Source organism: Leucoraja erinacea, chromosome 35, assembly GCF_028641065.1.
Source record: "Leucoraja erinacea ecotype New England chromosome 35, Leri_hhj_1, whole genome shotgun sequence".
In the NCBI taxonomy this organism is placed as follows: Eukaryota; Metazoa; Chordata; class Chondrichthyes; order Rajiformes; family Rajidae; genus Leucoraja; species Leucoraja erinaceus.
The window spans coordinates 1,285,213-1,347,935 of record NC_073411.1 but is presented as its reverse complement, the minus strand read 5'-3'; the positions used below and the strand labels follow the sequence as shown (position 1 = coordinate 1,347,935).

The 62,723-nt window shown below is 46.0% G+C and overlaps 3 protein-coding genes across 5 annotated transcripts in view; 2 read left to right on the top strand and 1 right to left on the bottom strand.

The window, feature by feature from the left end:
- Nucleotides 1–3,552: 3,552 nt before the first annotated feature.
- On the top strand, nucleotides 3,553–20,139 carry LOC129713170 (transmembrane emp24 domain-containing protein 4). 2 transcript variants are annotated; one of them, XM_055662010.1, is made up of 5 exons: nucleotides 3,553–3,756; nucleotides 8,509–8,609; nucleotides 10,854–10,979; nucleotides 12,734–12,880; nucleotides 14,264–14,779. In XM_055662010.1, the coding sequence occupies exons 1-5, from the start codon at nucleotides 3,624–3,626 to the stop codon at nucleotides 14,375–14,377; spliced, it is 621 nt and encodes a 206-aa protein (XP_055517985.1). In that variant the 5' UTR covers nucleotides 3,553–3,623; the 3' UTR covers nucleotides 14,378–14,779. The 2 variants fall into 2 exon arrangements, with proteins under 2 accessions (XP_055517985.1, XP_055517984.1); XM_055662009.1 differs by lacking the exon at nucleotides 14,264–14,779 and adding an exon at nucleotides 17,122–20,139 and having other exon boundaries at nucleotides 3,558–3,756.
- Nucleotides 20,140–35,581: 15,442 nt separating this feature from the next.
- LOC129713165 (RILP-like protein 1) lies at nucleotides 35,582–46,297 on the bottom strand. Of its 2 annotated transcripts, none has more exons than XM_055662002.1 (9): nucleotides 45,803–46,297; nucleotides 45,219–45,297; nucleotides 44,501–44,610; nucleotides 43,844–43,922; nucleotides 43,094–43,203; nucleotides 42,435–42,513; nucleotides 39,428–39,539; nucleotides 37,784–37,906; nucleotides 35,582–36,599 (listed from the first exon to the last, which is right to left on the bottom strand). In XM_055662002.1, exons 1-8 carry the CDS (start codon nucleotides 46,163–46,165, stop codon nucleotides 37,792–37,794), a joined length of 1,047 nt encoding a protein of 348 aa, XP_055517977.1. In that variant the 5' UTR covers nucleotides 46,166–46,297; the 3' UTR covers nucleotides 35,582–36,599; nucleotides 37,784–37,791. The 2 variants fall into 2 exon arrangements, with proteins under 2 accessions (XP_055517977.1, XP_055517978.1); XM_055662003.1 differs by having other exon boundaries at nucleotides 45,992–46,294.
- A 16,146-nt stretch (nucleotides 46,298–62,443) lies between these two features.
- LOC129713167 (hatching enzyme 1.2-like) overlaps nucleotides 62,444–62,723 on the top strand; it is a 15,385-nt gene continuing 15,105 nt past the window's right edge. Inside the window, exon 1 of the mRNA XM_055662006.1 lies at nucleotides 62,444–62,723. This exon is cut by the window's right edge and continues 5,036 nt beyond it. The gene's annotated coding sequence lies outside the window, so the exon portion shown is untranslated.

The following is a 62,723-nucleotide window of genomic DNA, read 5'->3' as shown; positions in this document are numbered from 1 at the left end:
TCCTTACTCCAGCATTTTGTATCTATCTTCGGTTTAAACCAGCATCTGCAGTTTCTTCCTACACATCTGTTCTTATGAACTTGGATTACAACTGGGACAACCAAAAGACCGTGCAGCCACCCTATTTGATAACCAGGAACTTGCCACTCACTGTGTAGAAAACATGCCACCTCGATCTTTGAATTTTACCCCTCTGACCTTAAAGTGATAACCTCTAGTCTTTACATTTCCACCCCGCTCTACTGTCCACTGTGCCTCTCATCATTTTATATACTTCTATAACGTTTCTCCTTAACCTTCAATACTCCAGAGAAAATAATCAAAGTTTGTCCAATTTCCACTCTGACATTAACTGTATACTTTCCCCTTACATTTGACCTCTCAAAGTGAACATCTCGCACTGGCTCAAATTAAATACAATCTGCAATTTCTTCACCTGTAACTATATCCCGCTGTAGCCTTTGACAGCTTTCTTCACTGTCAGTATATCCACCAATTTTTGTGTTGTTTGAAAACCTACAAACCAACTCATCTACATTTTCTCTACGTCATTGATATATCACAAGTAGCAGAGGTCCCAACACAGATCCCTGTGGGCCTCCACTGGCCACAGACCTCCAGCCAGAATAACACACTTCCACAGATTGGCCAGTTCCTAATTCACCAAATTGCAGTGGATCCCATTCATCTTATTCTTCTGGATCAGCTTATCTTTAAGGCCTTTGCTAAAATCCATGTGGACAACATTGACCACCCTACAAGTATCAATCACCTCTGTCACATCCTCAAAAACCTCAAATTGTTCATGTCATGCCCCGACTCATTACAGCTCTGCTGAGTATCTCTAATTATCCCGTTCTCTTCCAAATGTGAGTAAATGCATCGTCAAGAGTCAAGAATGTTTTATTGTCATATGTCCCAGATAGAACAATGACATTCTTACTTGCAGCAGCACAACAGAATATGTAAACATAGTGCACTGGAAACAATATAATAAATGAGAAACAAAAAGTTCAGTGTGTGTATATACACACTCGCGCAAACAAACAGTAATAGTGCATTAATAACAATAATAGTTATGTAATTCAGAGCATATTGAGGTTGTAGTGTTTAATGGCCTAATGGCTGTAGGGAAGTAGCTATTCCTGAACCTGGACTTTACAGGTTCCTGTACCTTCTTCCCGATGGCAGGGGTAAAATGAGTGTGAGGCCAGGATGGTGTGAGTCCTGTGGCCAGGGTGGTGTGAGTCCTGTGGCCAGGGTGGTTAGGGCTGACAAACACTCTGCGCTAGCTTCCTATCAGTCACGTGAGGCTCACTTTTTGGGTTATCCCCATTACCCCTGTACACAAAGGTACTAGGATAACGCAGTCAATTGGGATTAGCGTAGGTGAGCAAAATGATCAGCACCTGGTGGACTGAAGGACCTGTTTCTATCCTGTACAACGCTGCAACTCTATACTTAGGTCCCATGCTACTCTTTTTTATAGAGCGCTAAGGAGTTATGGCTTGTCCTGCGAGTGAATAAATTTCATTTCACACTTGTCTAATTTTTGTTTGTGAATGTTTCCTTTTTTTTTTTTTTTTTTAATTTTATTTTTATTAGAAGTACGGTAAATTACAATACTACACAACACATATATCTTAATACATTTTTTGTACCGCTTCATTTTTTTTTTGAGCTTTAAGAAAAAGATAGAAGTAAAGAAAGTAAAGAAAGTGCGCAAAAGTCGTGAAGTGCAAGAGTGTTGGGAAAAGAAAGCCCCTTAGAAAAGAAGTTAGAGAAGGAAGTAAAGTGAGAAAGTAGACCCTAGAAAAGAAAGAAAAAGAAAATAGGAACAATCGCTCTATTATAACATTAAACTCCGCAGAAAGGGGACTACCAACCAAGTCTGTTTTTGTTGTTTTACCTCCCGTTACCAGGTCCTGATAGCATTTATTTATTTATTTATTTATTAAAATTACTATTGCACCTCATACTTGTAATAGGTCCAGAAACATAGACCACGTCTTTTGGAATTGGTCTGCTTTACCTGCTAAGAGGAATCTCATCTCTTCCAGATGTAATGTTTCAAACATATTTGATATCCACATTTTTATTGTTGGTGTGGGCGCATTTTTCCAGAATTTAAGTATAAGGACCTGTTTCTATGCTGTACAACGCTGCAACTCTCTACTTAGGTCCCATGCTACTCTTTTTTATAGAGAGCGAAGGAGTTATGGCTTGTCCTGCGAGTGAATACATTTCATTTCATACTTGTCTAATTTTTGTTTGTGAATGTTTCCTTTCTGCAAAATGCCACTGCACTTCCTACGTTACTCAGGAATTACTTGATTAACTTAAAATTTGCCTTAGTGTGTCATGAATGATGTGTCATAGGCACCATGAAACAACCTCCCTTCTTTTCATTAGTCCTGTGGGGACTGGAGAAAAGCAAAGTTTGTTCCTCTGTTTGAGAGATAACAAGGGTCTCGACCCGAAACGTTACCTACTTCCTTCGCTCCATAGATGCTGCCTCACCCGCTTAGTTTCTCCAGCATTTTTGTCTACCTCCTAAATTAAAGGCCCAAGTGCTTTACATAAGTGGCAGGGAAATTATTGGAGAATATTCCAGGGATATGATCTACTTGCATCTGGAAAAGCAGATTTATTGGGGACAGTCAGCGTGCCTTTGTGTGGGGGGAGGTCACGGGTTTTTAGAGGAGGTGATGAAGATGATAGGGGTGGGTAGTGGATGCAGGGGGTTTTATGTACATGGACATTAGTAAAGCTCTTGACTCGATCCCTCATGGTAGGCTGACCCAGAAGATTAAGACACGTGTGACACAAGGAGACTTGGTAGATTAGATTCAAAATTGGCATGGTGGAAGGGTATTGTTCTGGGTGACGGTCTGCATTATATTAAAATGATTTGGATGACAATGTTGGAGGGCTGATTAGGACGTTTGCAGACGACACAAAGATTGCCGAGTTGGGGCTAGGAAGGTTTTGTTTTATCTTAACATTAGGATTTTTATATATTTATTGAACTTCAATTTTTTTGTTAAATGATGTTATCTATTGAGTTCTGTATTTACATATGTGTTGCGTTGTCAGCCATGTCATGTCAGCCATGATCATATCGAATGGCGGTGCAGTCTCGAAGGGCCGAATGGCCTACTCCTGCACCTATTTTCTATGTTTCTATGTTGCTGGCATTGTTCATTGTTCATTGTTCAGTTGCGGTTCATTGGCAATCAAACATTATTGACTCTTGTATGGGTAGGAACCAAAGATTAGGAACTGATGATGCTGGTTTAGACCGCAGATAGACACAAAGTGCTGGAGTAACAGTGGGACAGGGAGCGTCTCTGGAGAGAAGGGATTGGTGACGTTTCGATCTCGAACTCTTGACTCTTGAGTTGGCAAAGCAAGAGCCAAGGTCACCCAGAGCGCATGCGCGTGGTAGCCGTGGCAGCAAGGGGGTGGGATGACGTGGGCGCAGGGGCGTCCCCGTGTGGTCTTCGCGCATGCCCAGTGCGGACCCCGTGTGGTCGGCGCGCAGGCGCAGTGGCGTCCCCGGTGACGTAGGCGGGCCGGCGCCGGGGTGACGCTGCTGTCGCCGGGTCCGGGACGGGGATGGGATGAGGATGAGGATGGGGCCGGCGCTGCTCCTGCTCCTACAGCTCGGCCTGGCGCACGCCATCTACTTCCACATCGGCGAGACCGAGAGGAGGTGTTTCATCGAGGAGATCCCCGACGAGACGATGGTGATCGGTGAGCCCGGCCACCCGCCCGCGGACGTCACCGGGAAGCACGCGCACGCGCACCTGCCCCATGCCCCCCCCACTGAGCCCCCACCCCCCCCCCCCCCCCCCCCCCCCCCGCTTCCCCCACCCCCCCCCCCCCAGTGACCGCTTCCCACCCCCTCCCCCCCCCCCCCCCCTCCCCCCCTCCCCACTGACCGCTTCCTCACCCCCACCCCCCACTGCCAGCCAGCGCTCAGTCACTGTCAGTGCCTTGTGCCCCCATGACTGGCCGCTATTGTACACCTCTATCTGCCCCCTCACTGGTCCTGTCTGCTGCTCTATGCCCCATCTGTGGGCTCCCAGGGGCCACTTTGCCCTTTCTCCCATTCACTACCTGCTGCGGTACATCATGTCACACTCTGCTACCAGCTGTCTTGACTGTGGGCCTCTGTGCGCGGAATGGCTACCGTTGTAGACTTTCTGTCCTCGCTGTTGTCTCTGCCCTGTGCTCTCTAATGGCTGTTCAGATCCTTACCCTGTAGTCCCGGAGCCCACTTGAATGACATGATCATCCCAGGTGTTGTTCTGTATGGCAGTACTTTGTGACTGAGGGGCAATGTTGGGCATCTTGTCCCTGCTATCTGGCGCAGGTTTTTATTGCTTTTACTGAGCGCCTCTAGTTATTTTTGCACTATGCTGGCGTTGGGCTTCATGCTCCCATTTATCTCATTGCACCTTGTACAGGTTGGCACTGTACGCCACTGGCAAGCGTGGTTCCAACTGTTCAGCATTGCACCCTTGATTTAATTGCTCTCTGCCATGCTGTCAGCTGCCACTGGCAATGGGAATCCTGGTTAACATTGCCACTTCTGGCTAGTCTGGTGAAGCACTAGCCAAGCTAAGAATGGCTGGCATATAGTGGAAGTGCCCTAAATCAATTGATGCCAGCTAAGTATCTCCACAACTGCCCAGCGGGTTAATGTTTCGGAGAATTATTTAATATCTTGTAATGCAGGGACAGGAGGAACTCGTCTCGTCACACAGCATGCTCTGACCTTAATGAAGATCTTGTTAAATTTATAATCCCGCTCCATATGCCCAAAATCTTCATTTATTAAATCATTAATTTGTCATATTTAAAATTAATCAAGCAATTTCTGTCTGTGGGAGGGAGTTCCAAACTTCCAATATTAGCAATATTCTTAAATTAGCTTTGTTCTAATTTTTGGATTAGAATCAAAAATATTCTGCATCAACGCAAACCTATTTCTCTCCCTTCCCCTTTCAGCATTTCAAAGAAAGTGTTCTTTGTGACTCCAGGCCTATCTACATCTCTATGTCACATGACATATTCCAGTTCAATAGCTGTCCTTTCACATCTTCCCTTCCCACATCCAGAGACTGAAATGGTCGTTCCAGATAAGGCCTTTTGCACTTCCGCTAATCGATTGCAGTGTATTAGGTCTTCACGGTGTGGCCTGCTTTACATTGGAGGAGTGACCAAACACAAATTGGTTGATCACTTATGTAGGAAAGAACTGCAGATGCTGGTTTAAACCAAAAATAGACACAAAGAGCTGAAGTGACAGGAGTCTCGAGAGATGCTGTCTAAGCCGCTGAGTAACTCCAGCTTTTTGTGTCTATCCTGGGTGATCACAGTGGAGCTGTGTCGGCAGGGTGGCACAGATTGCTGCTGCTTCACTATCACATACCTGTTCTGACATCTGTCAGTGGCCTCCTGCAGTGTTACTACAGAACTAATGCAAACTCTGGAAACAATACATTGCTTTGTATCTGGGCACATTGCAGCTTGCAGGACGCAATATTGAATCCCCCGCTCAAAAGGAGGGAAGCAGCTGGAGGGACTCAGCAGGTTAGGCAGCCTCTGTGGAGGGAAATGGATGGTCGCTGTTTCACGTCAAGATCCTTAAACTAGACTCTCTTGTGCTACCCTTAAATTATTTTTCTTTAGACAACTTGTTCTTGCTCTCTGAATGTTTCAGAATTGGCCATATGTGCTGTCTGCTTGTTCCCTTTTGTTTATTTATTTCTTTAATTTGTTTAGTTTGGCCAACTTGCCGTGTACCAAAAGTCCGGACTGATCGACACGATATGGACAGTACAACAGAGGCAACACATTGATTGTTGCTCCTAAACACTGGGGGGAATTCACAGAGGCCAGTTAACCTACAAACCTGCACGTCTTTGGAAAGTGGCAGGAAACCAGAGCACCTGCAGATCACAGGGAAAATATGCAAATTCCACACAGACAGTATCCAAGATCAGGATCGAACCCGGGTCCTTGTTGCTGTGAGGCAGCAGCTCTACCCGCTGCATTACTGTGCCGCCCTGAATAACACCTGATGGATGACAGGAAGAGGGTTTTAATAATAATCTACTATAGATTATAGACAGTCCCACTCACTCTCTAGCGTGTGCTCATGTACACTCTCGCACTCTCCCCCATCTTTTCCCCAATACACATTTTCAAGTTGTGACCCAGAAGCTGTGATATGTTTGAGCATCATGAGGGGAGTGTTGTGCTTGCCGGCTTAGTGCATCCAGGCAGTGGAAACTACAGGTGTCTAGTTAGAAGAGTTCTTTACCACAATCCCAGTTTGTTTGAAGTGTAATTATTGTTGTAATACAGGAGAACTGCCAGACAATTGTCTGAACAGTGTGCTCCCCAAAACCGAAATGACATGCAGAGTGTTTAATATGTCAATCATACTGACAACATTAGCAAGGAAATCCTTCCTTGCAGCAGCAGAACAGGCTTGTATACTCCATACAAATAAATAACATCATAAACAACATTTCAATAAATTAATCATCACAATAGTAATGCAAAAGAATATCAAATGTCCTGAGTGCAAACAAAGGCAGTCCATAGAAGTTCATAGCTGAGATTAGTGTTGTGCAGTGTTCAAGAGCCTGATGGTTGTTGGCAATAAGCTGTTCTTGAAACTGGACGTCATGGCTTCCAGACTCCTGCACCTTTTACCCGATGATAGGGATGAGATGGGAGTGTAGTCAGGGTGACGCGGGCCACTGGCATGCTGCTGCAAGTAAGGCTTGAGAATCGTGGCCTGGTGATTGTTGTACTATTGTACCTAACATCAGCCTTGACTTTGTGCTCATGTCTCTGAAGTGGATCGTGACACCACTCTATGGGAAATGTTTGGGGAAGTATCTAATCTACAGTAGCACAGCAGGAAGAGCTACTACCTCACAGTGCCAAAGACCTGGGTTCATTCCTGACTTTAGGTTCTGTCTGTATGAAGTTTGCACGTTCTCCCGGGTTTCATCCAAGTGCTCCGGTTTCCTCCCACATCCCAAAGATGTGTAGGTCTGTAGGTTAATTGACCCTCTGTAAGTTGTCCCCTAGTGTGCAGGGGGTGGATGAGAAAATGGGATAACATGGGACAGGTGATTGCTGGTCTGTGTGGATTTGGGCCGAAGGGCCTGTTTCCATGCTATATCTCAGTTTGACAGGGTAGCATTCAGCATGTTCTCCACATCAGCAGTTTACTGATGCCGCGGGCTAGTTGAGTGCTGACGAGTGACATCCTATTTGCATTGTTGCTCAGCATGAATCATCCTGTGGTGAGTGAGTGCTTCTGCAGGTGGGGCAACAATGAACACTTGCAGTGGCGCATCTCACATCACAGCCCCTTGAGCTCATTAGGTGGGACTCATGTGTTCAGCTCTGAGTGATACACCACGGAGAGAGGACCCTCGGCCCACTGAGTTCACACCAACAATCAACTACCTTTTCTCACACTAATCATTGCCTTAACACATGTTATTGTCCCCACGTTGAAACATTAACTCTTCACCCGCCCCAAGCTTCAAACTGGATCATATACCTACGTTTGGAATAATGTACAGCGGGCCATCTACTCTCCAACCTGTATGTCTTAGGGATGTCTGCTAAAACGGCTCAAGCCAAAGGAAAGCCACGTGGTCATGGAGAACATGCAAACTCCACTTGGACAGAACCAGCAGACCTGGGTCACTGGAGCCACAAGGAAGCAGTTCTATTCCCCGCATCACTGTGCTGCCAACATTGGGCCTTTTTCTTTTACTAGTCCCAAGCAGGCAGTGAAAGTAAATTGTGAGCTAGATTATAATTGTAAAACTCAGTAATAAAATTGTTTCTGTGCTATATCACTAAATTAAACTCAGCGGTTCAGGCAGCATCTGTGGAGGTAATAAATGGGCTTCAGACTCTATGGATAGGAACCAATCTGATGAAGTGTCCGAAAAAAAACAAAAAAGGGAAAGCTGCTGCCTCACTGCGCCAGTGACCCTGGTTTGATCCTGACTTTGGGTGCTGTCTATGTGGAGTTTGCATGTTCTCCCTGTGACCGTGTAGGTTTCTTCCAAGTGCTCCAGTTCCCTCCCACATCACAAAGATGTCGAGTTTGTCGATTAATTGGCTTCTGTAGATTGCCCCCTGTATGTAGGGAGTGGATGAGAAGTGGGATAATGTCAAACTAGTGTGAACGGGTAATAGATGGTCAGCATGGATTTTGTGGGCCGAAGGGCTTGCTTCCCTGCTGTATCTCTAAACTAAATTAGATGTTCTAGAGAAACCATTTCCCCAAATTGTTGACACACTCACAAACATGTAAGTAGCAGCTGTAGAACAAGTGCCTCTTGCTGATAGTTGAAATAGGCTGATGTATAGCAGCACGGGGCTTGAGCTGACCAACCTGTTCTATGCCGTCCATTTTGAGTCATTCAAACGAGTTCCTTTTTGCAATGTTTAATCCAGGTAACTACCGGACTCAACTCTGGGATAAGCAGATGGAAACCTTCCTGCCGTCGACTCCAGGACTGGGAATGCACGTTGAAGTGCGGGATCCTGATACGAAGGTACATGGTGGTGTGTGTGGCTGAGGTTGGAACTCTGCAACTAACCTTATCAGAGCACTACTGTTTGTGATGTACACAACTAAAATATATTTGGACAGGTTCACAAATAGGAAAGGTTTGGAGGGATACGAGCCAAATGCTGGTAGATGGGACTAGCGTAGATGGGGCATCATGTTGGCATGGGCAAGTTGGGCTGAAGGGATTGTTTCCATGCTGCAAGACTCTATGGCTCTAGAACTTTGTTCAGAAGTTGTACAGTGTTTATCTGGGCTATTGTACAGTCACTGCTGACAGGAACAGGCCCTTTGGCCCATCGAGTCCACACTGGCCATCGAGCACCAGTCTTACCGAATCCATTTTATTCCCCATGCATTCCGATCAATTCCTCTCAGATGTGCCTACCAGCCCACACATGTGGGGCATGAAGAGAAAAGACCACCTGGGGGAAACCCACCCGATCACAGGGTGAATGTGCAGACTCCACACAGACAGCACCCAAGGTCAGGATGGAACCCAGGTGTGAGGCAGCAGCTCCACTAACTGTGATGCCCCATATGACGACAGATGGCGCAATGGGCTAAGTGTTCGGCTGGCAACCGGAAGGTAGCCGGTTCGAATCCCGCTTGGAGTGCATACTGTCGTTGTGTCCTTGGGCAAGACACTTCACCCACCTCTGCCTGCATGTGAATGTGTGTGAGTGACTGGTGGTGGTCGGAGGGGCCGTAGGCGCAGATTAGCAGCCACGCTTCCGTCAGTCTGCCCCAGGGCAGCTGTGGCTACAGAAGTAGCTCACCACCACCGAGTGTGACTGAGGAGTGAATGAATAATGCGATGTAAAGCGCCTTGAGTATTAGAAAGGCACTATATAAATCCCATCCATTATTATTATTATATGTGGCCAGATATTTCCCAGGATGTAAATATCAAAGGCTAGAGACCACGGCTTGAAGGTGAGAGGGCAAAGTTTAAAGGAAATGTGCAGAGCAGGTTTTTATTTTTTACACAGAGCGTGGTGCTTAGACTCGCTGCCAGGGGTGCTGGTAGAGGCAAATACGATAGTGGCGTCTAAGAGGCTGATAGATATGCAGGTAATGGAGGGATAGGGATTATATACACGCAGATAAGAGATGGCATCATGTTTGGCACAGGCATTGTGGGCTGAAGGGCCTGTTCCTGTGCTATACTGTTCTATGCTAGAAACGGGATCCCTCGTTGAACATTGGTGCCAAGGCAGCATCTGGGCATTTACAGGCTGCAGAATCTACTACGTTCCCTTATAGGATCACTGGTCCTTGTGGTGAGACATTGATCTCCAGTTCAATGAGGGCTGTAACTCAGCCTTTAGCAGAATCTGACAGCTGCCTCAGCCAAATACGTTGCAAGCGGTCCACAACATCCACTACTGTACAACGGGTCAGAGTTTAGGCCCGCCCGGCTCTGCAGAGTATGAGAAGTTTCAGGTTTTATGCTGAAGAATGGGGAATGGAAAATTGGGAATGACGTATATATTGCCGAGGTTATGAGCAGTTGGTGCCATGCTCTTACTCATTGTTCCTTAATTCACCCTCCAGTTTGCTGCTGGTCATTTGGGAGCCCACCTGGAGGAATACGCCACACAGTAATCTGCAACGCATATCGCATTAATTCAGATTAACCGAGACAGCTCCACGGCGGGAATAATTACAGAGGAGAATCAGCCATCTTAGACGAGTCTGCGCTGTGTTGGCTGATCTGTAGGCTGAGCCTGTACTGGGCGGATTGTAATTTGCCTCTTTACACTCGGATATCTCTGCTCACTCATTTCTGTCTGCTAATCTGTAACAGAACATGCAGTTCAGCAGCTGAGCTCAGATTCTTTGGTGGTGCCCTGTACTTGGGGAAACAGCCCACAGAGTCCTTGCTTCTGCGATAGTGAGAGTGCAGAATATTAACCCCACATCCGTTAGCTGTGAAGGGAAAAGACACGGAGTAACTCAACGGGCTGGGCAGCAACTCTGGAGAACATGGGTGATATTTTGACTCTGTTCTGAAGAAGGGCCCCGACCCGATGCACCACCCTTCCATGTTCTCCAACAGATACTGCCTGGCCCACTGAGTTACTCCAGCACTCTGTCTTTTAAATTTGCTAAATTGCTCATTCCAGGTGTAGAGCTGTTGTTCCCTTCCCATGGGGAGTGCTGATTGAACACCAAGTGGTGAGTTGCTGTGTCCTCCACTAGTCTGACCTTTGCTTCCACTTTGCAGGTGATCCTGTCCCGGCAGTACGGCTCGGAGGGGAGATTCACCTTCACCTCGCACACTCCCGGCGAGCACCAGATCTGCCTCCACTCCAACTCGACAAAGATGTCACTGTTTGCAGGTGGCAAGCTGGTAAGAGCTGGACATTGGGTGCTTGGTATGTTATCTCAATAGAAGCCAGTCTGAGTTTTCAGCAGCTGATGTTACAACTGCCTTGTTGCTTCCCTCAAAGTGAAACGAGGAACAGTGAACTAGAGGAAGTGGAACGTGTACTGTAGGCTGGACTTGGGCAACTCCCCCAGTAACTGCACGCACTTCCTCTTCTCTCATGCCAATATTGTGCCCAACGTGATGCAGGTTAAACTAATCTCCAGTCCCTTCATGGGTTCTGTACCCTTCCATTCCTTTCATATCCACGTGCCTATCTAAATCCTCTTACATGCCACTGTCGTATCTGCCACCACCACCATCCCCAGTAGCACATTCCAGGCATTTACCTTTCCCTGTGAAAAAAAAACTTGCCCTGTATATCTCCTTTAAACGTTGCCCCTCTTTCCCTAAAGTTATGCCCTCAAGTCTTTGATATTGCCACCCTGGGAGGAAAAAGCTCTGACTCCTCTATGCCTCATTATTTTATATACTTTTAAGCAATCCACAGAAAACAACCCAAGTTTGTCCAACCTCTCGCTGTAGCTAATACTTGTTAATCTAGGCCTCAATCTGATAAACCTCCTCTGCACCCTCTCTACATTCTTCCTGTAATGGGGTGACCAGAACTGCACATAATGCTCCAAATGCAGCATGTGGATAAATGTGAGGCTATCCAGTCTGGTAGCAAGAACAAGAAGGCAGATTATAATCTGAATGGTGTCTTATAAAGCTGCATCATGACTCCCTGACTCTTATACTTAATACCTATAAAGCAAGCATGCCACATGCCTTCTTTACCAATACCACTGAGAGGGTATTAAGGCCCTGGACCACAAGATCCCCCTGCAGATCTATGCTGTTGCCATCAAACACAGACTTTCCCCTTACCTTTGACCTCCCAAAGTGCAACACATCGTACTTGCTGGGATTAAACTCAATTTCCCGTTTCTGTAGCTGATCCATATCCCACTGTATACTTTGACAGCCTTCCTCACTGCCCGCAACTATAGCAATCTTGGTGTCGTCTGTAAAGCTACTAGCCAACCCATATAGATTTGTGTCCAAGTCATGTATACATATGACAAATAACTCTGGTCCCAGCACAGTTCTCTGAGGAAGTCCACTGGACACAGACCTCCAGCCAGAGTATTCTTCTTCACTGCAACCATGTCTGCTTTGAGTAAACCAATTCTGAATACATACCACCAAGTCACCATCAATCCAGAATCATCTTAATCATCAATTCAGAATCATCTTAATCTTCTGGATTAGTCTACAGTGAGGGACTTTATCAAATGTGTTTCTAAATCCATGTAGATAACGTCCACTGCCATCCCCTCATCCATCACCTTTGTCAATTCATCTAAAACTTACGCTGATTATTCTTGTTTTGATGAGATTTTTTTGGTTGCTATATGTTGACTAGTTACTTTATACCTTAGGCAGTCTGTGAGAGTGGCATGTTCACATTGAACATGGTCACCTGTTCATTGCTTTCACCCTGATCATCGCCTCTTCAAAGGTCCAGAAGTTTCTCATCAAAATGACTTGCATGTAGCCAGGTTGGAAATGCACCCTGTAACTGTGCAGATGGCAATGTCTCCACCGTTTAGCTTTGTACTTGTTGGTTGGCATCGGCAGTCCGCAGGCACCAATACCTCTGCGTTTTAGGAGATGTTAATTGGTGGTTATTGTGTGACATTATAACACGGTTCCCTTGTTTTTCTCCACGGCAGCGGGTGCACCTTGACATCCAAGTGGGGGAACATGCCAATAACTACCCAGAAATCGCCGCTAAAGATAAACTGACAGAGCTTCAGCTGCGTGTGAGACAGTTGCTGGACCAGGTGGAACAGATTCAGAAAGAACAGAACTATCAGAGGGTGAGTACGGAGCAAACGGTGGTTCTGGAACACTGCTGCCTCCCCTTCACACTTCCACATCTGCTGTGGAATTAGCATCTGATCATCAATATATTACAGCTGTTGGCTGTGATAGATGCAAATGTACAAGCATCTGATAACTGGAACCTTCACCTCTAGCAAAGGTGACTAAATGCTGTTCAGAAGATGTCTACTGCAGAAAGGTGTGTTGAGGCAGCGTTGCGAGTGGAGTTAAACGTCACGTAAGCATGTGGACTTTGCAGTTTCTGACTCCTTCTGGGTGTTTGGAAAGATTTAAGCTTTTAGGGTCCCTTCACGACCAGTATCCTACTGTACAACAGTTGGTGTGAATGGGAACCCTGGTAGAATTCTTACAATCATCTTTCCCCTCGCCCCACATCTTACCTCCTGGATCAGAGATATAGATGCCCACACGGGTCGAAGTACAAACATTGAAATCACCTGGTACTTCCTCAGTGAGGTTCCTCTGTACCCGCTCCAGCTAGATTCTCCTCCGCCTCTCTTCCCACCGCTCTGCAAATTCCTTCCCGTCACATACTTACCCAGATCCCTGCTACCTCCATTGCTGCACTTGGTGGTACCAGGCTTGATCCAAACACTGAGAACAGATTCTCTGTTTATAGCCTAAAGGGGCTGTCCCACTGTACGAGGTAATTCAAGAGCTCTCCTGAGTTTAAAAAAAAATCAAACTCATAAGCACTTAGAATGTACGTTACGGGTACGTTTGGACGCCTCTTAGCGGCTTGTAACGCTAACGGCAGGTACTCGGGAAACGCGGTAAGCACGGGAAGATGTTTGAACATGTTGAAAAATGTCCATGAGAGCCCCGAGTACCGACGAGCGGCTAATACCGTAATTCACCGAGTTCGAATCAGGGGAAACTCGGGAGAACTCTTGAATTAGCTCGTACAGTGGGACAGCCCCATTAGATAGACACAAACTGCTGGAGTAACTCAGCGGGACAGACACCATCACTGGTGACATTTCGGGTCGAGACCCCTCTTCAGACGGAAGATGTAATTGGGCTTGACGCTTGCCCCCTTTTCTTTTTCAAGGAGCATGAACCCAGCTTCTCAAGTCTGCCCACATCACCATCGTACTTTGTGCTGGGAACTGTTTTAGTAAATCTCTTCTGTACCCTCTCCATGCCCTTCACATCTTGTTCAAAGCCTGGAGCTCAGAGCTGTGCACCATTCTCCATTCTCCTATTGCCAGAAAGTTCATCCTGATTTCCTCTGTGCTCTGTGCCCCTATTTCTAAACCCTAGGATCCTGTGTATATATTTTAACCCATCTGAATGCTGGTACCTATTGATAACTGCCATGTGGTCTGTTTCGTTTACCCCACTCCCCTTTTCCACAGTTTACACTCTATTCAGATGTGCACCTTACCTGTGATCATCGCGTGCCATTGGTGATCCCTATACATAGAACAGCGCAGCACAGGAACATGCCCTTCAGCTCTCAATGTCCGTGACGAACATAATGCCAAGATAAAATCATCTCTGCCTGCACATGATCTATATCTCTCCATTTCCTGCATACGAGTGTTTCCATAAACAAGGGTATCAACCCGTGACATCGGAGGCCAAATTTGGAAGTTATTAAATTATAACAAAATACCACAGTATTAAAAATGGGCCTACCTATGATCCTTTTGAGCAAAATTGTGATAAAACTGACCAAAATATAATACTTTAAAATTTTGAAAAAATTGAGAGAAAAAAATGATTTATATTTGATGTTAATTTCCTCTACATTTGGCCGGCACCAAAAGCATCTGTGTAAACAGGAGCATACTTTCAACGAGACGTCTGGGACCAGGTCACTTTTCATTCCCTTCGCCACAGTGCCCACACTTTACAACAACATAGCAACAAGCAATGAAATTTAAACATTTCTATAGTAAACTGGAAGCAACATTTATGAGAAAATAATTTAAAAGTGCAAAAAGATTTTTACTAACCAATGATTCCAAGCAAACAAAAGTGAACACAATGTTATTCAGAGCACAGCGTGATCACAACGTGACCACTGGGACATTGTCTTTTATACTAAGCTCCCTTACAAAATGTCGGCACGTAACCCACCAAGAGGACTGTAGTTCAGGTCAGGGTCATTATAATTGTGTTTGAATTTTTTTTTAAATCGCGACGAGTGCAAAAAAAACGTTATTAACGATGCCAAAAAATGGGAGGGACTACAGAATGAGACATCGATAAAATAGGTGAACAAACTAGATCTTTATTTCATGATTTAAGTTCTATTCATTATTAAGTATTTCAATGGAAAGATTAAATGCAAAATATAAACAATAAAACGAGTAAATATAAAAACGATTACTATGCTTTTAATTCACACATGACCAGATGTACACTGCTACTCACACTGTGATGTAGAAACTTGGGACATCAGAAAACGTGGGAAATCGGAAAACCATCTAATTGAGAGATAAATGATAAAAATCAGAAGCATAATCAGAATTTGGCTTGTATCAGAGTTATTTAATTGCAAAGTTAATGGATCTTTCTGGTATAAATTAGCACAAAGATTTGATGAACCTGCTTGAAAAATGTCACAAAAATAGGCAAGAAAACACAGGGACATATCTGATATTTTTCTTTGTAAAAACAGATGTATTTATTTATTTTTGCTTCAGGTCATTATTTTGGCTATACACCATGATCTATACTACTTAAAATACAGGATATGAAACAATGGGAATATTACATTAAAAAACCAGGACAATAACCTGGAAGTTTGGAGATCTTCAGTTTCACTACTGAGTGCTGTATTTACGGAAACACCCATGTCCACAAGCCTATCTAAAAGCCTCTTAAATGCCACCTTCGTATCTGCCTCAACTAACTCCCCTGACTGCGCTTTCCAGTCACCCAAAATAAACATGCCCCGCACATGCCCTTTAATCTTTGCCCCCCTCACCAATAAACCTAATGCCCCCTAGTCTATGATATTTCAACTTTGGGGGAATAGGTTCTGACTGTCTACCCTATCTATGCCTCTCATTATTTTATATACTTGTATCACGTTTCCCTTAGCCTTTGGCATTCCAGAAAAAACATTTTAAGTCTGTCCAACCCGTGCTTGTAGTAGTACCACCTAATCCAGGCAGCATACTGGTAAACCTCTTCAGCACCTTCTTAAAAATCTCCACATCCTTTCAGTAATGCAGCGACTAGTACACCAAATGTGCTCAAAAGGTTCTTTAACTCAGTGACGGTTCGACTGCCCCGACCGCGGGAGAACAAAGAGGAAGTAGATTGAACTTTACTGCCTCCCATCACAGTGAGGAATGTGGAATCCATATAACTGTGGTGGATGTTTATGGAAACAGTTATGTCGGCCCTACAAGTCCGTGCCTCGCTGCTTTTTCACTTAGTCCCACCTGGCTGCATCATAACATAACCCTATTCCCATATAACAATTTATTTTTAAATGCACGGATGAAGGCCATCTCGGCCCTACAAGCTCATCCATGCCGAACAAATCTTTTTCCCCCTTAGTCCCCTAAACTTCTGCCTGCACTCTGTACCTCTAATCCCTCCATTTCCTTGTCTCATCAACTATGCCTATCCAATTTCATTTTTAAATGATACCAATGAACCTGCCTCCACTCAACTTCCACTGGAGAATCATTCCACACCGCCACCTATCTCTGTAACGTAAAGAAGAAACCCCCTCAACATACCCCTAAACTTCTGTCCTCTTAATTTTGAAGTCATGTCCCCTTTGTTTGAAAAATCTTCCCTATTCTCAAAGGGTAAAGCTTGTCCACATCACATCTGTCTCCCAACTCTCATCATTTTAAAGACCTCTACTGTGGTGGTCCCCCCTTAACTTTTATGTAGTTGTCAAATTTCTTCTGTTAACCTATGGCTGTATGTTAACTCAAATTTCACTGTACCTTAACTGGTGCAAGTGACAATAAACTGACCTTGACCTTGACCTTGCCAACTCAGCAATGGAGGAGGAAATTTGCTTCATAAGTTCATGTGACAGGAGCAGAATTAGGCCATTCGGCCCTTCGAGCCAGCACCGCCATTCATTGTGATCGTGGCTGACCATTGACTTGGCCTTCACAGCCTTCTGTGGCAATGAATTCCACAGATTCACCCCCCCTCTGACCAAAGATGCTTACTGGTGCTTAACACGTTGTTCCTATAGGTGAAAGTTTGATTTTGTTTTTCCTTTTGTTCACAGTATAGGGAAGAACGGTTCCGGCTGACGAGTGAAAGCACCAACCAGCGGGTCCTGTGGTGGTCGATTGCCCAAACAATCATTCTGATCCTCACTGGGATCTGGCAGATGAAGCACCTGAAGAGCTTCTTTGAGGCCAAGAAGCTGGTGTAGACATCATCCCACTGCCGTCCATTGCAAGAACATGGCAACAAAACTCAGCCCCCCCCCCACCCCCAGCTGACTGATCTACAACCAGTGTGACGTTACACATGTGGTACGAGAGGCTTCCATTGACAGGATGGGAGACAAAGGTTTACTTACTTCTAAGATGTTACATGTTGTGGAACAGTTAGTACACGGGTCCCAGTGTGTCCTTGAAGAAATGTTAATTCATAGTTAAGTGTGATTGTAGAATCAAAGATGGAGCTTGCTGCTGAAGAGACTGCGTTCCTGATTATCCTGCACTTTGGATCGGAGAAGACTCGCATCAAACTTTTCTGTGGAATGTAACCATCCTAAAGAGTTCTTCGCATTTTGCCAAAATGTTCATGATGCCACCTTGGTGTCTTCCCTTGCCAGTCTGGGCATCCACAGAGGGCAGAATGAGTCGAGTGTTTGGGTTTTTGCAAGGTGCACACTGAGACTAGATCACCCTGCCTCCTGCATCAGTGACCACCCAGCCATATCCCTTCAACTCTGAAATCATAACTCGCTGAAATCCTCCTCATGTCTCAAAAACTCGCAGGAGCAAACCCAGGGCAAAGAAACTGTTGCAAACCTGTTGACGGGGAATTCTTCACTGCTACCTCCCACCAGAGACCCTGAAAACACACACTGTTTACACAGTTGTCATACAGCATGGAAACAAGCCCTTCAGGTCAACCAAGATGTCCCATCTACGCTGATCTCATTTGCCCACATTCATCCCATATCCATGCGCCTGTCCACATGTTGTTATTGTGCCCATCTCCACTACTTCCTCTGGCAGCTCGATCCATATACCCACTGCCTCTGTATGGAAAAAGTTGACCACGGGTTCCTATTAAATCTTTTCCCCTTCACCTTAAACCTATGCCCTCTAGTTCTTGATTCCCCTATCCTGGGAAAAAGACACTCTGCCTTCATCCTATCTACTCCCCTCACGATTTTATATACGAGAGATGGCGATGGCGATGATGGTGGATGTGAAAGTGACATTTAGAAGGCTTTTAGATATGCTCATGAATATGCAGGAAATGGAGGGATATGGATCAGGCACATGAGGTTAGTTTATCATGGCATTATGTACATTGTGGGGCGAATGGCCTGTTCCTGACCTATACTTTTCTATGTTTAAGATCATCCCTCAGCCTCCTGCACTCAGTGAATAAAGTCCTCGCCTGCCCAACCTTTCCCTATAGCTCAGGCTCTCCAACCCTGGTAACATCCTTGTAAATCTTCTCTGCACCCTGTCTGCCTGCATGGCATCTTTCCTACAGCAGGGTGATACGATAGCCCAAGTGGAGCCTCACCAGCACCTTGCAACAACTAACATAGAAACATAGAAAAAAAGAAAATAGGTGCGGGAGGAGACCATTCGGCCCTTCGAGCCAGCACCGCCATTCATTGTGATCATGGCTGATCATCCCTATCAATAACCCGTGCCTGCCTTCTCCCCATATCCCTTGACTCCACTAGCCCCTAGAGTATCTAACTCTCTTAAATCCATCCAGTGACGGCCTCCACTGCCCTCTGTGGCAGGGAATTCTATAAATTCACAAATCTCTGGGTGAAAACGTTTTTTCTCACCTCAGTCTTAAATGACCTCCCCTTTATTCTAAGACCGTGGCCCCTGGTTCTGGACTCACCCAACATTGGGAAAATTTTTCCTGCTTAAAGTCACAACTTCTATACTCAATATATGCAAACAAGCAACTGCAGTTGGTTTACAAAAAAACAGTGCGTACAGGAGTAACTCAGCGAGTCAGGCAGCATGTCTGGAGAACATGAGTAAGTGACGTTTCAGGTCAGGTTTTTTTCTTCAGATTGAAGTTGGGTCCCGATCCGAACCTTCACCTATCCATATTCTTGAAGGATGCTGCCTCTCACTGAGTTTCTCCAGTACTTTGCACCTATTTTCCCCTATACTCAATACCCTAACTGATGACCAGCATAGGAGGAACAATTCTATTCCCTAGATTATTTCTGGTCCCTGTCTCGAAAGAGCCCTGGTGTTGCAGGTTGGGATAGATGAGTAACGTGGAACTTAGTTCTATGTCCGTACAGAGAGTGGAGAGACTGCGTATCTCCCTCTGTGACCCCGTGTCTGGCTGAAGCAGTGCCCCTGAAGCCACATTTAACAGCCTGGCTTTAACACTGTGTGGACAGGGGGGGGCTGAAGCAAATGGCCGAGCCTCTGCTCCCCTGAGTTCTGTGGGCTGGGTGGTTTTAATGGCTTTAAAAGGCTGTCTCCCCTCCACAAGGCCCGAGTACATCCGGGGGGGGGGGATGCGATGCCTGGATTTCTGACAGCCTGTAGGTGCATCTTGTCTTTGGGACCACACGAGAGAGTGCCTACTCCTGTTCTGGCCCAGGCTCCTCTCCGCAGCAGGTTGGTTTGTGTCACCACACAGATGCAGGTTAATCGAGCCCTGATGAAGAATGATGACTGCCGGCTCTGGCTCTGCCTGCTGGCTTGGTTTGTGCCCTGTGGATAACACTTACAGCTGCTTCTGCCCACTGGTTTCCAGTAAGATCCACTCTGTGAATGGCAGTGAGAAGGGATCGCTGCAAGCTCTTCAGTTGCCCACATCCCCCCTCCAGCTCACCCCTTTGCACGGAGTTCTGACCTTACTGTTGTGTGATGCACTGAATCTGTGCTGTGGTGTAAGGGTTCACTTATGGACAGAGAAAGCTGCTACACTGGAAACATGCTTGGGCGAGCTGCATCGTGAGAACGTGGCGATTGCCCCAGTTTGTCCACTCCCTCTGTTCCCCTAGGCCGGCCATTCTGGCACATATTGCATTACTGGACTGGGAGAAAAATAAACATTTTAAATAAATTTCTTAAACAATATTGTTTAAAACATGCCTGCGTGACATTGTCTTGGTTCTGATTGTCCAAACACAGCAGAAGCTTCTCACTACTGTTTGATACAAATAGCCTTCCATGTTTATCTGTTTAGTTTAAATGTCAAACATCCAGATTAATCTAGTACACACTGTACTGTAGAAATTTGTCATTATCAACAAAATGTTCTAGGTTCATAAAAATACAAGTAAAAACCCAATTGATTATTTTTCCAAGTTGAGGCAGTGTTGTCAACACAATTTGATTCTGACCATGAGAGAGAACAAAGCCGTTTCACACTCAGTACATCACAAATAAGATATCAACAGCTTCACTAGAAAGATTAAACGCGAACTTACCGTTTGAAGTTTGATCTTTATTTTATGAGAAGTCGCGATGAGGGATTACGTGAAGAAGCCCGCCAGCCCGCATGCGCGTCAATCTTCAAAGTAGCTGTATGAACCTATAGAATAGTTGCTGACCTAAACTATAGAAAAATTGAAGGCTAGAACTACCGAATGATCTTTATGAGAATAGGGTCGGGAGTGGAGGGCACGTAATCCCTCATCGCGACTTCTCATAAAATAAAGATCAAACTTCAAACGATAAGTTCTCGTTTAATCTTTCTATTTTATTTCGAAGTCGCGTGAGTGACTACGTGAAGATTTCAAAGCTCTGTGGTTTCATACAGTAACATAATCTGTGTGTGAAACACTAAAACAGATAAACCATTAATGGTAGGAAAATACGAGTTATTAATATGATGGTAACTTGCATACATGGCCATTACTCTAAACTGGCCTGTAGTCCCAATAGACTGTTGTTAAACAATAATTTATGCAACAATGTGTATAATTCTATCTGCAATTATCCAGACATATTCCACCAAATTTTATAATTGACTAGACTAAATGGGACCCGTTGGGTCCCAGCATCACACAGGAGGGCTGGTCATCCAACGCAATATTCCACCTCTCCACCAATTCTAATATTGGTGGCCAGTTGGGGGGGGGGGGGCTTTCTGGAGTGCTAGTATGGGTGTTGTGGGCTGAAGGGACTGGTTTCCAGAGGGCTAGTATGCAAATTGTGCGCCAAATGGATTCTTGGGCTGGCGTCTCAGTCAATCAAGCCTGTTGTGCTGGCAACTCACTCACTCACGGCTGGTGGGCTGGTAGTTGACTCACGGCTAATCCTTGAAATTCTATTTCAAGCAGGGTATAAGACCACCAAATTCAAGTGCAGTTTCTTACCACTTCTAGCAGGGTGCAAGGCCACCAAATTCAAGTGCAGTTTCATACCATTTGAAGTAGGGTGCAAAGCCACTAAAGACAGCGAGTCGTGACCTCTCCCTCCTCCATCTTGCAGAGACTGAGCCACACCCACATTTCCGGGTTTTATAACCCCATCGGAAAAGGTGTGGCTTTCATGGAGTGATTGACAGGAGAGAGATTCTCAACATTTTTTAAAAAATAACACTTTTAGTTTTCATTGATGGGAAGAATTCTCTGCACCTGCTCAGCGGAGGGGGACTGAGTAAGATGGTCAAAAATCACAGCCGTAAGTGGTAGCGTTTTATCTAAAATCAATATACAGTGTAAACAGGAAGTAAGTGCATTTACAGTAGTGCCTTTTAACTTCAAGCCAAAGCACCCAAGCCACCATTTGCAGTAAGTAGTGCCTTTCAACTTCATGCCACCATTTGCAGTAAGTGGTGCCTTTCAACTTCAAACCAATGCACCCAAGCCACCATTTGCAGTAAGTAGTGGCTTTCAACTCCAAGCCACACCCACGCCACCATTTGCAGTAAATAGTGCCTTTCAACTTCAAGCAAAGCACCCAAGCCACCATCTGCAGCAAGTAGTGCTTTTCAACTTCAAGCCAAAGCACCCAAGCCACCATTAGTAGTAAATAGTGCCTTTCAACTTCAAGCCAATGCACCCAAGCCACCATTTGCAGTAAGTAGTGCCTTTCAACTTCAAGCCACCATTTGCAGTAAGTGGTGTCTTTCAACTTCAAGCCACTCCCAAGCCATCATTTGCAGTAAGTAGTGCCTTTCAACTTCAAGCCAAAGCAACCAAGCCACAATTTGCAGTAAGTAGTGCCTTTCAACTTCAAGACAATGCGCCCATGCCCCCATCTGCAGTAAGTAATGAATTTTAACTTCAAGCCATTGCACCCAAGCCACCATCTGCAGTAAGTAATGCCTTTCAACGTCAAGCCACACCCATTTTAGAACCAATAGTCTTTTTTTTGCAAGCTTTAAGCCAAAGACCCAAGCCACAAGCTTTAGAACCAATAGTGCCTTTTTGCAACTTCGTGCCAACCAATAGCATTAAGTGTGCCAGCTTTAGAACTTCAAGACACACCCAAGCTTTAGAACCATTAAAGACAGTAAGTAGTGCTTTTCAACCAATAGACAAGCCAAAGCTTTAGCCACCAATAGACATATTTTAGTGCAAGCTTTAGAACTTCATGCCACCATTATGCAGTAAGCTTATGCCTTTTTTTTCAAGCTTTAAAACCACTTGAATGTGTTATGTAAGTAGAACCAATAGACATTTTTTTGCGAGCTTAATAACCAATGGAGACACTTTGAGCAAGCATAAGAACTAATAGACATTTTTTTGCAACCTTTAGAACCAATAGACAATTTTTTGCAAGCTTTAGAACCAATTGAGACACTTTTTGCAAGCTTTAGAACCAATAGAGAAACTTTTTGCAAGCTTTAGAACCAATAGACATTTTTTTGCAAGCTTTAGAACCAATAGACATTTTTTTGAAAGCTTTAGAACCAATAGACATTTTTTTGCAAGCTTTAGAACCAATAGACAATCTTTGTTTTGCAATCTTTAGAACCAAGACACCTTTTTTGCAAGCTTAATAACCAAAAGAGACACTTTTTGCAAACTTTTAGAACCAATAGACACATTTTGCAAGCATTTTAGAACCACTAATACACTTACAAGCTTGAGTACCAATATGTTCATATTTAGTCACAGCTTTAGAAACGTGACCCTAGCCTTCCTCCATCTTGCATGCTGTGTGGAACCAATAGACTTCCTGGTTTTATGCTTTAGCCACCAATAGACATATTTTTGGGGAATGCTTTAAAACCATTAATATCTCTGTCACTTTTAATCGCTTTAGAAAAATCCTCGGCACACATGCGGTGGAGGGGGGCTCTGAGCGAGGTGGCCAAAAATGATGGCCGTAGGTGGCGGCGTTCTCTCGGAAATCGCAGCACAGGTAGATAAAACCGGTCAAGAACAGACTTTTAGTAATATAGATTAGTATTGTTAATTATTATTAATTCCCTATATTTTGTAAAGCTGTTTTAAGATCTTATACTGCCATTTTTGCAAGCCTTATAACAATTAGAGCACGGAAACAGGCCATCTTTACAACCGTGCCGAACAACTTTCTGTAAGCCCATTTGCCTGAACTCACTAAGGACACTTACCATTGAGTCTCATCCATGTGTTCAGTCCAATTTATTTTTAAGCTCAGAGAAACGTGACCCTCTGCCTTCTTCCATCTGGAAGAGACTGTGTGGCACACCACTCCTGAGTTTATAGTCCCCCCCCCCCTAAACTGCCGTCCCCCAGGGGGAAGTCAGAGTCCTCTTGTTTTAATCTTGTAAAGGGAAAAGCTTGGCCAATCAACTCTGTCTATCCCTCTCATCATTTTAAAGACCTCTATCAAGTCCCCCCTTAACGGAGGGGGGCTCCAGAGAATAAAGACCTAACTTATTCAAAATATCTCTGTAACTTAGTTGTTGAAACGGCGTTCTTCTAGGAAATCTCCTCTGTACTCTCTCTATTTTGTTGACATCCTTCCTAAATTGGGCGACAAGAACACCATTTCCAGATTTGGTCTCATAGATTGCACATGTTTTTATTAATTCATCTATATTTTATACTCAAGCTCTGATTTTAAAGGCTAGCACACCAAAAGCCATTTGTCCTTGTGATGTTTTACACATTCGGCTCTGCTGTTCATCTCTGCGTTGCTTATCAGTCTTTCCTTCATTTTGAACAAAGAATGTCCTCGAGTTGAATTCCAAGGCGTCCAAAGGAGATCAGGTGTCTAGACCAGCGCACGTGGAAATTCTCTTCCATTTTAAACTTTTAGAGAGTGGTGTTTCTTCCCTTATCTTCAGGTGTTCCCTGTGAAGTAATAAAAGGAAAGAGACTGTCCATATCATCCCGCTGCTGTGATTAATCTTCTGTTTCTGCCACAATCTCTTGGGCATATTTATAAGATGCGTCCGAATTAGTGAAAGTTTTCTCTTTTCCCTTGAACGTAATGCGCATTCTGGCCGGATAAAAAACGCCACATCTAACATCTTTAACTCCATGGAGAATCTGTCTTGTCTGTTCGAACTTTCTTCTCTTTTGCACGATCTCATAGGGATAATCCCGGAGGAGTTTGATAGTGTCGTTTCCAAAGGTCATCTTCACTCCATATTTGATTTTTTTCATCAGCTCTTCAAGTGCTGAAATGTCCCGAAGTTTGACTATGATCTGTCGTGGGTGGGCTGGATCTGCTTGTGATCTTGGCTTAAATCTAGGTATTCGATGTGCCACTTCAATTTCTGGTTCCACAGGTAAATTGAGTACATGTTTGATTAAGTTGGCAGTGAACTCACGAGCGTTGTTCCCCTCTGCCCCTTCTGTTACTCCCAGTATTCGTAAATTTTGGCGTCGTGAGCGAGCTTCGAGATCAAGGCATTTATCTGAAACTTTCGCCAGTTGACTCTTGAGGCTGTCTAGTTCTAGCTTCATTCCCTGCATATCTTCAGCCATTTGTTCAACAATTGTTTCCATGTCTTTTATTTTGGTTACATGTGAAGAAACAATTACATGCACAGCCTCAAACTTCTTCTCAGTTTCTTCTTCGCCTTTATTAATTCTCCCCATTAGCTCTCCATGCACATCCTCAATTCGTTTTTGTATAATGACAATGCAGTCAATAACTTTTTGATTACCAGCATTAATGTTCGACATATTTTCCATCAATTTAACATTAATATTTTCCATCATTTTTGAGTTTCCAGCCTCAATATCCTTTCTCAATTCTCTTACCGAGTTCTTTATCTCCTCCATTTCATTTTTCTCCTTAGTAGCCAACTCAGTCTTGGCCCTTGTAGCCATTCCAGAATCCACTTCAGAGGTCTGTTCTTCAGTTTTCTGTGTTTTCAGCAGTTTTGAGATTGTTCTCTGAGGGCTCTGAGCTGGAGACAGTTTTTTCATTTAAAGTCCTTTTTCCTCCGTTTTAAATCGCAGCGCTTACTGATGACGTCATCCCGGGGCTCCGGTGAGTTTTTGAATCGGTCCCGACTTCCAGACCCGATTTTAACGCGAAAAATCGCGATTTTACAGCAGAGGAGCTAAAAGTTGCGACTGCTAGTCCAGCATGGCGCTACCTACACCACTTTTCAAATGTGCTGCTATCCCATCTTTAATAACTGACTAGCAGTTTCCCCACTACCAATGTTAGACTAACTGGTCTGTAATTCCCCGTTTTCTCTCCCTCCCTCTGGAGCTACCCTCCAATCCTCAGGAACTACTCCAGAATCTAAAGAGTTTTGAAAAATTATCACTAATGCATCCACTATTTCTGGAGCTACTTCGTTAAGTACTCTGGGATGCAGCCTATCTGGCCCTGGGGATTTATCAGCCTTTAATCCATTCAATTTACCTAACACCACTTCCCGGCTAACCTGGATTTCACCAGTGGTGTAGTCTAGTTTTCTGTAGTGGGTATACTGTGATGATTCCCGCCTAGTCTCTTCCACACCCGTCCTATACACACCGCCACACTCACTGACGCATACAGTAGCCTACAACCACCATAAGTAATTGAGATTATTCAACACTCGATATTGTCATCAGTTTCTAGGACAATAAACAGTCAAATTAAAATCACCATTAGGCACTAGCATCAAATAAACTACAAAGCATCAATAAATAAATAACTGTTGGCTATATAAACACTGTACTACTGTATATGTAACCGGCCTGGCCTCAGTATTAATGTGCACAGGACATTTATTGCTGCTGCTGCTGCATACTCTGTTTAGAGTTTTGAGACAAGAAAAAACAGAGTTAGTCATTTGTCAGAAACAATTACAACTCAATAAAATAAAATACCCTATATAAGAAACAATAAATGCAAAAATACAAAATAAAAACATGTTCTTTAGAATTATGTTTCCCATACAAAAATACTTAAATAATAAATTAAAATAAATAAAACATATCAGCAATTGTTCTAAGACGTCTCACACTCGTACTTAATACAGCAATCACACAGCATCACAAAATACACGTTTTCAATCACAGTAAGTCCTATGCAAATAACATCTGTTCCAGTGCCGGATTTAGATGAAGAGAGGCCCTAAGCTGTTCCACTTGTGAGGCCCCCAACGACCGGACAGCCATGGCGGCCAAATCTCCCACAATTCAAAGCGAGGGAGAAAGTGCCCAGCGCCGACCAGTTGCCGTTGCAGTGCGCATGCGCAGGGCGGCCGATGATGTGCTGGCCGTGGTTGTGCGCATGTGCAAGGCGGCCTGCCGTGCCGGCGGATGAGGAGCGAGCGGAGCCCGGCGGCCCGGACACGGATAGCGGGGGGAGATGGAGAGAGAGAGAGAGAGATAGAGAGGGGGGCCGCCCAGAGTTGAACGGTGGGTGTTCTGCCTTGGCCAGAGGCCCCCCTAGACCTCGAGGCCCATCAATTTTTTCGGGGGGCCCCCTAGAAAGTGGGGGCCCTAAGCTATAGCTTGTTTAGCTTATACGTAAATCCGGCACTGATCTGTTCAGTGTTTAACAGAGAAGAAAAACAGTACATCCGCAAAAACGACCAGCAGAGGGCGCATGACCCATGCAAAATAAAACAAACACCACAATCCCTTCATTGTAAAAACAAACAAAGGTGAATACACAGTTACATGAGGGATATTTAGTGGAATACAAACACTTTTCCATACTAGCTACTGTAGCAGGTATGGAAAAGTGTTTGTATTCCACTAAAAGGGATTTTGTCCACAATTGTTTTTCACTTTAAATGTAGTAGCCTGCTAGTTTACAAAACTTTCCAAATTTGCTTGTACTCAGGCATCTGAGGTGTGCTCTGCCTTCTTGCTTGTGTGGCAGAGCGATGGCTTCGTAACCATGTTGATACATATTTGCTTGGCTCAAAAAGGCTGATCATCATCAAATTGCTGACACTAGACAACAACATTCTAGATCTTTGGTCTGTGTACACAATATTCATCAGACTGAAGCCCCTTTCACACTCTGCAGTGCTGCAAGGGATGGTCTGCATGCAGTGGATGAGTGGTTTGAGGCATTCAGGTTCACTCTCTGGGTGCTCGATGAAATCTCTCATTCCATTGACAGCTTGTTCTTGACAAAGATTGAATCGCCTGCACAGTGGTTTTACCTGTGACTCACCGTGCCGTATGCCAGGTGTTGATGGCCAGGTGCTTGAATCCAGAATGCTGAGATCATGATGAATTTCATCCTTAAATGAGAGCCGCTTCTCCATGTTGTTGATCAGACTTTGTAGGAACTGCTTTGTATTGATCGGCATGAGCTTAGCATTTGACTCCAGGGACACTGATCCAAACTGTCCCAAAGCCTGTGCTTTCAATGCTTCCTCCAATTTCTCTCCTGGAGAATCTTTAAATGATGCCAGCACTCGGATGGTGCGCTTCAGCAGCTGTTCTGCTCTTAAAAGTGTGATTGAATGGGCCTGTAATTGCTGGGACAGGTTTGAAAGTTCAGATAGTGCATCATACATGAGTCCAAGGTCACAAAGAAATTCGTTGCTTTGCATACGACGTGCCAGGCCTCTGTAGGTTTGCCTCTCTTTGCCGTTTCTTGTTTGGTCTCCTGCAGCATTCTCAAAGTGTCTGTTAACTGCTTCGTATGACCTCCACACAGCCTTTACAGAACGGAAACTGCTGGCAACCCATCGGGTGTTTAAAACTCTGCCAATCTTCAGGACTTGTCAGCCCACTTCTTGTGCTGCTTCCATAAGTTCCCGTGAATTTTTGTTGGACTGACTGTAGAGATTGTGGAGTTTGTCCATGAAAACTTTGAAGTGGTTGACTGCCTGAACCTCATCCACAGCATCATTTACAGCCAGTTCTAGACGGTGGTCCATACAGTGCCATGTGAAGAGGTTAGGGTACCTTGCAGTCAGCCTGGTTGCCACACCAGAGTTGTTGCCTAACATAACACTGGCTCCATCAGAAACAAATGAGATCCAGTTGTTTTGAAGCCACTCTTCACTAAAGCCTGCAGTGTCCAAACAGTTTAATAGCTTCCTCTATAGACTCTGCCCTCTAGCTTTCCAGCTCCACCAGGTCCAAAAAACAAATTCAGTAGCTCGATCTAAAGAGGCCTTCACATTGACAATCATGGTTGATTTATGGCTGAGAGAAGTTGCCTCATCAATGACAACAGACAGCTTGCTTGAAGATGACACAATGCTGTCAACTATTTTTGTCTGCATCTTTTTTGCTATGTGTTCCACAATTTTTGTTGAACTGAACCTTGAGTGCAGACTTGTGCCCATGTTGACACCGTTTTTTTCCTGAAGCTCAATGAGATCGTCATGGTCAGAGAAAGGTCGGTTCATCTTGGCAAGATAATATGCTGTTCTGAATAAAGCATTTGTCTCAGCTAACACAGTGTCTGACACAGCTCTCACAAGATTCCCAAGTAAATCCTGTCCACCCTTTTCAGTGAGCTCCTGAGCTATTTTGTGTGCCCTGGACATCTCATGCCGTCTGATCTTGTTTCTCAAGGAGGCCAGGGCTGTTGGTCTGCTTGAGCCTGATGACTGGATCTTAAACATCGCCCACTCCTCAGATATGGAAATTCTTTTCTCTGTTAAGACGCCAGTAGATTTTGTTGAGCTGCAAATAGCACAACCTGGAAGTAAACAAAAACATGACTAATTAACATCATACAAGTAGTCTTTTTTGAATCTATATTAGCAATAACACCTTCTGAACTGGATAAGAATCTATTCAAAATAATTGAATGAACTGTAAATAAGCTTCACTGTGACAATATCATTATAATTTAATTGTATAAAAGTGAAATTAATGTATCTTTAAGATGAAAATAAACCAGCTATACTCTCATTTGCATAAAGTTGACCATGTGTTTATACCAGCTTTACAAGTTGGCTGATATGTACCTAACTTTCTGTCCTTCCATTCTAACCAAGAATGCCTGCTTTTAAACTCCCTAGCCTGACTCTCAGTCCATAGGGCTGGCCATGAGTTATCATCTAGAAGGAACAAAGAGATATTCAGCACACACACACACACACTCACAGTCTCACAGTAAAATGTGTAATAACTACATTATTTACTACTTTACTACAACAAGATTGAGCTAGCAAGGCCGTTTAGTGAATATATGTATGGTATTCATTCAGTTTGGGGTTATCTGCAGAGCCAAAAGAGATGGGGGAGATATTGAACAATTTTTTTTCTTCGGTATTCACCAAGGAGAAGGATATTGAATTATGTGAGGTAAGGGAAACTAGTAGAGTAGCTATGGATACTATGAGGTTCAAAGTGAAAGAAGTACTGACACTTTTGAAAAATATAAAAGTGGATAAGTCTCCAGGTCCTGACAGGATATTCCCTAGGACATTGAGGGAAGTTAGTGTAGAAATAGCCGGGGCTATGACAGAAATATTTCAAATGTCATTAGAAACGGGAATAGTCCCCGAGGATTGGCGTACTGCGCATGCTGTTCCATTGTTTAAAAAGGGTTCTAAGAGTAAACCTAGCAATTATAGACCTGTTAGTTTGACTTCAGTGGTGGGCAAATTAATGGAAAAGATACTTAGAGATAATATATATAAGCATCTGGATAAACAGGGTCTGATTAGGAACAGTCAACATGGATTTGTGCCTGGAAGGTCATGTTTGACTAATCTGCTTGAATTTTTTGAAGAGGTTACTAGGGAAATTGACGAGGTTAAAGCAGTGAATGTTGTCTATATGGACTTTAGAAGGCCTTTGACAAGGTTACTCATGGAAGGTTGGTTAAGAAGGTTCAACTGTTGGGTATCAATGCTTGAATAGCAAGATGGATTCAACAGTGGCTGTATGGGAGAAGCCAGAGGGTAATGGTGGATGGCTGTTTATCGGGTTGGAGGCAGGTGACTATTGGGGTGCCTCAGGGATCTGTGTTGGGGATCCTTTGTATTTGTCATGTACATCAATGATCTGGATGATGGTGTGGTAAATTGGATTAGTAAGTATGCAGATGATACTAAGATAGGTGGGGTTGCGGGTAATGAAGTAGAGTTTCAAAGTCTACAGAGAGATTTATGCCAGTTGGAAGAGTGGGCTGAAAGATGGCAGATGGAGTTTATGCTGATAAATGTGAGGTGCTACACCTTGGCAGGACAAATCAAAATAGGACGTACATGGTAAATGGCAGGGAATTGAAGAATACAGTTGACAGAGGGATCTGGGTATAACCGTGCATAGTTCCTTGAAGGTGGAATCTCATATAGATAGGGTGGTAAAGAAAGCTTTTGGTATGCTAGCCTTTATAAATCAAGCATTGAGTATAGAAGCTGGGATGTAATGTTAAAATTGTACAAGGCATTGGTGAGACCAAATCTGGAGTATGGTGTACAATTTTGGTCGCCCAATTATAGGAAGGATGTCAACAAAATAGAGAGAGTACAGAGGAGATTTACTAGAATGTTGCCTGGGTTTCAACAACTAAGTTACAGAGATAGGTTGAATAAGTTAGGGCTTTATTCTCTGGAGCGCAGAAGGTTAAGGGGGGACTTGATAGAGGTCTTTAAAATGATGAGAGGGATAGACAGAGTTGATGTGGACAAGCTTTTCCCTTTGAGAATAGGGAAGATTCCAACAAGAGGACATGACCTCAGAATTAAGGGACAGAAGTTTAGGGGTAATATGAGGGGGAACTTCTTTACTCAGAGAGTGGTAGCGGTGTGGAATGAGCTTCCAGTGGAAGTGGTGGAGGCAGGTTCATTGGTATAATTTAAAAATAAATTGGATAGGCATATGGATGAGAAGGGAATGGAGGGTTATGGTATGAGTGCAGGCAGCTGGGACTAAGGGGAAAAAAAAGTTGTTCGGCACGGACTTGTAGGGCCGAGATGGCCTGTTTCCGTGCTGTAATTGTTATTGGTTATATGGTTATAAGCTAGTAGCTAGTAGTCTAATATCTGCTAAAGTTCACTTGTATACGACTTTCACTTACCCGATACACTGCTGGCATCAGGCTCCGCTGTAGTTCCCTCTTCTTCATCTAACGTCCTAGTGACTGCTGGAGTGTCGTCCGAGGCAGCAGCAGGCTTGTTTTTTTTTTTTTAAATGGCTAAGGGTAGTTTGTTGCTTCCGCTTCATATTTACTGTTGAGCCGCTGGACATCACCTCGGCGCCGACTGAGTTGATATCGCTGTTATCTACGTGACGTGACGTCAGGTCTAGGTCACGGGCGGTCACCACGGTCACGGGCACGGGCCATGGACGGAAGCCTCTGTATGGCTATTATAATGCTGCGTTCCATTGTACTCGGAACTCGGGACTTTCCGACTTCCAACAAGGAAAAGTGCGACTCTGACAGAGACACAGCGCACAGGTTGAATTTATGAATGAAAGTATGACAGTTCTGTGACAGAACTGTCATACTTTCATTCATAAAATAAACAGAACTTCTGTCACTATCGAAGTTGATACGTGTCATTGCGCATTTCTAAGTGGGCATACGGAAATGCTGGAGCTTTCTTAGTGGGTATACAGCGTATAACTGCGTATCACGTAGACTACACCTCTGGATTTCACTCAGTTCCTCCATCTCCTTTGACCCGCGGTCCCCTGCTATTTCCGGCAGATTATTTATGTCTTCCTTAGTGAAGACGGAACCAAAGTAGTTATTCAATTGGTCCGCCATGTCCTTGTTCCCCATGATCAATTCACCTGTTTCTGACTGCAAGGGACCTGCATTTGTTTTAACTAATCTCTTTCTCTTCACATATTGTAAGATTTGAGACGTTTTCCCTCATGCTACAATCAACAAAACCAAAGAGCTGCATTTTGGACATTTTTTATATGGGCCTGGGACTGAGAGAGAGAAAAGCTGCGGTCAGTTTTAACAAGGGATGTCACAATCAGTGGGGCCCAAGATGGCCGCGGGACCTCGTGACCAGCCACAAAAGCGAAACCCCACAGCCCAGTCTCTGGGTTTCTGCAAAGTCACGGCCTGAACAGTAGATGGATATTGGGCGTGCAGAAACCCCCGAAACCAGGTCGAAGTCCAGACACTGGGGCGCTGACATCAGCAGGCATCACAATGCCCCAAGCTGACCTACATAGTTAATCTCGTTAAGGGAGCACAATAGCCCATAGAAACCTACCTGGCCGGTGATGGGAAAACCAGTTAAACCCATCACCTCTTATCGAGAAACAAATTAACAGGCCATCTAGCCATCACCGGTAATCCTGGACATAACGCAGAACAAAGAGAGAGCTCGAAACCCATCTTGTAAGCAAAGAGATCCCGAGATCTGGCCGGAGATAGGACGGGTCAGGATTAGAAAAACTGGCCACGATTTTGGGGTTTAAGAAAGGAAAAAAGGAGGGAGACACAGAAGGAGTCACTGAACGAATCTGGAGACTTGCGGAGAGAGAGATAGGACACAGGACAGCGCTTAAAAAGTACACGGTGTCTAGTGTGACACACACTCCGGCTGGAGTCCCCGCCACGTGGAAAGAAAAGGAAAGCAGTAGGACCCCTGGGCGAGGTGAACCCCCGGGACCACTCGAAAGACCGAGACGCCGCCGACCCTTCCACAGCCACCTAATCGGAGGAAGCAGCACGACCAGCCAGTAACCTCAGTAATCGCCCCATGGTGAGCATGTACCCCGATCCTGCACATCCTGGACATAGTTTAGTGTAGAGGGGAGGGGGAGGGGGTTATATTAACGTGGGTGTAAGTGTAGATGTGCGGGCAAATTTTACGATGTGCCGTACGTTCCCCATCCCGCACTCGAGTATTGTATCATAGTTATTGCGTCTATAATCCTGAAACAGGAACTGTAATTATGCACATGCCTTATAGAACTGTGTCAAAGTATTCATGTACCATAGTCCCAACCGCTAAATAAAAGTTTTTTTTCCTGTTTAAACCCTGGTCTTCAAATCTGGTCTGGTTGAATTTTCTGCACTATCAACGCTCCTGCAACTAAGTCCAGTGTCTAGAACCGTAGGGGGTGAGTGGGTCGAGCCACTCACGGGGAACCAGTGTGCGCGGCCTGGTCGGGGGACTAGAGCAAACCACAGGGACCTTAGGTCGGGCGAAAGCTCGACACAGAAAACCCTTACAATATCTATAAAAATGTTTGCAGTCAGTTTTAATGTTCCCTGCCAGTTTTCTTTCATAATCTATTTTCCCTTTGCTAATTAAGCCCTTTGTCCTTCTCTGCTGGTCTCTGAATTTCTCCCAGTCCTCTGGTCGGCTGCTTTTTCTGGCTAATTTGTATGCTTCATCTTTTGCTATGATACTATCCCTGATACTTCCTGCATCTAGCCTGTCCAACCCCTTAAGAATTTTGTAAGTTTCTATAAGATCCCCTCTCAATCTCCTAAATTCTAGCGAGTACAAGCCGAGTCTATCCAGTCTTTCCTCATATGACCCGTACTAATCAAGAATCTAGCAATCTCTGCCTTAATATATAGCCACGGACGTGGCCTCCACACGCTTCCGTGGCAAGGAATTGCACAGATTCACCACCCTCTGACTAAAGAGTATTGTGAGGCCACATTGAGAGTAGTGTGTTCAATTCTGGATACCTCGGTATAGAAAAGATTCATCACGCTGTGACTAAAGAAATTCCTCCACATCTCCTCCCGAAAGGAACGTCCTTTAATTCTGGGACTGTACCGGACTCCCGGTCCCACTGACGGACGGACCTTTGATCCACCCCTCGTGTCCACCCGCAATCTTTGTCTCCACAGATGCTGCTTGACCCAATGAGTTCTGTTTTTCATCCTACACTCCAGCACCTACAGTCCCTTGTAACAGGCCTTTCAGCCCACCGAGTCCGTGCTGACCAGCGATCTCCGCACACTAACACTATCCTACACACATATATTTTTACCAAGCCAATTAACCTACAAACCTGTACGTCTTTGGAGTATGGGAGGAAACCGAAGATCCCGGAGAAAACCCACATGGTCACAGGACAACGTGCAAACTCCGTACAGACAGCACCCGGGTCTCTGGTGCTGCAAGCGCTGTAAGGCAGCAACTCTACCACCCTCCCCTTCCACCCACATTCCTTTCTCTAGCTTCACAATTCACAACTCTTCAATCCTCTTGTCTCACACCTTCTGTCTTTACATGTGGCCTTTGTCCATCCATCCATTTTTACCTGTCAACCTATCAATTGATCCTCCTCTCTTCTAACTTCCACCCCCCACCCCCCACCCCACCTCCCGCCCCCAAAGTGTGAAGAAGGGTTCCTGCCTGAAGCATCACCCATCTCCAGAGATGCTGCCTGGCCCGCTGGGGTACTCCAGCACTCTGTGTGTTCTTTTGCAAACCAGCCTCTGCAGTTCCTTGTTTTAGCATTTATGAATGAAATATACTTTAGTGTGACATGTACGTGGCTGGTGAAACGCTTGTTTGGTGTACGCGCTGGGGTCAAGGAAAGAGCGTTCACGTCGATCGCAGCCGTGTCTCCACCACCACGTGCAGGAAGCAACAGGACAGACACCATTGTGTGCAGATGCCAAGACGTGTGTTCAGCTCTGGCTGAAAAACTTCTAATCTTGTGTGTGGACTCGACAAGAAGTGTGCAACGTGTGCAATGCACAAATGTTGCCACATGTTGGCACCGACAAAGTTACAGAAGCAGCGAACAGTCCTATCTACTACCTGCCCCCCATTTAGCCCCCTCCCATCCCATCCCTTGAGGGTGCAAGTCAGACCCCCATCTCTTGTCCAACATCCGTGGGCGAATCCCTCCAACCTCCTGTCTGGTCTGCAGCCTCCGGGAACAAGCAGGGGCCAGGCTCGGTGACCACGCTCGCCTGTTGCCGGGTCGTGTACCGCCACCGTGACCGTCTGCTGTCAGTTTCATCAGCACGTTTCAACGTGGATCGATGGTGTTTCGGGTTGAGACCCAACTTCGTCCTGCTCCGAAACGTCATCGATCCAAAGCTCTGCCGACTGACTTTAGGCTTCAGAAATAGGGCGCAGAAACAGGCCCTTCAGCCCACCGACTAGCAACTCACCCCGCGCACTAGCACCATCCCACACGCTAGGGACAATTTACAATTTCACCAAAGCCAAATTAACCTACAAGCCTGCATGCCTTTGGAGCGCAGGAGGAAACCGGAGCACCCGGAGAAAACCCACACAGGTCACAGGGAGAACATGCAAACTCCGTACAGACAGCACCCATAGTCAGGATGGAACCCGGGTCTCTGATGCTGTGAGGCAGCAACTCTACCGCTGTGCCACCATGACATCCATGTCCGGTAAATTAAATAACAATATCCAGACTTGGTTTGGGAATAACAGTTCTAATGAAGTGGAAGCAAGAAAATCTGATTTGACACCTGTTTTTTTTAATAAATCGTGATATTTTATTATAAATTTAATCAGAATTTAAAAAATACACAAATATTAAATCCATAGCCACTGTGCACGTGGGCCAGGGACAAGTCACACTTGTTGAATTGCGTGGAAACAGCAGAAATGTTAATTGAACGTGTAGGAAAGATCTGTTGATGCTGGTTTACATGGAAGATGCTGGAGTAACTCAGTGGGCCAGGGAGCATCTCTCTGTCTGAAGAAGGGTCTCGACCCAAAACGTCACCTATTCCTTCGCTCCATAGATGCTGCCTCACCCGCTGAGTTTCTCCAGCATTGCATTTGTTGTCTATCTTTTGTGATAATCAGTTGATAGCGTTGGTGAACAGGAAGGAATATTATTTGTAGTTTGCAGTGAATGGAACATGATGTAACATTGCAGAGGGCTGTGTGATGTGGGTACAAGGGAGGTAGACATGGGGTGTAAAGTCTATAACGGGGCGGGCGAGGGAACGGGACCAATATCCACGGTTGTTCTTTCCCATTCCGTGCCCCACGCCTCTACCTATCTCCACATCACCGCACCCTTGTCACCCAACCAAGCCTGGCTTGCAGTCTCATTGCCAACTCATTGAACAAGGGGGTACCAAGGATGCTGGCCATGCGGAGGTCCACTCACACCACAGCAGAACCGTTCAGGTGGAGCAGAACTGTGGGGAAAGATCTTCACGATAAAGTTCTCTCGAGGGTCACACCTAGAGGATCATCATTCTGTTTATAACCACCAACCACTGCCTTCCCTTCGGACAGGAGTTTCCAACCTTCAAGGTCTGCCTTGGGATTTAAAGGGCACAACAGGATATTCAGACATTTCTATTTTCCTATCACCTCATAACCTCCCTGTCCCTCCCCTCGGTCTGAGGAAGGTCCCGACCTGAAACGTCACCCATCCTATCCCTCCAGAGATGCTGCCTGGCCCGCTGAGTTACTGCTCCAGCACTATCCTCAGTGTAAACCAGCATCTGTACCTCCATTCTACACATCCTCCTGATCATTCATACATCCCTTCTCGTATAACCGACCAGGGTGTCCACTGACCCGAGCTCTCACAACAAGCTTTGCCCACACCCAGCTCCCCATCCTCCCTGCCCACATGCACCCCACAAATCACCCACCCCTCCCCCTAGTTCAGTTCAGTTCAGTGTATGGTCCCGTGTACAGAGGTACAGTGAAAAGCTTTTTGTTGCTTGCTAACCAGTCAGTGGAAAGACAATACAAGATTACAATCGAGCCATTTACAGTGTACAGATACTTGATAAGGGAAATACGTTTAGTGCAAGGTAAAGCCAATAAAGTCCGAGCAAGGATAGTCCGAGGGTAACCAATGAGGTAGATAGTAGTTCAGCACTGCTCTCTAGTTGTGGTAGGATGGTTCAGTTGCCTGATAACAGCTGGGAAGAAACTGTCCCTGAATCTGGTGGTGTGCGTTTTCACACTTCTGTACCTCTTAACCATATAACCATATAACAATTTACAGCACGGAAACAGGCCATCTCGCCATGTGGTGGCTGATGGGAGGGGAGACGAGGGAGTGGCCGGGATGAGACTGGTCCTTGATTATGCTGCTGGCCTTGCCAAGGCAGCGTGAGGTGTGGATGGAGTCAATGGAAGGGAGGTTGGTTTGTGTGATGGTCTGAGCTGTATCCACGTCGCCATCCCAAGGATTCTCTCTCCCACAACTCTTTCTGCCCCCCCCCCATACTATCACTAACTTTACCACACCCACTCCCCACACCATATCACCCACCCCCCCCCCATCTCTACATCTCACCCCCCCCCCCCCCCCCCCCCCCCCCCCCCCCCCCACTCCCCATACCTCACCGCTTCCATGATTGAATGGCGGAGTAGACTTGATGGGCCGAATGGTCTAATTCTGCTCCTAGGACTGATGAGCCCTGCACCCGCTCACACACCCTCTATTCCCCCCCCACTGTGCATCGCTTGTCCCATCAACTTACCATTCATATTATTTGAAACAATAGCCGAGGCAACAACGCAGGAAACAGCCCAATCCAAACGGCAAATTGAGCCACCATTTGTTATCATTCTGCCATTGGCATTCTCGAGGCCGGCAGCTTCGTCTGTAAGAAATAAATGCAGGTAATTCTGAATTAATTCGCTATTATTTTAAAAAAGGAGATTGAAGAATGGTCTTCCAGAAGCCCAGCTTTGGTCTGGCCTTTTGTGAGCCAAACTCTCAGGGCAATTCCCTCCATAACCCATTACGGGCGGCACAGTGACAATAGACAATAGGTGCAGGAGTAGGCCATTCGGCCCTTCGAGCCAGCACCGCCATTCAATGTTATCTTGGCTGATCATCCCCAATCAGTACCCCGTTCATGCCTTCTCCCCACATCCCCTGACTCCGCTATCTTTAAGAGCCCTATCTAGCTCTCTCTTGAAAGTATCCCGAGAACCGGCCTCCACCGCCCTTTGAGGCAGAGAATGCCGCAGACACGGCACAGCGGTAGTTGCAAGACCCAGGCTTGATCTTGACTACGGGTGCTGTCTGTACAGAGCAGGGGCGGAGAACCCGGTGATTTTAAAATCCGGTGAAATCTCCACTTTCCGCGAGATAGTGGGGGTGGGACTGATGATCGAGGGCGCCGATTGGACGAGAGAGACGTCGGTCAGCAGGCAATGGGGGCGGGACATGATGGGATGAGGGAGGCGTGGCACAGACCTGCGCCTCATCCGCAGTCAGGATCGATCCCGGCCAGGTCTCCGGCGCTGTCTTGTCCCCTCCCGAGTGCCCCCCCCCCCCCCACCCACGGGTGGCCAGAGAGGTCATAGAAGGTTGATAAAGGTCGGCAGCAAAGATCCTCCGCTATAGGACCTTTGGTCGGGAGTCAGACGGGCCAGCGCAGAGAAACAGCGCTAAACCCAGCTAACTCTGCCTGTCCCGCCAGGTGAGCCTACCGCCTTCCTGGACTTGCGGGAACTATGGCCAGCGCGGAGAAGCAGCGTTGGTGTCCCGTCAGTCCAGCGGGGCTGTAGTTAATCCGGTGAGACAGGCAGAGTTGAGCTGCATTTAGCGCTGGATTGAGCTTCCGAAGCCTCACGAGTGTGTGTGTGTGTGTGCGCATACGCGCGTGGCCGCCAAGATATTGTGTCCCCCCTGTCCCCTCCATGTATTGATAGCTAGTTCCGCTCTTGAGTTCCGCTAGCACTGCTCTTCATATGTTCTCTCTGTGACGGCTTGGGTTTTAGTTTAGAGACACGGTGTGCAAAGAGGTCCTTCAGCCCACTGAGTCCATGCCGACCAGCGATCACCCACCCGTACACTAGCACTATCTCACACCAGGGACAAGTCACAACTTTACATGAGCCAATTAACCTGCAAACCTGCACATCCCTGGGATGTTTGAGGAAACCGGAGCTTCCTGAGAAACCCCATGATGGTCACGGGAAGAACATACAAACACTGTACAAACAGCACCCATGGTCAGCATCAAATGCGGGTCCCACATTCCAAAAGCGTGCATGATTGTAGGTTAATTGGCTTCCGTAAATTGTCCTGAGTGTGTGGGATAGAACTGGTGTACGGGTGATCAAATAGCACCCAAAACCAAATTCTATTTCATAAAGACACAAGGACTTACAGAGAATACCGAAGGTCTGAGTTTTCTCTTCCACATTTACCCAAATTGCTCTTCAATCCTTCCACCAGTTCCCCGTGCCTCCCGCTCTCAGTCCGACACCCATGAAGATCGCCTATAAAGAAGAATTTGAAGATTGTGGATTTGGAGAGAAAGGGTGGAGCTTCTTTGAGCTGAAACTTTGCTCCCTGGATATTTCAGCTTCCTGATGAGTTTTAAAGCATACATGAAGGGCCTGGCTCCACGCTGTATGACCCCAGCTATGACCTTCTTATGTCAGCTGTGACAAGTGTGTGGGTGTCGAGGGGTCACGGGGAGATGGCAGGAGAATGGAGTTAAGAGGGAGAGATAGATCAGCTACGATTAAATGGTGGAGTAGACTTAAGATCATAAGTGATAGGAGTAGAATAGGGACATTCGGCCCATCCAGTCTACTCCATCTTTCAATCATGGCTGATCTATCTCTCCCTCCTAACCCCATTCTCCTGCCTTCTCCCCATAACCTCTGACACCCGTACTGATCAAGAATCTATCCATCTCTGCCTTAAAAATATCCACTGACTTGGCCTCCACAGCCGTCTGTGGCAAGGAATTCCACAGATTCACCACCATCTGACTAAAGATGGCCTCATTCTGCTCCTATCACATGAACTTATGACCCCCTTCTCCAACTCACCGGCTTAGCATCGAATTTTATTCAACATGACAATATAATTATGGAGAGGGGCAGAACTGGACCTAGGGTTGAGATTTTTGATTGGAGAAAGGCTAACTTTGAGGAGATGCGAAAGGATTTAAAAGGAGTAAATTGGGACATTTTGTTTTATGGGAAAGATGTGGAAGAGAAATGGAGTACATTTAAAGGTGAAATTTTAAGAGTACAGAATCTTTATGTCCCTGTTCGGTTGAAAGGAAATAGTAAAAATAGGAAAGAGCCATGGTTTTCAAGGGAAATTGGACACTTGGTTCGGAAAAAAAGGGAGATCTACAATAATTATAGGCAGCATGGAGTAAATGAGGTGCTTGAGGAGTATAAAGAATGTAAAAAGAATCTCAAGAAAGAAATTAGAAAAGCTAAAAGAAGATATGAGGTTGCTTTGGCAAGTAAGGTGAAAGTAAATCCAAAGGGTTTCTACAGCTATATTAATAGCAAAAGGATAACGAGGGATAAAATTGGTCCATTAGAGAGTCAGAGTGGACAGCTATCTGCAGAGCCAAAAGAGATGGGGGAGATATTGAACAATTTCTTTTCTTCGGTATTCACCAAGGAGAAGGATATTGAATTATGTGAGGTAAGGGAAACAAGTAGAGTAGTTATGGAAACTATGAGATTCAAAGAAGAGGAAGTACTGACACTTTTGAGAAATATAAAAGTGGATAAGTCTCTAGGTCCGGACAGGATATTCCCTAGGACATTGAGGGAAGTTAGTGTAGAAATAGCAGGGGCTATGACAGAAATATTTCAAATGTCATTAGAAATGGGAATAGTGCCGGAGGATTGGCGTACTCCGCATGTTGTTCCATTGTTTAAAAAGGGGTCCATGAGTAAACCTAGCAATTATAGACCTGTTAGTTTGACGTCAGTGGTGGGCAAATTAATGGAAAGGATACTTAGAGATAATATATATAAGCATCTGGATAAACAGGGTCTGAATAGGAACAGTCAACATGGATTTGTGCCTGGAAGGTCATGTTTGACTAATCTTCTTGAATTTTTTGAAGAGATTACTCGGGAAATTGATGAGGGTAAAGCAGTGGATGTTGTATATATAGACTTCAGTAAGGCCTTTGACAAGGTTCCTCATGGAAGGTTGGTTAAGAAGGTTCAATGGTTGGGTATTAATGGTGGAGTAGCAAGATGGATTCAACAGTGGCTGAATGGGAGATGCCAGAGGGTAATGGTGGATGGTTGTTTGTCAGGTTGGAGGCCAGTGACTAGTGGGGTGCCACAGGGATCTGTGTTGGGTCCACTGTTGTTTGTCATGTACATCAATGATCTGGATGATGGTGTGGTAAATTGGATTAGTAAGTATGCAGATGATACTAAGATAGGTGGGGTTGTGGATAATGAAGTAGATTTTCAAAGTCTGCAGAGAGATTTATGCCAGTTGGAAGAGTGGGCTGAAAGATGGCAGATGGAGTTTAATGCTGATAAGTGTGAGGTGCAACATCTTGGCAGGACAAATCAAAATAGGATGTACATGGTAAATGGTAGGGAATTGAAGAATGCAGGTGAACAGAGGGATCTGGGAATAACTGTGCACAGTTCCCTGAAAGTGGAATCTCATGTAGATAGGGTGGTAAAGAAAGCTTTTGGTGTGCTGGCCTTTATAAATCAGAGCATTGAGTATAGAAGTTGGGATGTAATGTTAAAATTGTACAAGGCATTGGTGAGGCCAATTCTGGAGTATGATGTACAATTTTGGTCGCCTAATTATAGGAAGGATGTCAACAAAATAGAGAGAGTACAGAGGAGATTTACTAGAATGTTGCCTGGGTTTCAGCAACTAAGTTACAGAGAAAGGTTGAACAAGTTAGGGCTTTATTCTTTGGAGCGCAGAAGGTTAAGGGGGGACTTGATAGAGGTCTTTAAAATGATGAGAGGGATAGACAGAGTTGACGTGGATAAGCTTTTCCCACTGAGAGTAGGGAAGATTCAACCAAGAGGACATGACTTCAGAATTAAGGGACAGAAGTTTAGGGGTAACATGAGGGGGAACATCTTTACTCAGAGAGTGGTGGCTGTGTGGAATGAGCTTCCAGTGAAGGTGGTGGAGGCAGGTTCGTTTTTATCATTTAAAAATAAATTGGATAGTTATATGGACGAGAAAGGAATGGAGGGTTATGGTCTGAGCGCAGGACTAGGGGAGAATATGTGTTCGGCACGGACTAGAAGGGTCGAGATGGCCTGTTTCCGTGCTTTAATTGTTATATGGTCATGTACATTTCTCTCTAGTAGTTAGGAACATCCTCCAAGACGCTATGCAAATGCAATTGTTGTTGAACTGACCTTGCATTTCGTCAATTTTGAACTCCAATTCCCGGTTCTGATCTTGCAGTTTGTTGATCATCTGATTCTGAGCAGACCTCTGTTTAAAAAGACACAAGAAAATACTGAAATGTAAAAATCATGATTTTGCTTAAAATATTTCTCTGGATCCTATGTAAAGGTTCAGTTTCTTCCCAGCTGTTATCAGGTAACTGACTCATCCCACCAACAACTGGAGAGTAGTCCTGAACTACCATCTACCTCATTGGAGACCCTTGGACTATTTTATAATCCCACTTTACTGGCTTTACCTTGCACTAAACGTTATTCCCTTATCATGTATCTGTACACTGTGGACGGCTCGATTGTAATCACGTATTGTCTTCCTGCTGACTGGATAGCTCGCAACTAAAGCTTTTCACTGTGACAATAAAAACCTCAAGCTCCAAAGACATGCAGGTTTGTTGGTTGATTGGCTTGGTATCATTGTAAATTGCCCCTAGTGTGTGTAGGATAGTGTTAGTGTGCAGGGAACGCTGGTCGGTGCGGACTCGGTGTGGCTCCCTCACTACTGCCCAATAGTGTAACGCTCCTTCACTAGTGTCCAGTCACCAGCTTTTCCCCGCAGCTCCGCTTACCGCAGCCCCATGTCCCGCAACCTCCCCTCACAGCCCCGCTACCTCCTTCCGTAGGTTTGTGTTTTGGCCTTCATTGATTTCCAAACTGCGCTTAAATCCTTGCACCAGTTCTCCGTGTTTCACGCTCGCATTCCGACAGCCTTGGAGATCACCTATCAAAAGAAGAATTTGAAGATGGTGGATTTGGAGAGAAATGATGGATATTTCAGCTTCCTGATGAGTTTTAAAGCATACTATCCCCCTCCCGAAGGGCCTGGCTCCACGCTGTATGACCCCATCTATGACCTTCTTATGTCAGCTGTGACAAGTGTGTGGGTGTCAAGGGGTCACGGGGAGAAGGCAGGAGAATGGGGCTGAGAGGGAGAGATAGATCAGCCACGATTGAATGGTGGAGTAGACTTAAGGTCATAAGTGATAGGGGTAGCATAGGGACATTCGGCCCATCAAGTCCACTCCGCCATTCAATCATGGCTGATCTATCTCTCCCTCCTAACCCCATTCTCCTGCCTTCTCCCCATAACCCCTGACAGCCGTACTAATCAAGAATCTATCCATTTCTGCCTTAAAAATATCCACTGACTTGACCTCCACAGCCTTTTGTGGCAAATAATTCCACAGATTCACCACCATCTGACTAAAGATGGCCTCATTCTGCTCCTATCACATGAACTTATGACCTCATTCTCCAACTCTCCGGCTTAGCATCGGATTTTATTCAACATATACATTTCTCTCTAGTACTTAGGAACATCCTCCAAGGCGCTATGCAAATGCAATTGTTGTTGAACTGACCTTGCATTTTGTCAATTTTGGATTGCACGGCCCGGTTCTGATCTTGCAGTTTTTTGATCATCTCATTTTGAGCAGACACCTGTTTAATAAAACACAAGAAAATACTGAACTGTAAAAAACATGACTTTGCTTAAAGTATTTCTCTGGATCCTAGGTAAGTTCAGTTTCTTCCCAGCTGTTATCAGGTAACTGACCCATCCCACCAACAACTGGAGAGCAGTCCTGAACTACCATCTACCTCATTGGAGACCCTTGGACTATTTTATAATCCCACTTTACTGGCTTTACCTTGCACTAAACGTTATTCCCTTATCATGTATCTGTACACTGTGGACGGCTCGATTGTAATCACGTATTGTATTCCTGCTGACTGGTTAGCTCGCAACTAAAGCTTTTCACTGTGACAATAAAAACCTCAAGCTCCAAAGACATGCAGGTTTGTTGGTTGATTGGCTTGGTATCATTGTAAATTGTCCCTAGTGTGTGTAGGATAGTGTTAGTGTGCGGGGAACGCTGGTCGGTGCGGACTCGGTTTGGCTCCCTCACTACTGCCCAATAGTGTAACGCTCCTTCACTAGTGTCCAGTCACCAGCTTTTCCCCGCAGCTCCGCTTTCCACAGCCCCATGTCCCGCAACCTCCCCTCACAGCCCCGCTACCTCCTTCCGTAGGTTTGAGTTTTGGCCTTCATTGATTTCCAAACTGTGCTTAAATCCTTGCACCAGTTCTCCATGTTTCACGCTCGCATTCCGACAGCCTTGGAGATCACCTATCAAAAGAAGAATTTGAAGATGGTGGATTTGGAGAGAAATTATGGATATTTCAGCTTCCTGATGAGTTTTAAAGCATACTATCCCCCTCCCGAAGTGCCTGGCTCCACGCTGTATGACCCCATCTATGACCTTCTTATGTCAGCTGTGACAAGTGTGTGGGTGTCAAGGGGTCACGGAGAGAAGGCAGGAGAATGGGGCTGAGAGGGAGAGATAGATCAGCCACGATTGAATGGCGGAGTAGACTTAAGGTCTTAAGTGATAGGGGTAGAATAGGGACATTCGGCCCATCAAGTCCACTCCGCCATTCAATCATGGCTGATCTATCTCTCCCTCCTAACACCATTCTCCTGCCTTCTCCCCATAACCTCGGACACCGATACTGATCAAGAATCTATCTATCTCTGCCTTAAAAATATCCACTGACTTGGCCTCCACAGCCTTTTGTGGCAAAGAATTCCACAGATTCACCACCATCTGACGAAAGATGGCCTCATTCTCCAACTCACCGGCTTAGCATCGGATTTTATTCAACATATACATTTCTCTCTAGTACTTAGGAACATCCTCCAAGGCGCTATGCAAATGCAATTGTTGTTGAACTCACCCTGCATTTTGTCAATTTTGATCTCCAAGGCCCGGTTCTGATCTTGCAGTTTTTTAATCATCTCATTCTGAGCAGACCTCTGTTTAAAAAGACACAAGAAAATACTGAAATGTAATAAACATGACTTTGCTTAAAGTATTTCTCTGGATCCTATGTAAGTTCAGTTTCTTCCCAGCTGTTATCAGGTAACTGACTCATCCCACCAACAACTGGAGAGCAGTCCTGAACTACCATCTACCTCATTGGAGACCCTTGGACCATCTTATAATCCCACTTTACTGGCTTTACCTTGCACTAAACATTATTCCCTTATCATGTATCTGTACACTGTGGACGGCTCCATGGCAATCACGTATTGCCTTCCCGCTGACTGGTTAGCTCGCAACTAAAGTGACAATGTGACAATAAAAACCTCAAACTCCAAAGTGTGTGTAGGATTAGTGTTAGTGTAAACTCCCTCACTACTTTGTCCATTAGTGTAGCGCTCCTCTAGCATCTTTGCTCACTACTGTGTAGCTCCATCGCCGCCTTTCCCCCGCAACCTGCTCTTGTAGCTTGCCCGCCTCCACCCGCAGCCCAGTTACCTCCACCCGCAGCTTGCCCGCCTCATCCCGCAGCTTGCCCGCCTCCACCCGCAGCTTGCCCGTCTCATCCCGCAGCTTGGCCGTCTCATCCCGCAGCTTGGCCGTCTTCTCCCGCTGCTTGCCCGTCTCATCCCGCAGCTTGGCCGTCTCATCCCGCAGCTTGGCCGTCTTCTCCCGCAGCCCAGTTACCTCCACCCGCAGCTTGGCCGCCTCCACCCGCAGTTTGTCCAGTTCCCCGGACCCGGGCTGGATGTGCTGCTGCCCGCCCCCAACAAGGACGTAGAGGAACAGGAGGCAGAGGCACAGGATGGCCATCAGCGTCCACGGTCCCTGGACCAGGTGAGAGATCCGAATTGTCCGCATTCTTCTAGCCGCCGGCTGCGTCCTTCTGCAACGGACCAAGTGCTGAGCCGCTGGAGTTTGGAGGCGGTCCGCATCTCCTCACTGGTAACGAGCCAGCCCCAAATGATCCACTTCCTTCTTTGACACCCAGAATTAGCCTCCGCTGACAGATTAAATATGTAGAAGGAACTGCAGATGCTGGTTTAAACAGAAAATAGACACAAAGTGCTGGAGTAACTCAGCGGGACAGGCAGCATGTCTGGAGAGAAGGAACAGGTGACGTTTCGGGTCGAGACCCTTCTTATCACCCATTCCTTCTCTCCAGAGAAGCTGAGTTACTCCAGCTTTTTGTGTCTCGGCAGATTGTCTATGAGGAGAGTCGAGGACTTGAGGTCACAGCCTCGAATATAAAGGATGTTCTTTTAGGAAGGAGATGAGAAGGAATGTCTTTAGTCAGACGGCTCGATTGTAATCATGTACAGTCTTTACTCTGACTGGTTAACACGCTATTCCGAATAATAGGGTAGACTCAATGGGCCGAATGGCCTACATTCACCCCTATGGCTACTGAAACGAGGAAGGAGTTAGTAACACAACATGTTTTGCAGACTGGCTGTGTGTCACCATCAGTTCTGGCCCGTGTGCGGTTTACTAAACTGGGAAACAAAAACTGTCCAGTCTGAAATGAAACCGAAACTAAAGACACACACAGTGCCAGACATTGACGAAATCTAGCCGCAGGTCCTATCAACACTGAGATACTGACTGGGGAGAGGGCTGGTGTCTGCCATGCTTCCTGCAGCCCACATTGAAGACGCTGGAGGCATTCATCCTCCTACCTGCCCCTGATGAATAGAAATTCTGAATCAATGCTATAAGATTGTTCTGTAAGACAAAATGGTTGGCCAGGTAGACTGAAACAAAGGACATAAGATGGCTGCTGACCAGGCTTGCTGGAACAGGCTGTTAGGAGGGAATACACAATGTCTTGCAGTTACTGCGTAGTCATGAATAAAGGATCACAGGCCCAGTCTGACAAGATTGAGGAATACACAACCCCCCCCTTGCCAGGAAGACTAAGGGATGTACTGGTCTGAGTTTATGTGTGGTTCCTCTATCATCCCCTTATATGTACATACTTGGTTTCCTGTATTCTTCGTACGTGTCGGTTCTTTGATCGGGGGAATGTGGGAGGTGCTAAACGGTGGCATTAACATATAAAGAGCCTTGCAATTAAGGGCAGGCAGCTTGACTCTTTGCCAGGTTGTAACCTGTGTGAAGACTCCTGCTCAATAAATGTACGTTTAAAGCAACCGCGGTGCCTGGTCGATTATTGTCGAAACAACCGATGTGAGAGAAAAACGTGAATCAACACCCCTCCTCTCCCACATCTCCAGCCCCCTCCCATCCCCCGGCCACAGACAAGCCTTCACAGTGATAAGGTCATAAGTGATAGCAGGCCGTTCGGCCCATCAAACCTACTCCGTCATTCAACCATGGCAGATCTATCTCTCCCTCCTAATCCCATTCTCCTGCCTTCTCTCTGAGCTTCTTTCAGATGAAACTTTGTCCCCTGGATATCTCAGTTTAGTGATGTGTTTTAAAACATACTATCCCCCTCCTGAAGGGCCTGGCTCCATGCTGTATGATCCCATCTATGACCGTCTTGTGTCAGGTGTGACAAGTGTGTAGGTGTCAAGGGGACCCAGGGGGAAGGCAGGAGAATGGGGTTGAGAGGGAGAAATAGATCAGCCATGGCGGAGAACCTATTCTTAAACTGTGGCCTCTGGTTCTGGACTCCCCCAACATCGGGAACATGTTTCTTGCCTCTAGCGTGTGCAATCCCTTAACAATCTTATATGTCCCAATGAGATACCCCTCATCCTTCTAAACTCCAGAATGTACAAGCCCAGCCACTCCATTCTCTCAGCACATGACAGTCCCGTCATCCCGGGAATTAACCTTGTAAACCTACGCTGCACTCCCTCAATAGCAAGAATGTCCTTCCTCAAATTAGGGGACCAAAACTGCACACAATACTCCAGGTGTGGTCTCACTAGGGCTCTGTACAACTGCAGAAGGACCTGTTTGCTCCTATATTCGATTCCTCTTGTTATAAAGGCCAACATGCCATTCGCTTTCTTCACTGAGTAAACCACACACAAGCCAGAACTGATGGGGACACACAGCCAGTCTGCAAAACATGGTGTGTTACTAACTCCTTCCTCATTTCAGTAGCCATAGGGGTAAATGTAGGCCATTCAGCCCATTGAGTCTACCCTACTATTCAGAATTGCATGTTAACCAGTCAGAGTAAAGACTGTACATGATTACAATCGAGCCGTCTGACTAAAGACATTTCTTCTCATCTCCTTCCTAAAACAACATCCTTTAATTTCGAGGCTGTGACCTCAAGTCCTCGACTCTCCTAATAGAAAATCTGCCGAGACACAAAAAGCTGGAGTAACTCAGTATCTCTGGAGAGAAGGAATGGGTGATAAGAAGGGTCTCGACCCGAAACGTCACCTGTTCCTTCTCTCCAGACATGCTGCCTGTCCCGCTGAGTTACTCCAGCACTTTGTGTCTATTTTCTGTTTAAACCAGCATCTGCAGTTCCTTCCTACGTATTTAATCTGTCAGCGGAGGCTAATTCTGGGTGTCAAGGAGGAAGTGGATCATTTGGGGCTGGCAGGGCCGGCCTTAGGAGGTGCGGGGCCCAATTGGAAATCATTTTGGTGAGCCCCAGGATCCCAGCCAATTCATAGAAATATAAATAAAGTCTATTATAGACTTTATATCTCTGTGGTAGAATGGAAAGTAATCAAAATGTGTACTTAAAAAGTGCCAGCGAGTTAATGGACCAAACAGATCTAAGCTAGATTTTAATATAAAATTGCATACATGTAAGCCTATAAGTAAGAAAGGGAGAGGGCCGGCAGTGGGAACGGATGTCGGGGTCTGGGTGGACGGGTGTGAGTTGAGGCCGAGGTTTGTAAACGTAGCTCCAACCCCCCGGTCTGGCCCTCCCTGTATTGTTCACCGCGTCTCCCCAGGGAGAGTGAGGGATGGAGCCGGGGCTGTGTCGTGAAGCACGGCGACTGGAGGGGTGGGAGCTCTGCCCCGGGACCGTGAGGGAACGACCCACCTCCCCTCTTCTCCATTCCCCCTCCACCCCTCTACTCTCCCTCCCCCCCCCCCCACCCTCTCTCCCCCCCCCCTCACCCCCACCCGAGCCGAGAGTAGATTACTCTGGCGCGAGGCACTCTTACTCGCGGGGCCCAATTGGGAGCAATCTGTCCAATCGGCTTAAAGCCGCCCCTGGCTGCTGAATGACTAATTTATACTGTTACACCACTACACGGTGATCATGCCAGCACCTTGACACATCCCCTAATTCTGATCAACATCTGTCCTGACTGCATTTCATGGGACTTGACACCGGATAATGTACAATATATGAAACACATCTGGTCATTTGGCCATTCCCTCAAGCATTAGCCCATCATAGAGCAAGGAATAGTAAGCACAGGGAAAGGCCCTTCGGCCCACGATGTCTGTGGCAACCATGATACCATTCTAACCTGCACGTGATCCACAACCCTCAGCTCCCTGCTTGTTCGTGTGTCGATCTGAATGTGTATGAAACACTGCTATCTCACCCCTTCTGCGGTGCCACCACCAGTCACATCTTCTCCCCATCACTCTCCGTGACCCCTTGGTTCACTCATCGCTCCCTACGAATCTTTCCCTTCCCTCCACGTAGACTTTCCCCAACACCTGTCCTGACACCTCCTCTGTCACATCCATCCAGTGACCTAAACACCCCTTGCAGATCCACCTGCACCTCCTCTACTCTTCTCCATTGCAACCGGCCCCCTGTGTGGCCTCTACATTGTTGAGACCAAACACAGACGAGGTGACCACTATGCCGAGCACTTGCACACTGTCTGCTGTGGCCGTCTGGATCTCTTGCTGCCACTTGGCAGCTCGTGCCCCATCCCTCCCACACACGCACAAGCAAACGCACACGCACACACACACACACACACACACACACACACACACACACACACACACACACCACGTGCGCGCACACGCACACGCACACGCACATGCACACGCACACGCACACACACACACACCTCTTTATCCTACCTATTCTCCTCAATGTCCAGTCTAGGTGAGGAATTCTGACCCAAATTGCGGATTGTTCACTTCCCACCACAGAGGCTGCCTGATCCACTGAGATCCTCCAGGGCTGTTCTTTGTCTTTGACATTCCAGCATCACAGTCTCTGTGCCTCCACCTTATTGCCATGTAAACCTCCTTTACAAGATACAAGATACATTTAATTGTCATTTGGACCCCTTGAGGCCCAAACGAAATGCCGTTTCTGCAGCCATACATTACAAACACATAGACCCAAGACACAACATAATTTACATAAACATCCATCACATCGCTGTGATGGAAGGCCAAATACACATATCTCTCCACTGCACTCTCCCCCCCCCCCCCCCCATGTCAGAGTCAATGTCAAAGCCCCTGGCTGGCGATGGCGATTGTCCCGCGGCCATTAAAGCCACGCCGGGTGATGCAAGGTCGCACACCGGGTCTTGGTGTTAGAGCCCCCGGCGTGCGCTCGCAGAGTCCCGCGGTCATTCCAAGCCGCGCTGGGCAGTGATGTAGCCATTACCTTACATTACCGTTACATTATGTTATTATATATTATATGTTACATTACCGCCCTGGGTAAAATACTCTGACTGTCTATCCTATCTATGTCACATACATTTTATACGCTGCTCTCAGCCTCTGATATTCCAGAGAAAACTATCCAAGTCTGTCCAACCTCTCCTTATCCCCAATACTCCCTCATCTAGACACAACCCAAGGTAGACAAAAATGCTGGAGAAACTCAGTGGGTGAGGCAGCATCTATGGAGCAAAGGAATAGGTGACGTTTTGGGCCGAGACCCTTCTTCAGACTGATGTGAGGATGGGGGGGGTGGGAGAAGAAAGGAAGAGGCGGAGACAGTGGGCTGTGGGAGAGCTGGGGAGGGGATGGGGAGGAGGGAGAAAGCAGGAACTACCTGACATTGGAGAAGTCAATGTTCATACCACTAGGGTGTAAACTGCCCAAGTGAAATATGAGGAGCTGCTCCTCCAATTTGCGGTGGGACTCACTGGCCACAGGAGGAGGCCCAGGACAGAAAGGTCGGATTCGGAATGGGAGGAGGAGTTGAAGTGCTGAGCCACCGGGGGATCAGGTTGGTTAATGTGAACCGAGCGGAGGTGTTGGGCGAAGCGATCGCCAAGCCTGTGCTTGGTCTCACCAACGTAGAACCGTTGACACCTAGAGCAGCGGATGCAATAAATGAGGTTGGAAGAGGTGCAGGTGAACCTCATCTGGAAAGACTGCTTGGGTCCCTGGATGGAGTCGAGAGGGGAGGTAAAGCAAAAAGGTAAAGGGGAAGGTAAAGGAGGGAATCCTCTGCAAAACCCACACATCCTTCCTGTAATGGGGCAGCCCCTGTCCCACTTAGGAAACCTGAATGGAAACCTCATCGACTTTGCGTCCCACCCAAGGTTTCCGTGCGGTTCCCGGAGGTTGCAGGTGGTTGCCAGTGGTTGCAGGTAGTGGAAGCAGGTATGGAGACTGACAAAAACCTCCGGGAACCGCACGGAGACGTTGGATGGGGCGCAAAGTCTCCAGAGGATTCCGTTCAGGTTTCCTAAGTGGGACAGTGGCATTACCGTGCCAGAGACCCTGGTTCAATCCCGACCATGGGTGTTGTCTGTACGGGGTTTGTATGTCCTCCCCGTTTCTCCTGTTTTAGTTAATTTTTGGTTTTATTTTATTATGTTGTGTATGGGTGGGGGGGAGAAACATGTTTTTGGTCCCTTCCTTCGAGGAGGGGGGATGCGACTTCTCTTGTCGTATCCCCCGTGTCCGTCTCCGTCTGCGCCGAGGCCTAATGGCGGAGCTGTCGGCCTCAAGTCAAGTCAAGTCAAGTTTATTTCTCACATACACATACGAGATGTGCAGTGAAATGAAAAGTGGCAATGCTTGCGGACTTTGTGCAAAAAGACAAACAAACAAACAACCAAACAAACTATAAACACAATCATAAACACACACATATTCTTTTACATAATAAATATTGGAAGGAAAAGGTTCAGTAAAGTTAGTCCCTGGCGAGATAGGTGTTTACAGTCCGAATGGCTTCTGGGAAGAAACTCCTTCTCAACCTCTCCGTTCTCACCGCATGGCAACGGAGGCGTTTGCCTGACCGTAGCAGCTGGAACAGTCCATTGCAGGGGTGGAAGGGGTCTCCCATGATATTGTTGGCTCTGGAGTTGCACGTCCTGATGTATAGTTCCTGCAGTGGGGGCGAGTGAAGTTCCCATAGTGCGTTCGGCCGAACGCACTACTCTCTGCTGAGCCTTCTTGTCCTGGGCAGAGCAATTCCCAAACCAGATGGTAATATTCCCGGACAAGATGTTTTCCACCGCCGCTGCATAGAAGCACTGGAGGATCCTCGGAGACACTCTGAATTTCCTCAATTGCCTGAGGTGGTAAAGGCGCTGCCTTGCCTTACTAGTGCTGCGGCGTGTGATGCCCATGTCATATCCTCGGAGATGTGGACTCCCAGATATTTAAAACAATTCACCCTATCCACAGGATTCCCATTTATCCTCAATGGAGTGTACGTCCTCGGATGATGTGCCCTCCTAAAGTCCATGATCAGCTCCTTTGTTTTTTTGATGTTCAAGAGGAGGCTGTTATCCTGGCACCAGAGTGCTAGATCAGCCATCTCCTCCCGGTAGGCCTTCTCGTCGTTGTCTGAGATCAGGCCCACCACCACAGTGTCATCAGCAAACTTAATTATTGAGTTGGAGCTGAACCTAGCCACACAGTCATGTGTGTACAGGGAGTACAATAGGGGGCTGATGACGCAACCCTGAGGCGATCCTGTGCTCAGTGTGAGGGACTTTGATGTATTCCCTCCCATCTTGACTACCTGGGGCCTGGCGGTGAGAAAGTCCAGGACCCAGGCACACAGGGAGGTGTTGAGCCCCAATTCCAGCAGCTTCCCGGCCAGTCTGGTGGGGACTATCGTGTTGAAGGCTGAACTGTAGTCTATGAACAGCATCCTCACGTAGCCCCCCTTCTGGCTGTCCAGATGGGAGAGAGCGGTGTGCAAAACCTGGGAGACCGCATCGTCCGTGGATCTGTTCGGACGGTATGCGACCTGTAACGGGTCCATGTCCCGAGGGAAGAAGGCGCAGATGTGATTCTTCACCAGCCTCTCAAAGCATTTCATGACTACCAAGGTAAGGGCCACCGGACGGTAGTCATTCAGACAGGCTGGGGAGGCATTTTTTGGTACCGGTACAATGATGGATTTTTTGAAGCAGGCAGGGACCACGGACTTGTCCAGGGAGAGGTTGAATAATGTAGTGAGCACTGGAGCTAGCTGCGTAGCACAGGACTTGAGTACTCGCCCCGAGATGCCATCGGGGCCTGCAGCTTTTCTTGTGTTCACCCATATCAGAGCCCTCCTCACGTCATGCTCGGACAGCGAGAATGTGTGCATATTCCTCCCTTCAGCTTCGGTAGCCAGCCCGCTGGCGGTATTGTCAATAGGTGGCAGACCTGGGGTGGTGTTGCCCCTCTCGAAACGAGCGTAAAAGGAGTTCAGGTCATCAGCTAGGGAGGTGCCGGCACTTGCGGATGAGGGAGGGGTGCTCCGGTAGTTGGTTACAGTCCGTAGCTCCTGCCACAGGCGTCTGGCGTCCTGCTGCTCCATCTGTAACTCCATTTTGTCCCTGTACCTCCTCTTTGCGTCCTTCACCGCCCTTCGCAGTCGGTAGGACTCTACCTTGTAGACGTCCATGTTTCCTGATGCCAGGCCTGAGTTGTAGGCAGCAGAGCGAGCATTCAAGGCCACACGAGCGGACCTGCCTACCCAGGGTTTTTGGTTCGGAAAGGTGCGTACCCTTACCGTGGGGACGATGCTGTCGGTTATTGTTGCGATGAAGTCCGTGACTGCTTCCGCAAACTCACTGACGTCACTGGAACTTGCTTCGAACATATTTTAGTCGACATCACTCAGTGCATCCTGCAGCATGGCCTCTGACTGGTCGGACCACCGCTTTACGTCCCTCAGTGCTGGGGCAGCGTTCCAGTGGCAACATCGGAGCTGTGGCGTTCCGGTGGCAGCGGCAGCGGCGACCTGACAGCGTTGGGAGCTCACAGGTCGCCTCGGAGCAGAGAGAGAACAAGGAGGGAAGAGACTTTAAGATTTTTGCCTCCATCACAGTGAGGAGGTACCTGGTGAACTCACTGTGGTGGATGTTAAATTTGTGTTGATTGTGTGTTTTTGTCATTTTTATTACATGTATGACTGCAAGGGACGAAATGTTGTTCAGACCGAAAGGTGTGAATGACAATAAAGGATACTTTACTTTACTTTGATGGCATGGGTTTTCTCCGGGTGCTCCAGTTTCCCCCCCACACCCCAAAGACGTACAGGTTTGTAGATTACTTGGCTTTGGCTGTAAATTGTCTAGTGCGAAGTGTAAGTGCTAGTGTACGGGGATTGCACGGACTTGCACGTGTTGGGCACGGACTCTGCCGGCCGAACAATATTGCGTTGTATCTCTAAACTAAACTAAACCGCACAAAATACGAATTTGATGCAGCTGTTGTTTATGTTTTTTGCGTTTGTCTGAGGCTGCAATGCTGCCACAAGCAACATGTTCATTGTATCTGTCACCATACGTGTGTAGATGACAATACTATGTGTGCATTCTTAGCGAAGCAAGACTTGGGCAAACTCAATTCTCTCAATGACAACTTTCATGGGGCTGGGGAGTGTACAACTGACCTTGGCATGGGAATAGTCACAGGTAGGATACCAGGGGGTGTGGCTATTCTATGGAACAAGAAGCTTGACTCATCAGTAAATGTGATTCGGCTTGATGTTGACTGGTGCATTGCCGTACACTTTACTCACAACGACAAGGAATTTGTTATCCTGAATGTATATACACCCTATGAATGCCATCAGAATGAGGATGAATATTTAAATAGACTTGCTTTCATCTATTCTTTCATTCAAAACAATAATTATTGTAGTGTATATGTCATTGGGGATATGAATGCAGATATCTCAGATAGGAACTCAGTATTGGCCAATCATATGGCTCAGTTCTGTCAAGATAATAATTTAATATTGTCAAACAAAGTGCTTTTACCTACAGATAGTTATACTTATATTAGTGAGGCCTGGCACACCACATCATATAACCATATAACCATATAACAATTACAGCACGGAAACAGGCCATCCCGGCCCTTCTAGTCCGTGCTGAAAACTTATTCTCCCCTAATCCCATCTACCTGCACTCAGACCATAACCCTCCATTCCTTTCCCGTCCATATACCTATCCAATTTATTTTTAAATGATAAAATGGAACCTGCCTCCACCACTTCCACTGGAAGCTCATTCCACACAGCTACCACTCTCTGAGTAAAGAAGTTCCCCCTCATGTTACCCCTAAACTTCTGTCCCTTAATTCTCAACCATGGTCAGTGGACCATGGCTGGACCACTGTATTAGTACAGCTGATGCACATGCCTCATTGGGGTGTATGAGCATTCTGTACGGGGCAGCAATGACTGATCATATACCTGTTGCTATGACAATAAATGTTGAACACATACCTGTGGTATCCACAGATAGAAAAAGCTTTAATACAGAAAAACTGGACTGGTCAACACTTACAAAAGGAAGACATCCTAGCCTATTATGCCCATACAGATAAATCCTTAAGCAATATTCATCTACCTAAAGATGCAATAATATGTAGCAATATTAATTGTAAAGATATGAAGCATAGGAGAGATATCTGCTCCATGTATAATGATATAGTAAGCGCCTTATATGTAGGCAGTAAGCTCTACTGCAAGCATAAAAGTAAGACACATAACATCAGGCCTGGCTGGAATAAGTATGTAGCTGAGTATCATACTGAAGCCCGTGAAGCCACCAAATCATGGGCTATGGCAGGTAGACCCAGACAGGGGCCTGTGTTTGAGCACTAGAAGCTCACTAATGCAAGGTATAAGTATGCTGTTCGCTTCATCTGTAAAAATGAGCAAGCTATGAGGGCTGATTCCATGGCTAAGAAGCTGCTAAGTAACAATTGGAAAGAAGTGAGAGCTCTTAGCAGTTGCAAAACATCTCTACCATGTACAGTAGATGGAATCTCCGGAACAGCTAATATCACGGAGTTATGGCGACAACATTATAGCACTTTATTCAACTGTGTCCAAGGTGACTTGTATTGGGTGGACAATATTGAGAGTAATGACTCGATGGCGATTATGTCACATGAGGTGTATCATGCCATGAACAAGCTGTCCAACAACAAAGCAAGTGGCTTGGATCATATTTCTGCTGAACATCTTAAGTATGCGAGTATGAGGATAGCTCCTCTCCTTGCTATTTGTTTTACTGGCTTTATGATTCATGGCTTGTTACCAGACTCAATGTTGTCTGTTCTGTTAGTGCCGGTCATTAAGGACAAAGCTGGTAAAGTAGGCAGCCTAAATAATTACAGGCCCATAGCTTTAGCCAGCATATTGTCAAAAGTTTTAGAAGGAGTTCTGCTGGATAGAATAAATGAGTTTGTTAACTCCACAGAAACCAGTTTGGTTTTAAAGCTAAACATGGCACTGACTTATGCATATATGCCCTAAAGGAGATTATAAACAAATATAGAGGCAAAAACTCTTCAATCCTTGTGTGCTTTATTGATGCTTCCAAAGCCTTTGACCGGGTTAATCACAGAAAGCTGTTTGGTAAAATGAGTCAAAGAGGGGTGCCTAAATACATTGCTAGAATTCTGGCCTACTGGTATGCCCACCAGACTATGCAAATAAAATTGGGCAATAGGGTCTCAGCCCCATTTGGGGTTAGCAATGGTGTTGGACAAGGGGGAATTTAATCTATATATTGATGATCTGTCTAAACAATTGAAAGCCTGTAACACTGGGTGCATGATTGGTAATATTTTAGTGAACCACATTATGTATGCAGATGATCTTGTGGCTTTAGTCCATCTAGCACTGGTCTCCAGCAGCTCCTTACTATATATTCTGTGTATGGTGTGGAACATGACATTAAATATAATGCTAGTAAGAGTGCTGTTATGATCTGTAGAACCAAAGAGGATAAATGTCTAAAATTTCCTGATTTTAAATTGTCTGACAATAATCTTAGTGTCTGTAATAAGGTAAAATATCTAGGGCATATTATTACAGAACAAATGACAGATGATGAGGATATTTATAGGCAACGACGCATGCTGTTTGTACAGGCGAATATTCTCTTGTGTAAATTTGGTGCGTGTGCAGATGTGGTGAAGATGTCGCTATTTAGAGCATACTGCACACCACTCTACACTGCGCACCCGTGGTCGAACTATGGAAAGACAAGTTTGCAGAGACTAAAGGTGGCATATAACCATATAACCATATAACAATTACAGCACGGAAACAGGCCATCTCGACCCTTCTAGACCGTGCCGAACACGTATTCTACCCTAGTCCCATATACCTGCGCTCAGACCATAACCCTCCATTCCTTTCTCATCCATATAACTATCCAATTTATTTTTAAATGATAAAAACGAACCTGCCTCCACCACCTTCACTGGAAGCTCATTCCACACAGCCACCACTCTCTGAGTAAAGACACTCTGAGTGACTCTCTGAGTTAATTCACTGGATTAATTTAAAAGAGAATCAGATAGAGCTGGTGGAGCTGGCGGAATCAAGGGGTATGGGGAGAAGGCAGGCATCTGATTGTGGCCATGATCACAATGAATGGCGGTGCTGTCTCGAACGTCCGAATGGCCCCCTCTTGCACCTATTTTCTATGTTGCTATGTCTTTCCCAAAATCCTGAAAAGTTCATTGACAAATTCAGCCACTGGAAAACCCGGGCGTTACACCTCTCCACAGTCTACTGAAAGCAAAATGAACATTTAAGTATCAATTCTGGTATGAATATCGGGTGGAAGTTGATCATAACGATGCCATGAGAACAGTGCCAGTGAAAACCTAGATGGTGTAGTGCCAGTAATATGTTTGTGGCTGCAGGAGTCAGTACTTTAGAAGCTATCCTAAGACACCACATGTATAAATTCATTTGCAGGATAAATGACTCTAAAAATATAATTATTGTGGCCTTGACAAACATAAGGGTTAGCACTACACGCTACGAATCCCAGCTGTGGAGACACTGGTATCGTTGTCTCGTTGTAGAACATTGATCATTCATTTAATCTGGATTTTTAACATGTATTGTGTTTTAAAATATATATATAATTTATGATGTTTTTATAAGTGATATACTAAGATTTTATATGTACTTTATGATATTTAATATGCAATGCATTTTTTATGTAATGTTGCCCCTTGTCTGGACCTCGAATCCGTAATAAAGTTTATTATTATTATTATTATTATTATTATTATTATTATTAATACATTTGAACTTAACTTGATGACATTTATACTCTGCCTGTCAATTGATGAAGGTAAGCATGTCAGGTGTCTTCTCCACTTGTGTGGCCACTTTGAGTGAGCTATACACTGGCGCTCCCATCTACATCATTGCTCCTGCCATTTACTGTCACAATCCTCCTACATTTCCCCACATTTCCAACTGAGATATATCCTCCATCCTTTGCAAATTGTCCCCATTATCCACAACTCCACAAAGGTTTTTGTTTGCAAACTTACTAATCAGCTCACCTACATTGTAGTCCAATTGATGTGGATACATCACAAACCACAGAGGTCCCAGAGTGAACCTTGTGGAACTCCACTGGCGAAAGACCTCGTCACAACATCTTCTTTCCACTGCTACCCTCTGTCCTTTATGACAAAGCCAATTTTGTTTCCAATTGACCAATTCACCGTGGATCCTATGTGCCTGATGTTTGTGGATCAACCTACCATGAAGGACCTCATCAAATGCTTTGCTGATGTCCGTGTAGACAACATCCACTGCTCCACCATCGTTGACCATCATTGTCCTGGTGGGGGATGGAGATGTAAAGGGTCTGGATGTCCACGATGAGGCAACGGGGGTGTAAACAACTGTGTCACACAATATAAGATCCAAGATCATCTTTAATCAGCATACAAACTTTAGCGGTACAGCAGGTTGTTAGTTATCAGAACATCATGACCGCTTCCAAGACTGAGCAGTACAGGAAGTCGGTGTTAGTATAAATGGTACAGTAGGTGGTGTTAGTGATGCCAGTCTACTATGATTGATAGTTATGCATAAACCAATCTACAGGGGGCCTTGAAGTTGAAAGTTAGTGAAGAGCCGAAGGCACGTGGTGTGTCTCGGATGTAGGTCGGAGGGGACCGGGGTTAGGATGGAGTCGAGGTATTTGGAGATGACTTTAGTGGGGCAGGATGGGTCTGCCAGAGCAGTATTCTGTGTGGACTTTGAGGAGGAGGCAGAAGGCGGCAGTGTGGGGGTGGGGAACAATAAGGTTGGAAGCTGTGGAGGGCAGATTGCCAGATGTGATGAGATCAGAAACAGTCTGGGAGATGATGGCCTGGTGTTCGTCTGTGGGGTCATGGTCAAGGGCTAAGTGTGAGGACAAGTCCGAGAGCTGATGCCTGGCCTCAACACGGTAGAGTCATGCCAGACCTTGTTGGTGGGTTTAATAACAAGGCTGGGCGGAGGGTTTTGTGGTCAGAGGGGGTAAGATTGGAGTGAGTGGGGGAGGGGGAGTGTGGAACATGTCAGATGTGGATTTCCCCAGTAACAACTGCTCCTATCTTCTCTCCTCAGACTCTGCAGTAAGATGCTGCAGATGTTGTACCAATCGGTGGTGGCCAGCGCCATCTTCTTCACTGCCGTGTGCTGGGGCAGCAGGGCGATGGCCACGGACATCAATAGGATCTACAAAATCATCAGGAAGGCCGGCTCCGTCCTGGGGGCAGAGTTGGAGTTGGATTCATGGGAGGTTGGTCTTGGAGGGGAGGATGCTGCTCAAACTGTGGAGCATCCTGGACAATACAGCTCACCCCCTCCATGACACGCTGGTCAACCTGAGGAGCTCCTTCAGCAACAGACTGGTTCCACCAAGATGCAGGACAGAACGCCACAGGAGATCCTTCTTCCATGTGGCTGTCAAACTGTACAACTCCGCCCCCTTCTGTCGTGGGGTAGGTTGAGACTGACTTCCCTCCACCACCACCCCTCCACCCCCCTCTCCCCAATCTTTCCACATCTCCCACACCTTTCCACGCGTCACTTTAATTTCATGTTTCATGTATTTTATTTTTTATGATCAATTTCCCTCCTGGGATAAATAAAGCTCTATCGCATCGTCCCGTACAGGGGGAATGTCAGACTATATTGGGGAATGTTATGGTCACCCACCACAACAACCCTCGTTCCATAATCTCCACCTCCCACTGTGTGTAGGAGGTGTATAATTTAACCCTTCATAGTGAATGCACCTTTCCTATTCCTGTGCCCTACCCATGTCTCTTCACCAGATGGTCGCTGCCCCTTTAATTGCCACTGTGACAGATTCCTGATCAGCGTGTTGTGTCTATCTACAACTAAACTGTGAACTAATGACAGCCTGGATTGCACGAGGGACTTGGTGCGTTATTTTGTTTTAGCTGTTCGATTGTTTTTTGTAATGTATTGAACTTTTTGTTGTTTATTTCACTATCTATAGCGTACTGAGTTTAATAACCTGTTGTGCTTCAGCTACAAGTAAGAATTTCATTGTTCTGTTTTAGGACATATGACCATAAAACACTCTTCACTGCACTCTACTGATCTAGCTACTGTCTTCCCCTGGGCCCAACCTGTTAGTAACCTGTGGCCCTGCTACTCTGATTCCCAGCGTGGCTCGTCTAAATATTCCACTGCTTCCCTCTATTCCCTTCTCCCTCACATGCATCTCCAGTCTTCCTTTGAAAGTATCCAGTAATATTCGACAAGGAGTCCCAAATAAAGGAAAGGTGATTTTTGTGATTCACAAGTTGATCATTTCAATGTTCCCATCGGCCCGGCCAGCCCAGACACCATGACATTCACTCACCCAGTGGGGCTTCAGAAAGTGGTGGCTTGGAGCCTTGTGTTGTAATTTGAGGATGTAATCAGGGGTTGTTGATGCATTGACAGAGTTGTTTTGAGATGAGACATGAAGCCAAGGTTCTGTCTGCCTGAACAGTCAGATAAGTTGTGTAAGAAGGAACTGCAGATGCTGGTTTAAATCGAAGATAAACACAAAATGCTGGAGTAACTCAGCGGGCCATGCAGCATCTCTGGAGAGAAGGAATAGTTGAGGTTTCTGGCCGAGACCCTTCTTCAGACTGGGTGATGTTTTGGGTCAAGACCTTTCTTCACTCTTCTGAACAAGGGTCTCGACCTGAAACATCACCCATTCTTTCTCTCGAGAGATGCTGCCTGTCCCGCTGAGTTACTGTACAGACTTTGTACGTTCTCCTGTGACCTGCGTGGGCTTTCTCCAGATGCCCCGGTTTCCTCCCACACTCCAAAGACGTACAGGTTTGTAGATTAATTCACTTTGGTGGACCGTAAATTGCCCCTAGTGTGTAGGATAGTGCTAGTGTACGGGGCAATCACTGGTCACCGCGGACTCGTTGGATTGAAGGGCCTGTTTCCACACAGTATCTCTAAAGTCTAAAGTAAAGTGTTTATTCTTCACTATTCAGGTAGTTTAGGGGCGTCGCGCAAGGATGAGACAACTCAGGGGGGAAGAAGAAACATGCCCGCTCGGAGTCAGGAGGCAGTGGGGCCATTGGAATCGGTGTTGATGTGGGGACTGAGTGTGGTACCTCCATGTTTACTGATAACATAATGGTGGTGGCAGCGTTACGCTCACAGAGAAAGCAGAGGGAGATATAGATCAGCCATGATCACATTGAATGGCGGTGCTGGCTCGAAGGGCCGAATGGCCTACTCCTGCACCTATTGTCTATTGTCTATAGTTAGTTAACTGAAAAGGCAATGATCTGGCAAAAAAGAGCATCTTGTGATGGGAAACACAACAGGTCAGGCAGCATCTGCGGAGGGAGAATCAGTCAACATTTCTGATGAAAGTCGCTGCATAGAACTGGGATAGAGAGGAAGAAAGTGAGTGTAAGTGACTAGAGGAGGGCAGTGGGGAAGTGTGTGGGGGGGGGGGGAGCACGGGGGGGCGAAGTGAGGTCTGGGAGCTTGGACAGTCTGGTCCACAAGGACATGACAGCAGAGCAGGAGAGAAGAGAGTTCAGCAGTAACGGCCTGACCCGACACAGGCACAATAATGGAGTGGGGAGATTCGATGAGTAGTCCTGTACACTACAGTGTGTCCCGGCAGAAGATGGGGTGATGTTCCCCAATATTGTGTCTGGCCCCCTGTGGTGACAGGGCAGGAGGTCGGTCGCAGGAGCAGTGGGATGGGCAGCACAATCTCAACATCACGCCTGTGCTCCATAAAATAGTCACCTCATC

Excerpts from the sequence above, each read along its gene's own strand:
- LOC129713170 (XM_055662009.1), top strand. The coding sequence starts at position 3,624 with ATGAGGATGAGGATGGGGCCGGCGCTGCTCCTGCTCCTACAGCTCGGC. Across the intron at positions 3,757-8,508 it reads CGACGAGACGATGGTGATCG|GTAACTACCGGACTCAACTC; the intron begins GTGAGCCCGGCC and ends TGTTTAATCCAG. Across the intron at positions 12,881-17,121 it reads AAGAACAGAACTATCAGAGG|TATAGGGAAGAACGGTTCCG; the intron begins GTGAGTACGGAG and ends TTTTGTTCACAG.
- LOC129713165 (XM_055662002.1), bottom strand. The coding sequence starts at position 46,165 with ATGCGGACAATTCGGATCTCTCACCTGGTCCAGGGACCGTGGACGCTG. Across the intron at positions 44,611-45,218 it reads CAAAATTGACAAAATGCAGG|GTGATCTCCAAGGCTGTCGG; the intron begins GTGAGTTCAACA and ends TTCTTTTGATAG. Across the intron at positions 42,514-43,093 it reads ACACAAACCTACGGAAGGAG|AGGTCTGCTCAGAATCAGAT; the intron begins GTAGCGGGGCTG and ends CTTTTTAAACAG.